At 40.3% G+C, this 72,089-nt stretch overlaps 1 protein-coding gene and 1 non-coding gene across 2 annotated transcripts; one reads left to right on the plus strand and one right to left on the minus strand.

Moving 5' to 3' along the window:
- Nucleotides 1–28,100: 28,100 nt before the first annotated feature.
- On the minus strand, nucleotides 28,101–31,417 carry LOC107827646 (AT-hook motif nuclear-localized protein 27). The gene is made up of 2 exons (XM_016654821.2): nucleotides 29,980–31,417; nucleotides 28,101–28,929 (listed from the first exon to the last, which is right to left on the minus strand). Exons 1-2 carry the CDS (start codon nucleotides 30,589–30,591, stop codon nucleotides 28,687–28,689), a joined length of 855 nt encoding a protein of 284 aa, XP_016510307.1. The 5' UTR covers nucleotides 30,592–31,417; the 3' UTR covers nucleotides 28,101–28,686.
- A 24,355-nt stretch (nucleotides 31,418–55,772) lies between these two features.
- Nucleotides 55,773–55,875, plus strand: LOC142167706 (small nucleolar RNA R71). Its single transcript, XR_012697793.1, has one exon. It is a non-coding gene; the product is annotated as a small nucleolar RNA R71 (small nucleolar RNA).
- Nucleotides 55,876–72,089: the final 16,214 nt, after the last annotated feature.

Consider the following 72,089-nt stretch of genomic DNA (forward strand, 5'->3'; position numbering starts at 1 on the left):
AATCCCGAATCGAGGAAAAGAATGACTCCATATTACAGTCTGCGTACCAGAAATCCGGATAAGGAATTCTGTTAACCCGGGAGAAGGTGTTAGGCATTCCCGAGTTCCGTGGTTCTAGCACGGTCGCTCAACTGTTATATTCGGCTTGATTATCTGATTTTATACAAGTGTGAACTTATGTGCAAAATTTAACTTTTAACCGCTTTTATCATTTACTGTTTTTATCAAGAATTGCAACGTTGTGAAAATGTATCTCGAACCGCGTTACAATCAACGTACCCGTGGTCGTCGACACACTTTGACTCCGTTGAGATTTAGATTTGGGTCACATCAATGTGCACCCACGTTTAAGGAAATTAAATTATTAAAGGCGCGCCTAAAGCGACTAGCGTATTTATTTTGGGTAGGACCGTGGAATTTTACTAAACGGTCCATCCCGAAGTCTAAACAATTTTTAAAGCAAATATTTATTGAGGGCCCCGCAATTTGTATTTTATTTGGCGAGGCTCATCTCATTCTTATTTTTTTTAAAATGAAATTGCAACGTCATGGACACACATCTCGAACCACCTCACAATCAATGTACCCGTGATTAGAAACACATTTCGACTTCGTTGAGAATTGGATTTGGGTCACATAAATGTGCACCCGAGTTTAAGAAGGTAAAATTTATTAAGGCGCGTCCTAAAGAGTCTAACGTATTGTTATTTTAGGAAGAGGCCGTGAAGGTTCATTAAACGGCCAAATCCAAAGTCTAGTCAATGGTTATGTATTTTATTGAGGGCCCCGGCGGTTTGTGATTTATTTGGCGAGGCTCGTCTCATTTTTATTTTAAAAGGATAAACCTATAGCGACTACATTTTCTATTAAGTTCGTCTCTAAAATAAAAGAAAAATCTCCTAATTATTTACATGCTGAAAAACGCAACTTATTAGTTATTAAGTTACGGCTTATGTGAACGGAAAATTGCGATCGCGTTTGTACAAGGAAAAACTGCTTTCATTCCACATTTTATTATTTGCTAGAACATGAGATAAATACACAATAATATCAAAGCCGATTAACTATTCTTCAAATAATTTAAACTAGCATTATTAGATGAAGAAATCATACATATGCAACCTCATTACTCATTAATTAGTCGACTACATTTTTATACGAAGAGAGAAAAATTAATATTCAAACACAAATCCAAACAAAAGAATTCAACAGGAACAAGAGCCTGATTAATATTTCATTTTTCGCTTCAAGCCAAGAGTGTACAAATGTGTACCTGGAAACAGCAGTACAAGAACAAAGAAGTAGGAGTCAGCAACAGTAATAACGCAGCAACAGCAGGTTCCGCAACACCGCAAAACCAATAACAACCAGTAGAATAACCCAGTGACAGATTGAAAACTCAGCAGTGAAAAAAGTACAATCACAGTCAAAGCAGAAGAGAGAAAAGACACGAGATGCAGTAGCTTCGGATTTTTGAATAACACTCGAAGAAAAGCAAACAGAAATTATTCGAGTGAAAATTCAAATTGGATTTCTCTTTTACTCTCACAAACTCTCTCAAGTATCTCTTAATATTCAAGTTCTAAAAAAAAACTCTCTTCTTTTTTCTCTCCAAAAAAAAAAATCCTCTCAAGGTTCAAGTTCTCCTCCCTTAATGTCAAGAATAGTCCTCTATATATAGCAAGACAAGTCTTCAATTCCCAACCCCAAAATTATTCCCCCAATGGCATGCTTTGTCCCACTATTAAATGTCTTCTTTATTTTAAATTTTGTCCCCCATGCCTACATTAAATAAATAACACATTCTCAACCCATTACAATTTGTCCTCCATGCCTACATTAAATAACTAACACACTCCCAACCCATTACAATTTGTCCCCCATGCCTATATTAAAAAAGTACAAGATTCCTCCCCATTATGTTTTGTCTTGTCCCCCATTATATTAAACAAGTACATCAAAAACCCCACCCCATTATATTTGTTCCCCATGCTTAACATAAAGAATCAAAATAATGTTTAATTACCAAACTACCCCTCCGACCTTATTGCAATTACAAATCTACCCCCGAATGCAATACAATTTACCAAATTACCCCTCTGCTCTAAACAATCAATTAATCATAACTCAACCAAAATATAGTCAAGATGACCAATTTCTCAACAATCTTCAACAACAATTTACATGAACATGATGAACAACACAAACTCCAAATTAATGGAATGAATTAACCATATCGGGAACCAATCCTGGTTAATTTAGACCATGAATGTATGAGCAAGAACACAACAATACAAACAACAATATGCATGATTCAAATTAAATCAACAAATCACAAAACAAACATAAACTCACATTAAATCACTGGATTTAAACATGAACTTCAAACAAAGATGAACATGAATTAAATCTGTTTTTAAGCAACAAACATGACGGATTCTAACGATTCAAACAACATTAACATTTTCTGGAAAATTCATAACAACATGAAACAAATTGAAGAAATAATTAATTAAATTTCAATTTGAATCTAACAAGCATTAAACTAACAAATATTCACTTAAACAACAACAAATACTCACTTAAGCAACAATACGAACATGAAATAAACATGAAAAACAATTAATTAATCTTTCATTTGGAATCTGAAAAATTAATTTAAAAAACAACACATGAACATGAACTAAAAATTAATTCCAACGATAAACAAAACAAACATTTTCCGATTTTAGATTCGAAAATATCAAAAAAAAAATACGGACAAACATAAAACTCAAAAATCACTAACCGGATTGAAATGAAATATGTACGGACTGTTTTGTCGACCCAAACTTAGAACAAATGACGATGAAAACAAACTGTCCGGAAACGAGTATCGCACCAAGATAATTTGTCGCCGAAGACGACCACGAACGGACGACCAAAGAAGATGGCCGCCCGTCACAAGAAGATGGACTGTGAATCAGCTGGGGCGTGTATGGTCACGTGAAGAAGCTGGCGCGAGCAGCAGTGATGGGTTTGTTTGGCGTCGAACTGGACGACGAGCGGCTGCGGCAACGACTGCCATGGTAGAAGGTGAAGCAGCGTCAACGACGCACTGGGGAACGGACTGGAAGACGAGCCTCAACGAAAGCAGAAACAGCAGCTGCCCGGATTGTTTGCTTAGGCTTCTGCTTAAGCAGTAGCAGCTGCGGCGAAGAAAACTGCAGCGAACAACAATGGTGGAATAGGCAGCAGCTATGGTCATCGACTCAAGGACATCGTTGAGGCAGCAGATGCAGTCGAAGCAACTGAAAAGGGGTTAACGAGGACGACGAAGATGCAGCTGTAGCGACCATGATAATGGTCGTTCGTCCATGCGAAGGGGCTGTGTAGTTCGGTGGTGTTTGGACGGAAAGCTGGGCCGCTAGGTCGTGGGGGTGATGAGGGTGGTATGGGTGAGCGAAGAAGAAGGTAAAGGGGCAGCCATGGAAAGCAGCCATGGATGGCTTGGAATGAAGGTTTTGGGAGAGAAAGAAGATGGAGGGGGGCGGGTAGTTAGTTTTAGGTTTTTAGGGTTTTTTTGTTTGTATTTTGTTTTGTTTTGTGTTAGGACAAAAATGAAGAGTGGGTCTTGGGCTAATGGGTTAATGGGGCGGACCGGGTCGACCCGGTTTGAAGTGGACTGGGTCATGGAGAAGATTGGGCAATTTTTTGGGCCTTTGGCTTATAATTGAAGAAGTGGCCCAATCCGATTTTTCTTTGTATTTTTGTTCTCTTTTCTTCTTTTATTTTCTAAAACTAAATTATGAAAATACTTAAATTATTATTAAGAACTAAATTAAGTTATAAAAGCGCAAATTAACTCCCAATAACAATTAACGCACAATTAAGTAATAATTAAGCATAAAATTATATATTTGGATATTAAATGCTAAAAATGCAAAAGGTGCCTATTTTTTGTAATTTTTAATTTTTGTAAAACTAATTTAATTACTAACAATTGTAGAATTAAATCCTACATGCAAAATGCGACATATTTTTATATTTTTTTATTAATTTAACAAATAAGCAAACACAAACAAATACAAATAGTTATCCAAAAATATCACAAAAATACTCAAAATTGCACACCAAGGATAATCATTTTATTTTGCATTTTTTGGGAGTATTTCTCATATAGGGCAAAAATCACGTGCTTACAGCTGCCCCTCTTTGCCCGGAGACACGAAGGGTTTTCGTGCAAAGATAAAGCGAGCGATTTTTGCCCATCCGAGTACTCCGTGTGAAGCATTTTTTGAAAAAGATTTAACCGAACCTTTGCTTCAAAGGTTTCCTACATATCCCTGGCTAAAGAGGAATCAGGTTAATGTAGTTCGGAAAATTTTGGTAGCTGGGATTACCGTGGGATTGCAATGTTACTGCTGTTGCATGTTGTTATCACTGCTTACTGATCTCCTTATTACACCGTGCTTAAAATAAAATAAGAAGCTAGGCTAGATTGAAATTTGTTCTTGTTGCCTTGCTTTCTTGTCGGCTTGTGTTTCCTCCGGTGCTTTTCTTCCTTGAACTTGGGAATGATACTGGCCCTTTGCTTTTCTGAATACCAGTTTTCATCATTTTGCTCGGTCCGCTGAGGACATGGCTTTCTTCATTAAGCTTTTTGGCGGTTCCTCTGGTGGGTACGGCTCTCTTCATCAGACTTGTTATGCTGGGCATGATTTAATGTTCACCGGCTGCTTCTTTCAAGATGCCTCTTTCCTTCCTTTTTGACTCATGCGCCTGAATTTGTGATGGGATTTCTTGTTGCAACCTTATGTTTCCCGGTGCTGGTGATTTTATTGTTTCCTGCTGGGGATTCTTGTTGTAACCCTCTGTTTTATTGTCTTCTGACTTGATCTTGAAACGTATGCCTCTGTTGTATGGGCGGGCTCCCAACTTCAATACTTGACAATTAATGCTGAATGTATTCCTCTGTTATCTGGGCGGGCTCCCAACTTCAATGCTCGAAATATAAAGACTGAAATGTATGCCTCTGTTATCTGGGCGGGCTCCCAACTTCAACGCTTGAAATGTAAAGACTGAAATGTATTCCTCTGTTATTATGGGCGGGCTCCCAATTTCAACACTTGAAATGAAAAGACTGAATGTATTCATCTGTTATTATGGGCGGGCTCCCAATTTCAACACTTGAAATGAAAAGACTGAATGTATTCCTCTGTTATTATGGGCGGGCTCCCAATTTCAACACTTGAAATGAAAAGACTGAATGTATGCCTCTGTTATCTGGGCGGGCTCCCAACTTCAACTCTGGAAATATAAAGACTGAAATGTATGCCTCTGTTATCTGGGCGGGCTCCCAACTTCAACGCTTGAAAGTAAAGACTGAATGTATTCCTCTGTTATTATGGGCGGGCTCCCAATTTCAACACTTGAAAGTAAAGACTGAATGTATTCCTCTGTTATTATGGGCGGGCTCCCAATTTCAACACTTGAAATGAAAAGACTGAATGTATTCCTCTGTTATTATGGGCGGGCTCCCAACTTCAACACTTGAAAGTAAAAGACTGAATGTATGCCTCTGTTATCTGGGCGGGCTCCCAACTTCAATACTTGAAAAGTAAAGACTGAATTTATGCCTCTGTTATCTGGGCGGGCTCCCAATTTCAACACCTGAAATGAAAAGACTGAAATGAAAAGACTGAATGTATGCCTCTGTTATCTAGGCGGGCTCCCAATTTCAACTCTGGAAATATAAAGACTGAATGTATGCCTCTGTTGTCTGGGCGGGCTCCCAACTTCAACGCTTGAAAGTAAAGACTGAATGTATTCCTCTGTTATTATGGGCGGGCTCCCAATTTCAACAACTTAGGATTGGGTAAAACTAAACTTAGGAGGAAATGCGTCTCCTATGGGTAAAACTAAACTTAGGAGGAAATGCATCTCCTATGGGTAAAAGTAAACTTAGGAAGTGCGTCTCCTACTGGTAAAACTAGACTTAGGAGGAAATGCGTCTCCTATGGGTAAAAATGGACTTAGGAAGTGCGTCTCCTACTGGTAAAACTAAACTTAGGAGGAAATGCCTCTCCTATGGTTAAAAACATAAACTTAGGAGGAAATGCGTCTCCTATAGGTAAAAGTAAACTTAGGAGGAAATGCGTCTCCTATGGGTAAAACTTAGGAAGTGCGTCTCCTATTGGCAAAACTAGACCTAGGAAGTGTGTCTCCTATTGGTAAAGGCATGGAATGTATTCCCTTGTTATACAGGTGGGCGCCTGATGGTAAAGACATGAGATGTATTCCCTTGTTATACAGGTGGGTGCCTGAAATGAACAGACAAAAAGTATTCCTCTCGTTATTCAGGTGGGCGCCTGTTTTTTTTGAGAAAATTTTCGCGATGAGAAAATTTTCTGCCCCGGTTTGATGATCTTCTTTATGGCATGTTCTTCCGCCATCTGTAACATTTCTTTTCCCTGCTTCAAATCAAAGAAAGATTTTGTTAGTTTTAAAAGAAAAAAACATGGTTGCTTTCCCTTTTTTTTTCTTTTTTTTTTTCGGCCTTCCATTACACTATCAGAACTTGCTGGGGATGATACTATTTATTGGGGATGATATTACTGTTGGGGATCATGTCCCTGCTGGTGAACACATTCCCGTTGGGGGTGGTTTTTCCTCTTCTTTCCTTGCTCCACATTGTCCGACCTTTTTGGAATTTGGTCGATGATCGGCCAAGGATGCTCTTGCATCTCGACCCCTTTTTCACTATACCCCCTTGACATTTAGGCCAACTCATCATTTGGTCTTGCAACAAATGTCTTTTCCGTTTCATTGTATTATCTTTGGCATGTCCTGTTCGCCTTTTGCTTCGCAGCATTTTGGCAATTAGTAGTAAGCTCTGAAAAACAAAATCCTTCTAAAAAACAAACTACTGGAGAAAAACACTATAAACCCAAAATAAAAAGTGATGACTTTAAAAAGATGAAAGAAAAAGTCTTTCTGAACAAATGTTGGAGAAAGAAAAAATAAAGAACTTATCCGAATGGTACAATCAATCCCAATGATCATGTCATGCATTTCTGGATTAACCAACTCAGTCTATTCATATCGATCAATTTTTCTGACGGCCTTACTTTGCTGGGGATGTGCAGAAGCCCAACTTTTGCCGGATGCGGATCTTATCTTGCTAGCCCCCTTTATATCCTTGTCGCCTCATAGTGCCCTTCGAGGGGTTTTCACTGATGAGGCTCTCTCATTTTTCTCAATTCTCGTCGCCTTATGGTGCCTGTGAAGGATTTCACCGATAAGACTCTTCTCATTTTATTTTCTAAGCTGGAGATTGGAGTGTTACCGACATGACTCTTTGCTGGGGATGTGCAGAAGCCCAACTTTCGCCGGATGCGGCCCATTTTTTGCCAATCTTATCTTGCTAGCCCCCTTTATATCCTTGTCGCCTCATAGTGCCCTTCGAGGGGTTTTCACTGATGAGACTCTCTCATTTCTCTCAATTCTCGTCGCCTTATGGTGCCGATATGACTCTTTGCTGGGGATTCTTTAGGTTATCAATTCGTTGCCGACTTTCTCTGCTTTTATTTGCTTAACTTGGCTTTCCTCGGATTCTGATCGGGAGGTCTTTTTTGGACATCAACATGGGTTTTTTTTTGTTTATGGCTAAAAGAAAAAGAGGGCATCAAAAAGGGTTCAAAATAATTCTGATGGGTAAAAACCATTACAACTCTTGGAATCGAACTTCTTTCCCAACATTACAAACATAACTTCTGCCCCAGTTTCTTGCTTGGGGATTCTTATTTTTTGGTTACACTATGACCGAGCCGTGAGGCGCCTACGTATCCTTCTTTGAGGAATCAGGTCAAACGTAGTTCACAACTCCTTTTTTTCTTTTTTTCTCTTTTTTTTTCTTTCTTTTTTTCTTTTGTTTTTATTATATTTTTCTTCTCTCTTTTTTTTTTCTCATTTTCATTATTGATTCCAAAAGAGGGGTATGAAAGAATAGATAAGGCTCAAAAGGGGAAGCAAAGGTTAAAATGTTTGGATAGAAGAAAAAGTTGCCTCCGTCATTTCATTCTCCGATGAATGCCAAGTATAAACAAACAAACAACAATTAATAGCAATGTCGATGCATCTTTCCTCGACATCTGTCTAACATAAAGCGTAACTGGATAACATCTTGGTCACAATAGATGGCCACTGCCAATTCGGGACAAATTTGCCATTTTTGCTTTGGCCTGATGTGGGAGGATCCGTTTCAACACTTGCTGTCCCTCTTCAAATTTCCTGATATCATCTACATCCCCTAAATTGATGTCTTATGCGTCATTTAAGTTGGGCTTGGATTTCTCTTCCAACTAGCTTAACTCTCTATTTGTCTTTTTGAAGGCTTTATTATCATCGTATCCCGATTCGTCATCGTGATTGACCTTTTGTATAATCAGTTCGGAATCAGATTGATTTTTAGACTAAGTTGAAGATCCGTTATGCATGCCACGTCATTGGAATCAGTATAAAGAGCTTTGTTTAGAAAGAGAAAAGGAAGAAAATAGACTTAAAACAAAATAAGAAGAGAAAAGCTTTCGCTTTATAGAAATACGGGATAACAGAGTTTCACCCTAAAACAAAACTGGATTACAACTCTGCAATAATCCAAAACAAGAAAGAAAAATCAGAGCCCACTACCAAGACTCCCTTCGGATAGGACGAGGAGTAGCCGTCCAATTGTTGACCGTCCAATTTTTCATTTATTTTCACCGGCACGGATCGTCATTAATGTTTGGCGGCTCTGGAACCTGAACCTCGATCCTATTTGTGTTGATGAGTTCTTGCACGACATTCTTCAACTTCCAACATCTCTCGGTATCGTGTCCGGGAGCCCCCGAACAATATTCACAACTTGCTAAAGGGTCAAGATTTTCAGGAAGGGGATTTGGTAATTTGGGCTCAATAGAATTCAATAGGCCTAACTGCCTCAATTTGTGGAACACGGTAGTATAGGATTCTCCCAGCGGAGTATATTTCTGCTTCCTCTCATTCTTAAAAGCTTGATTCCCCCGGAAACCTGACCCTGGAGGATTTCTATAGGCCCTCGGAAGTGGATATATGTTTGGTGGAGGTGGGTATGTATTTTGGGGAGCCGGTGCACGCCATTGTACGTGTGCTGGAGAGTGGGTATAGGTTTGTGCATGATGAATGGAAAAATGGGGATCTGGCAGTGAGTAATAATGTCGTGGAGGGCTATATGGAGTGCGGGGGTAATTTTGGTGGTAGGGTCGTGGGTGGCCATAGTAGGGTGACGGGCCTCTAGATCCGAACCAGGCTCCAGACTCAACGGTCGTGACATCTTCTTTCTTCTCCTTCCCCAGTACACCCTCAGTACCGCTCTGGATGGCCTGAGTGGTTGCTTTGATTGCCGAATAGCTCAGGATTTTGTTGGACCTGAGTCCCTCTTCGATCATACCGCCCATTTTAACTACTTCATTGAAAGATTTACCAACTGTCGTCACTAGATGACCAAAGTAAGTTGGCTCCAAGGTTTGTAAGAAGTAGTCCACCATCTCTCCCTCTCTCATAGGAGGATCGACTCTGGCTGCTTGCTCTCTCCAGCGGAACCCGAACTCGCGAAAACTTTCCCCGGGCTTCTTCCCGGTCCTCAACAACGTGAGACGGTCAGGGACTATCTCGAGATTGTATTGGAAATGACCTGCAAAAGCCTGCGCCAGATCATCCCAAGTGTACCATCTGCTGGAATCCTGTTTGGTATACCATTCGAGTGCCGATCCGCTCAGACTTTGGCCAAAATAGGCTATCAGCAGTTCATCTTTACCGCCTGCCCCTCTCATTTTACTACAGAATCCCCGCAAATGTGCCATGGGATCACCGTGCCCTTCATATAAATCAAACTTAGGCATCTTGAACCCAACCGGGAGTTGGACATCCGGGAAAGGGCATAGATCTTTGTAGGCCATGCTGACCTGGTTGCCCAATCCATGCAGGTTCCTGAAGGACTGCTCCAGGCTTTTGAATTTCCTCAATACCTCATCTTGTTCTGGGGCTTTAACCGGTTTTTCAATTTCTACCGGTGCCTCCAAATGTGGATTGTAGGCATGTGGTTCGGGGGTATGGAATGTAGGCTCAGGGGGATAGTATTGCGTATCGGGAGCCTGAAGTAATGGCTCGCTGTTTGATCTTTGCAGGGTGGCTGATGTGGGTCCCATATAAGTCGGAACATTTGGTATTGGGAGAGGTTGATGGGGTGGTGGAGCTTGGGAATCATGGGGGCTTCTCTCCTGAAGACAACGGTGATTCGGGAGGCTAGTTGAGGGGCCAGAGTGAAGGTATTCCGGCATATGCCCTAGTGGCTCAGGGGTCTTTTGTGCTTTGGCTAGAGCTAGCTGCATTGCATTCATCTCTAATCCCATCCTTTCTATTTTTTCCATCGCTTCCTTTAACAACTGGCTCATCGGCCTTTCTTCCTCGGTACTATTCTCCGAAGTAGTCATGCTTGTTGCTATCGATCCTTTGGATCTGGTTTGGTAAGGGTGTATTGCCAGAACTCTTTAACAACTAACCGTCTGGTTTCAGACAACAACAAACTTTGTTAGCGTTAGAGTTTAACAGATTTGATCACAACACATAGATGATGTAATGCTCCTAGGCAGTTAACCGTTTCTACATGCTTTGCTTCAAACAACATGCGTCATCCCGGCTTGCTCATTTGTCCCCTTTTAAAGCACTTTGGGAAACCCTGTATTTTATTTTATTTTGTATTTTCTTTTTCTCTTTTTTTTCTTTCTTTCTTTATTAAAAGCGGTCGAATCTTATGGAGATTGCCTACGTATCATGACCCCGCATGAATCAGACCTTGCGTAGTTCGGACCAATAAAAGCTAAACAATAATACACATTTTTCAATTTTAAAACAAACTAGGTTTCAAAGGTTTGAAGATGACCTGCAAACATGAAAATCAAGCAACCCACATATTCTAATCAAAAGATTTACAAACTCAAAAACAAAAGGCTGACCCCCTTTCTCTGTTTGACAAATGCAACCGAACGGTTATTTTTGCAAACGTGGCCCTTCCAAATTCCACATGAATTCGAGGCCGAAGAGGATTATTTTATGACACTTTTACAAACTTGTCCGTTCTTTTACGAAAATAACATTTCGACAACTGAAAGATACTCTAAGGCTATTTTGGCAAGAACGGTTTAAGACGCGGCCGAAGCTGGGTCGGCTTATTTTGATCAAAAATCCGAACGGTATTCACCTAACTGCTGACTCTTTGTTTTTTTTTCTTCAAATTACAATGAAAACGTGGAGTTGCAAACACGGCCCTTCAGCGCCTCGGGGACGAAGATTTTTAAGGCTGTGCGGGTCAACTGGACCAAACTCCTAAACATGACCCAAAAGGTGGCTGTTTATGCAAAGTCAGCCTTCCGGCGTCCCTTTCGGAAACATTAGGCTAATTATGACAAAACATCATCACCTGACTTATTTATGACTCTTTTTATCGATTTTCAAATTAGAAAACTCAAATACTGCAAACACGGCCTTTCAACGTCTCGGGGACGAAGATTTTTAAGGCTGTGTGGGTCAACTGGACCAAATCTTAAATATGACCCAAAAGTGGCTGTTTATGCAAAGTCAGCCTTCCGGCGTCCCTTTCGGGAACATTCGGCTATTTCTGACGAAACAGCATCACCCGACTTATTTATGTCTCTTTTTATCGTTTTTCGAATTAGAAAAGTCAATATTGAAAACACGGCCTTTCAACGCCTCGGGGACAAAGATTTTTAAGGCTGTGTGGGTCAACTGGACCAAATCTTAAAACAAATGACCCAAAGGTGGCTGTTTATGCAAAGTCAACCTTCCGGCGTCCCTCTCGGGAACATTCGACTATGTCTTGATAAAACAACGTCACCCGACTTCTTTATGACAAAATTAAAATTTGACATATTATTCTTTTATTATTATTATTATTTTTTTTGGCTATTTTAGCAAAAGGTGGGGTTGGACCCGATGAGGGTTGCCTACGTATCTCACATCTGGTGAGAATCAAACCCGCGTAGTTCGGGCAATCAAGAATAAGTAGATGAACTAACTTCATTTTTTTTTTAAATTTGCGAAAGAACTACTTTAAAAGAAGAAAGGAAGTATTTTTTTTTGATTGATTTTCTTTTTTTTAAAAGAAAGACTTCAAAGATATATTTTTTGAATTTTCATTTTTTTTTATTCTAAAGAAAAGAAGAAAATATTTTTCGGAATTTTACCTTTAATAAAAGAAATGCTTCTCAAAATGTTTTTTGAATTTTGAATTTTCTTTTCAATTTTGAAAGAAGAATCAAAATATTTTCGAATTTGTTTTTATTATTTTTTTTTAAAAAAAAACAATTAGAAAGACTTTCTAAAGAAGTCCATAATGGAAAATATTTTTGGATTTTTTTTTTGTTTTGAACATTGGGGTCTAAAAACTTTTCTAAACTTTTTGGCAAGACAAATATTTTTGCAACAAATAAAGACATATATGGAAATTAAAAAAACTTTTTGGATTTATATATATATACATATATATTTGTGAAAAATAAAGAAAGACTCTTTTATTATTTTTTATTTTTGCATTTTCATAAACAAATAAAAAACATTTTTTTTAAAAAAATAAGACTCTTTTCATGGCAAAACAAACTATTTTCTTTTCTATTTTTTTTTTGAAAAACAAAACAGAACAATGATGATTTTTTCTACTTTTCCTTTTAATAAAACAAACTAAACATTTTTTCATTTTCTTAAAATTTCGGGAGAGTTTTGACAGTATTCGGGCATTTGGTTTTATTAAAAAATAAGCAATCAATTCCCTAACCGATATTTTTTTTCAATTTCAAAATATTATTCCTGATATTCATAAGACAGTCAACACACAAGTCTGAATCAAATAAATGCGCAAGTAGTAGCAAGTAAGATGCATCAGGATGGTCATTTTCATTTTCGGTACACCTGTCCTAGACAGACCCAACCCCTGTGTTGAGCCTCCAAAGTCAAATGCACGTGATGCAAACAAACGTTCCTACTAGGGAGCCGGTATGAAGCTCAGTTATTCTAGGTAAAAACCTGAGGCGTATTGTTCTAAACCTGGCTTACCCAAACGGACAGTTCGAGCCGAAGCGGGGGCAATGTACCGGGAGCACGAAAGTCTACCCGGCCTAGTTACTTGTCCCAACTTCGTCTTATTTGGTATGACTTTTAACAGAAAGGTGGGTCACGCGCACGTGTACACCATAAATTTAGAAGACTCAGAAAGAAGAAGGGTTTCGCAACAATTTTATAAACACGATTCAGATAATATTAAGCGGTAAAAGCATCATTTAGCACATTAGGCATATATCATGTAAAAATCAGATAATAAATAAAGCCAACTATAACAATTATTTTAAGCTCGAATTCTTGAACCCTGAACCAGTGGTTCTGGGTCTAATCCCCAGCAGAGTCGCCAGAGCTGTCACACCTCCTTTTTCCGCACCCGCGTGGGCGCAAGGGAGTTTTTTCCAATTAAAGGACAATCGAAACGGGATTGGTTTAATTATTTCAGAGTCGCCACTTGGGAGATTTAGGGTGTCCCAAGTCACCAATTTTAATCCCGAATCGAGGAAAAGAATGACTCCATATTACAGTCTGCGTACCAGAAATCCGGATAAGGAATTCTGTTAACCCGGGAGAAGGTGTTAGGCATTCCCGAGTTCCGTAGTTCTAGCACGGTCGCTCAACTGTTATATTCGGCTTGATTATCTGATTTTATACAAGTGTGAACTTATGTGCAAAATTTAACTTTTAACCGCTTTTATCATTTACTGTTTTTATCAAGAATTGCAACGTTGTGAAAATGTATCTCGAACCGCGTTACAATCAATGTACCCGTGGTCGTCGACACACTTTGACTCCGTTGAGATTTAGATTTGGGTCACATCAATGTGCACCCAAGTTTAAGGAAATTAAATTATTAAAGGCGCGCCTAAAGCGACTAGCGTATTTATTTTGGGTAGGACCGTGGAATTTTACTAAACGGTCCATCCCGAAGTCTAAACAATTTTTAAAGCAAATATTTACTGAGGGCCCCGCAATTTGTATTTTATTTGGCGAGGCTCATCTCATTCTTATTTTTTTTAAAATGAAATTGCAACGTCATGGACACGCATCTCGAACCACGTCACAATCAATGTACCCGTGATTAGAAACACATTTCGACTTCGTTGAGAATTGGATTTGGGTCACATAAATGTGCACCCGAGTTTAAGAAGGTAAAATTTATTAAGGCGCGTCCTAAAGAGTCTAACGTATTGTTATTTTAGGAAGAGGCCGTGAAGGTTCATTAAACGACCAAATCCAAAGTCTAGTCAATGGTTATGTATTTTATTGAGGGCCCCGGCGGTTTGTGATTTATTTGGCGAGGCTCGTCTCATTTTTATTTTAAAAGGATAAACCTATAGCGACTACATTTTCTATTAAGTTCGTCTCTAAAATAAAAGAAAAATCTCCTAATTATTTACATGCTGAAAAACGCAACTTATTAGTTATTAAGTTACGGCTTATGTGAACGGAAAATTGCGATCGCGTTTGTACAAGGAAAAACTGCTTTCATTCCACATTTTATTATTTGCTAGAACATGAGATAAATACACAATAATATCAAAGCCGATTAACTATTCTTCAAATAATTTAAACTAACATTATTAGATGAAGAAAACATACATATGCAACCTCATTACTCATTAATTAATCGACTACATTTTTATACGAAGAGAGGAAAATTAATATTCAAACACAAATCCAAACAAAAGAATTCAACAGGAACAAGAGCCTGATTAATATTTCATTTTTCGCTTCAAGCCAAGAGTGTACAAATGTGTACCTGGAAACAGCAGTACAAGAACAAAGAAGTAGGAGTCAGCAACAGTAATAACGCAGCAACAGCAGGTTCCGCAACACCGCAAAACCAATAACAACCAGTAGAATAACCCAGTGACAGATTGAAAACTCAGCAGTGAAAAAAGTACAATCGCAGTCAAAGCAGAAGAGAGAAAAGACACGAGATGCAGTAGCTTCGGATTTTTGAATAACACTCGAAGAAAAGCAAACAGAAATTATTCGAGTGAAAGTTCAAATTGGATTTCTCTTTTACTCTCACAAACTCTCTCAAGTATCTCTTAATATTCAAGTTCTAAAAAAAAACTCTCTTCTTTTTTCTCTCCAAAAAAAAAAATCCTCTCAAGGTTCAAGTTCTCCTCCCTTAATGTCAAGAATAGTCCTCTATATATAGCAAGACAAGTCTTCAATTCCCAACCCCAAAATTATTCTCCCAATGGCATGCTTTGTCCCACTATTAAATGTCTTCTTTATTTTAAATTTTGTCCCCCATGCCTACATTAAATAAATAACACATTCTCAACCCATTACAATTTGTCCTCCATGCCTACATTAAATAACTAACACACTCCCAACCCATTACAATTTGTCCCCCATGCCTATATTAAAAAAGTATAAGATTCCTCCCCATTATGTTTTGTCTTGTCCCCCATTATATTAAACAAGTACATCAAAAACCCCACCCCATTATATTTGTTCCCCATGCTTAACATAAAGAATCAAAATAATGTTTAATTACCAAACTACCCCTCCGACCTTATTGCAATTACAAATCTACCCCCGAATGCAATGCAATTTACCAAATTACCCCTCTGCTCTAAACAATCAATTAATCATAACTCAACCAAAATATAGTCAAGATGACCAATTTCTCAACAATCTTCAACAACAATTTACATGAACATGATGAACAACACAAACTCCAAATTAATGGAATGAATTAACCATATCGGGAACCAATCCTGGTTAATTTAGACCATGAATGTATGAGCAAGAACACAACAATACAAACAACAATATGCATGATTCAAATTAAATCAACAAATCACAAAACAAACATAAACTCACATTAAATCACTGGATTTAAACATGAACTTCAAACAAAGATGAACATGAATTAAATCTGTTTTTAAGCAACAAACATGACGGATTCTAACGATTCAAACAACATTAACATTTTCTGGAAAATTCATAACAACATGAAACAAATTGAAGAAATAATTAATTAAATTTCAATTTGAATCTAACAAGCATTAAACTAACAAATATTCACTTAAACAACAACAAATACTCACTTAAGCAACAATACGAACATGAAATAAACATGAAAAATAATTAATTAATCTTTCATTTGGAATCTGAAAAATTAATTTAACAAACAACACATGAACATGAACTAAAAATTAATTCTAACGATAAACAAAACAAACATTTTCCGATTTTAGATTCAAAAATATCAAAACAAAATACGGACAAACATAAAACTCAAAAATCACTAACCGGATTGAAATGAAATATGTACGGACTGTTTTGTCGACCCAAACTTAGAACAAATGACGATGAAAACAAACTGTCCGGAAACGAGTATCGCACCAAGATAATTTGTCGCCGAAGACGACCACGAACGGACGACCAAAGAAGATGGCCGCCCGTCACAAGAAGATGGACTGTGAATCAGCTGGGGCGTGTATGGTCACGTGAAGAAGCTGGCGCGAGCAGCAGTGATGGGTTTGTTTGGCGTCGAACTGGACGACGAGCGGCTGCGGCAACGACTGCCATGGTAGAAGGTGAAGCAGCGTCAACGACGCACTGGGGAACGGACTGGACGACGAGCCTCAACGAAAGCAGAAACAGCAGCTGCCCGGATTGTTTGCTTAGGCTTCTGCTTAAGCAGTAGCAGCTGCGGCGAAGAAAACTGCAGCGAACAACAATGGCGGAACAAGCAAAAGCTATGGTCATCGACTCAAGGACATCGTTGAGGCAGCAGATGCAGTCGAAGCAACTGAAAAGGGGTTGACGAGGACGACGAAGATGCAGCTGTAGCGACCATGATAATGGTCGTTCGTCCGTGCGAAGGGGCTGTGTAGTTCGGTGGTGTTTGGACGGAAAGCTGGGCCGCTAGGTCGTGGGGGTGATGAGGGTGGTATGGGTGAGCGAAGAAGAAGGTAAAGGGGCAGCCATGGAAAGCAGCCATGGATGGCTTGGGATGAAGGTTTTGGGAGAGAAAGAAGATGGAGGGGGGCGGGTAGTTAGTTTTAGGTTTTTAGGGTTTTTTGTTTGTATTTTGTTTTGTTTTGTGTTAGGACAAAAATGAAGAGTGGGTCTTGGGCTAATGGGTTAATGGGGCGGACCGGGTCGACCCGGTCTGAAGTGGACTGGGTCATGGAGAAGATTGAGCAATTTTTTGGGCCTTTGGCTTATAATTGAAGAAGTGGCCCAATCCGATTTTTCTTTGTATTTTTGTTCTCTTTTCTTCTTTTATTTTCTAAAACTAAATTATGAAAATACTTAAATTATTATTAAGAACTAAATTAAGTTATAAAAGCGCAAATTAACTCCCAATAACAATTAACGCACAATTAAGTAATAATTAAGCATAAAATTGTATATTTGGATATTAAATGCTAAAAATGCAAAAGGTGCCTATTTTTGTAATTTTTAATTTTTGTAAAACTAATTTAATTACTAACAATTGTAGAATTAAATCCTACATGCAAAATGCGACATATTTTTATATTTTTTATTAATTTAACAAATAAGCAAACACAAACAAATACAAATAATTATCCAAAAATATCACAAAAATACTCAAAATTGCACACCAAGGATAATCATTTTATTTTGCATTTTTTGGGAGTATTTCTCATATAGGGCAAAAATCACGTGCTTACACATACCAAAAAGAAAATAATCATAAATTCGTATTACATGATGTCGAAACGCCATAAAATACACGCGTAAGCTATAGCGAAGTAATGAGTATGGGTCACTCGGTCGTTACTATGGACCTACGAAAATTTAGGTCAATTGGAGTCCGTTAGAAAATTCTACAAAATTTGGATGTACAACCTACGAAAATTTGGGAATTGTCCTCAATTCTTGCTTTATGGCCCAAAAATGAGGAATGGTCATGGAAAAGAGATGACTATTGTTCATTAGGTCGTTCTTTATGGGCCCGCAAAATTTTAGGAGATTCGGGGTTGATCGCCCGAATTTATGCTGATGGCATGAACTATAACACACGAAAATTTGGAATCGTCTTGAATTCCTATTTTATGGCTCTAAAACACCAAAGAATGAGGAATGATCATGGAGAAACGATGACAATTATTCATTAGGTCATTTTTTATGGGCCCGCAAAATTTTAAAAGATTCAGAGTGGTCGCTGAATTCATGCTGATGGCATGGACTATAGCACATGAAAATCTGGGAATCGTCCTGAATTCCTATTTGATGGCCCTAAAACGCAAAAAACGAGAAACAGTTATGGCAAAACGATGACTATTGTTCATTAGATCATTTTTGATGAGTCCACAAAATTTTAGTAGATTCAGGACCGGTCGCCCGAATTCATGCAGATGGCGTAGACTATGACGCACGAAAATCTGAGAATCGTCTTGAATTCATGTTCTACAAATCTAAAATGCAAAAAATGAAGAACGGTCATGGCGAATCGATGACTATTGTTTATTAGGTCGTATTTTATGGGGCCGTAAAATTTTAGGAGATTCGGAGCCGCTAGCTAAATTTATGCAGAGAGCATGGACTAAAGCATACGAAAATTTGGGAATCGTCCAGAATTCCTGCTTTATGGACCTAAAACGCTAAAAAATAAGGAACGATTATGGCGAAGTGATGACTATTGTTCATTAGGTTGTTTTTGATGGTCCCATAAAATTTTAGGAGATTCGCGGGCTGGTCGCCCGAATTAATGCAGATGGCGTGGATTATAACAAACAAAAATCTGGAATCGTCATTATTCTTTTATGGCCCTAAACCGCGAAAAAATGAGGAACGGTCATGGTGAAGCGATAACTATTGTTTATTAGGTCGTTTGTATGTGCCCACAAAATTTTAGGAGATTCGGGACCGGTCGCCCGTATTCATGCGGATGACATGGACTATAACACACGAAAATATGAGAATCGTCCTAAATTCCCGTTTTATGGCCAAAAAAAGAGTAACGGTCATGGTGAAGTACTGACTATTGTTCATCAGGTCGTCTTTGATAGACTTGCAAAATTTTAGGAATTTCAGGGCTGATCGCCAAATTAATGCAGATGGCATGTACTATAGCACACGAAAATCTGAGAATCGTCCTAAATTCCTGTTTTATGACCCTAAAACACCAAAAAACGAGCATGGAGAAACAATGAATATTGTTCATTAGGTCGTTTTTACGGGGCCCGCAAAATATTAGAAGATTTGAAGCCGGCTACCCAAATTCATGCACATGGCATGGACTGTAACCCACAAAAATTTGGAATATCGTTCCAAATTCCTATTTTGTGGCTCTAAGACGCCAAAAATGAGAAACGGTTATGAAAAAGTGATTAATATTGTTCATTAGGTAATTTTTTATGGGCCCGTAAAATTTTAGGATATCGGTACCGGTAGCCCGAATTCATGCAGATGGCGTGGACTATAGCACACGAAAATCTGGGAATCATCCTTAATTACTGTTTTATGGCCCTAAAATGCCAAAAAATTAGGAATGAACATGGAGAAGCAATGACATTATTCATTAGGTCATTTTTATGGGTCCGCAAATTTTAGGAGATTTGGGGCTCTATCACCCGAATTCATACAGATGACGTAAACTATAACACACAAGAATATGTGAATCGTCTTGAATTCCTGTTTTATGGCCCTAAAATGCCAAAAAACGAGGAACAATCATGGCAAAACAATGACTATTATTCATTAGGTCGTTTTTGATGGGCCGACAAAATTTTAGGAGATTCAGGGCCAGTCTCATGAATTCATGCAGATGGCGTGGACTATAGCACACAAAAATATGGAATCCTCCCGAATTCTTATTTTACGGCCCTAAAACGCCAAAAATAAGAAATGTTCATGGTGAAGCGATGACTATTGTTCATTAGGCCATTTTTATGGGCATGCAAAATTTTAGGAGATACGGGGCCGGTTGCCTGATTTCATGCAGATGGAGTGGACGACAACACACGAAAAATCTGGAATCGTTTTGAATTCCTGTTTTATGGCCCTAAAACGCCAAAAAATAAGGAACGATCATGGCGAAACAATGACTATTATTCATTGGTCTTTTTTATCGACCCGCAATCGGGGCCGATCACCCTTATTCATGCATATGATGTGGACTGTAGCTCATGAAAATTGGGGAATCATCCTGAGTTCCTATTTTTTGGCCCATGTCGCCCGAATTCATGTAGATGACATGAAATATAACACATAAAAATCTGAGAATCGTCTAGATTTCCTATTTTATAGCCCCAAAACGCCTAAAAGAGGAACGATCATGGAGAAAATGATTATTATTGTTCATTAGGTTGTTTTTGATGGGCCCAGAAAATTTTAAGAGATTCGGGGCCGGTCGCCTGAATTCATGTAGATGGCGTAAACTATAGCAAACAAAAATATGGGAATCGTCCCGAATTCCTATTCTATGGCCCTAAAATACCAAAAATGATGAACGATCAAGGCGAAACGATGACTATTATTCAATATGTCGTTTTACATGGGCCCGCAAATTTTTAGGAGATTCGAAGCCGACCGCCCGAATTCATGCAGATGGTGTGGACTATAACACATAAAAATTTAGGAATCGTTCTGATTCCTGTTTTATGGCCATAAAACGCAAAAATATGAGAAATGAACATGGCGAAGCGATGATTATGGTTCATTAGGATATTTTTTATGGGCCTACCAAATTTTAGGAGATTCAGGACTGATCGCCCGAATTCATGCAGATGGTGTGGACTATAGCACACGAAAATCTGTGATTCGTGTTGAATACCTATTTTATATCCCTAAGGAACAACAATCATCGCCTTTCCATCACTGTTCCTCTTTGTTTGGCGTTTCAGGTCCTTAAAATAGGAATTTCACCAAATTCCGAGATTTTCGTATGTTGTAGACCATGTCATTTGCATGGGTCAAATTTAGGAGACTGACCCTGTATCTCCTAAAATTTTGCGGCCCATAAAAAACGACCTAAGGAACAATAGTCATCGCCTCGCCATGACCGTTCATGATATTTTGGCATTTTAGGGTCATAAATCTGGAATTCCACCCGATTTCTAGATTTTCGTGTGCTATAGTTCACGCCATCTCCATGGGTTTGGGCGACCAGCCCAAAACGGCTAAAATTTTGCCGCCCCATAAAAAAAGACCTAAGGAACAATAGTCATCGCTTCGCCATGACCGTTCCTCATTTTTTTTTGCGTTTTAGGGCCATAAAACTGGAATTTCGTTGGATTGTCTGATTTTCGTGTGCTATAACACACGCTATCTGCATAGGTCCGGGTAACCGGTCCCAAATCGCCTAAAATTTTGTTGGATCATCAAAAAAGACCTATAGTCATCACCTCGCTATGTCCGTTCCTCGTTTTCTGGCGTTTCAGGGCCATAAAATTAGAATTCGCCTGATTCCGAGAATTTTGTATGCTTTAGTCCACCCCATCTGCACGGGTTTGGGCGACCGAACCCGAATCGCCTAAAATTTTGTTGGCTCATCAAAAATGACCTAAGGAACAATAGTCGTTGCCTCGCCATGACCGTTCCTTATTTTTGGCATTTCGTGGTCATATAAATGAAATTATGCCCGATTCCTAGATTTTTGTGTGCTATAACCAACCTATCTGCATGGGTCTAGGCAACCGGACCCGTATCGCCTAAAAATTTTCCAGCCCATCAAAAACGAACTAAGGAACAATAGTCATCGCCTTGCCATGACCGTTCCTAGTGTTTTGGCGTTTTAGGGCGATAAAACTAAAATTTTATCCAATTACTAAATTTTTGCCGGCCCATAAAAAATGACCTAAGGAACAATAATCATTGCCTCACCATAACCGTTCCTCGTTTTTGGCATTTTATGAGAATAAAATTAAAATTTCGACCGATTCTCAAATTTTCGTGTGCTACCAGATCCGAGTCGCCTAAAAATTTGTCGGCCCTTCAAAACTAACCTAAGTAACAATAGACATCGCCTCGCCAAGACCGTTCCTCGTTTTTTTGAATTTTAGGGCCATAAAACTAGAATTCTACCCGATTCTTAGATTTTTGTGTGTGCTATAGTCCACACCATTTGCATGAGTACAGGTGACCGGACAACTAGAATTTCGTTTGATTCCTAAGTTTTCATGTGTTATAGCCCACATCATCTGCATGGGTCCGGGCGACCGGTGGCAGATGGCCTAAAAATTTGCCGACACATAAAAAACGATATAAGGAACAATAGTCATCGTCACGCCATGACCGTTCCTCTTTTTTTTTAGCGTTTTAGGACCATTAAAATTGAAATTCCGCTTGATTCTCAAATTTTCACATAATATAGCCCATACTAGGTCCGGGCGACCGAATCGAATCGCCTAAATATTTGACGGCCCATAAAAAACGACCTAGGAAATAATAGTTATCGCTTCTCCATGTCCGTTCCTTAGTTTTTGGCATTTTAGGGCCATAAAACTTGAATTCCGTCCAATTCTCAGATTTTTGTGTGCTATAACCCACGCCATCTGCATGGGCTCAGGCGATAGGATCCGGATCACCTAAAATTTTGCCAGCCCATCAAAAGCGACCTAGGGAAAAATAGTCATCGCCTTATTATGACCGTTCCTCATTTTTTGGCGTTTAGGTCCATAAAATTAAAATTTCGCCTGATTCCTAGATTTTCGTGTGTTATAGCCCATGCCATCTGCATGGGTCCAAGCGACCGGACCCGAATCGCCTAAAAAAATTTCGGCCCATTAAAAATGCGACTTAAGGAACAATTGTCAACGCCTCGTCATGGCCGTTCCTCGTTTTTCGTGTTTGAGGGCCATAAAATGTCTGCCTGATTCCTAAATTTTCGTGTGCTATAGCCCACACCATCTACATGGGGCCAAACGACTGGACCAAATCCCTAAAATTTTGCCGGCCCATCTAAGACGACATAAGGAACAATAGTCATCGCCTCGCCATGATCGTTCCTCATGTTTTAGTGTTTTAGGGTCATAAAACTAGAATTTCGCCCGATTCTTAGATTTTCGTGTGCTACAACCCACGCCATCTTCATGGCTCTGGGCGACCAGACTCGGATCGTCTAACATTTTTCTAGCGCATCAAAAATGACCTAAGAAACAATAGTCATCGCCTCTCCATGACCGTTCCTCGTTTTTGGTGTTTTAGGGCCATACAATTAGGATTTTCGTATGCTATAGCCCACACCATCTGCATGGATCCTGCCGACGTCTCGGACTAACATTTTCCCGGCCCATAAAAAATGACCAAAAAAATAATAGTAATCGCCTCTCTATGACCGTTCCTCGTTCTTTGGCGTTTTAGGGCCATACAACTCAAATTGCGCTCCATTCCCCAAAATTTTCGTATGCTAATGCCTACACCATCTGCATGGGTCCAGGCGACCGGTGGCAGAGGACCTAAAATTTTGCCGGCCCATAAAAAACTACATAATGAACAATAGTAATTGCCTCGCCATGACCGTTTCTCGGTTTTTGGCGTTTTAGAGCCATGAAATGAGGATCTCCGCCCGATTCTTAAATTTTCATATGCTATAACTCACGCCATGTGCATGGGTACATGCGATTAGACCCGAATTGCCTAAAATTTTGCCGACCCGTCAAAAATGACCTAAGGAACAATAGTCATTGCCTCGCCATGACCGTTCCTCGTTATTAGCGTTTTAGGGCCATAAAACTGAAATTTCGCCCGATTTCTAGATTTTCGTGTGCTATACATGCCATCTGCATGGGACTAGGCGACCAGAACTGTATTGGAGAAAATTTTGTCGGCCAATGAAAAACGACCTAAGGAACAATAGTCATCACCTCGCCATGGCCATTCCTCGTTTTCGATGTTTTAAGGCCATAAAACTGGAATTCTACCTGATTCCCAGAGTTCGTGTGCAATAGCCCACGCCATATGCATGTGTCCGGACGACCGAACCCGGATAGCCCAAATTTTTGCTGGCCTATAGTCATCGCCTCTCCATGACCGTTCCTCGTATTTTGGTATTTTAGGGCCATAAAACTAGAATTTCGCTCGATTCCTAGATTTTCATGTACTCTAGCCCACGCCAGCTACATGGGTCCGTGCGATGGACCTGGATTTCCTAAAAAGTTTACCGTCCCATAAAAAACTACCTAAGAAACAACTGTCATTGCCTCGCCATGACTGTTCCTCGTTTTTTGCATTTTAAGGCCATAAAACTGGAATTTCGCCTGACTCCCAGATTTTTGTGTGCTCTAGCCAACGCCATCTGCATGGGTCCAGGCGGATCGTCTAAAATCGCCTAAAATTTTGTTGGTCCATCAAAAACGACCTAAGGAACAATAGTCATCGCCTCGCCATGACCGTTCCTCGTATTTTTGCGTTTTATGACCACAAAATGAGAAACTCCGCTTGATTCCCATATTTTCGTGTGCTATAGCCTACGCCATCTACATGTGTCAGACCCATCAAAAACGACCTAAGAAAAAATGGTCATCGCCTCTCCATGACCGTTCCTCGATTTTTGGCGTTTTAAGGTCATAAAACTGAAATTGTGACCGATTCACATATTTTCGTGAGCTATGGCCCATGCCATATGCATGGGTCCGGGCGGCTGAACCTAGATGATCGCCTAAAATTTTTGAGGCCAATCAAAAACGACCTAACAAACAATAGTCATCGCCTCGCCATGATCGTTCCTCGTTTTTGGCATTATAGGGCGATGAAATTGGAATTTCGCCTGATTCTTCAATTTTCGTGTGCTATAGCCCACTCCATCTGCAGGGTCTGGGTGAATGGACCCGCATCGCCTAATATTTTGCCATCCCATCAAAAACAATCTCAGGAGCAATAGTCTTCGCCTCGCCGTAACCGTTCCTCATTTTTTGACGTTTTAGGGTCATAAAACTAAAATTCCACCCGATTCCCAGATTTTCATGTGCTATAGCCCACTCCCTTTGCGTGGGTCCGGACGTGTTGCCTAAAATTTATCCGACCCATCAAAAAGTACCTAAGGAACAATAGTCAATGCCTAGCCATAATCGTTTCTCGTTTTTTAGCGTATTAGGACCATAAAACTGGGATTCTGCCCGATTCCCATATTTTCATGTGCTACAACACACACCATCTACATGGGTCTGGGCGACTGCACCCGAATCGCCTAAAATTTTGTTGGTCCATAACAAACGACCTAAGGAACAATAGTCATCGTCTCTCCATGACCGTTGCTCGTTTTTGGCGTTTTAGGGCCATAAAACTGAAATTCCACCTGATTCCTAAATTTTTTTGGGCTATAGCCCACACCATTTGCATGGTCTGTGAGACCGAACCCGGATCACCCAAATTTTTGTCAGCCCATCAAAAACAAATTAAGGAACAATAGTCATCGCCTCGCCGTGACCGTTCCTCGTTTTGTGGTGTTTTAGGGCCATAAAACTGAAATTTCGTCATGATTCCACATTTTCATGTGCTATAGCCCACACCATCTGCATGGGTCCGACGACCGTACTTCAATCGCCTAAAATTATGTCGGTGCATCATATATGACTTGGGGAACAATAGTAATCGCCTCACCATGACTGTTCCTCATTTTTTGGCGTTTTAGGACCCTAAAACTAAAATTTCGCCTGATTCTTCGATTTTCATGTGATATAGCCCATGGCCCCACGCCATCGGCATGGGTCCAGACGACTGGACCTGGATCGCGTAAAATTTTATCGGCCCATAAAAAACGAGCTGCTGAACAAAAGTCATCGCCTCGCCATGAACGTTCCTCGTTTTTGGCTTTTTTTGGCCAAAAATTGAAATTCTGCCTAATTCCCAAATTTTTATGTGTTATAGGCCACACCATCTGCATGGGTCCGGCGACTGGACCCGGATCGCCTAAAATTTTTTCGGCCCAACAAAAACGACCCGAGGAACAATAGTCACAGCCTCGCCATGACCGTTCCTCGTTTTTTGGTTTTTTAGGGCCATAGAACTTAAATTCCGTTTAATTCCCAGATTTTCGAGTGCTATAACTCACACCATCTGCATGGGTCCAGGCGACCGGACTTTCATCGCCTAAAGTTTTGCCGGCCCATCAAACACTACCTGAGGAATAATAGTCATCGCATCGCCATGACGGCTCATTATTTTATGGCATTTTAGGATCATAAACTGAAATTCTGCCCGATTCCTAGATTTTCGTGTGCTATATCCCACGCCATCTACACAAGTCTGGCCAATCGGATCCGGATCGCCTAAACTTGTGTCGGCCTATAAAAAATGACCTAAGGAACAATAGTTATCGCATCGTCATAATCATTCCTCGTTATTTGGCATTTTAGGACCATAAAACCGACCGGACCCGGATTGTCTAAAAAAATTTCGATCCATAAAAAGTGACCTAAGGAACAATAATCATCGCCTCGCCATGACCGTTCCTCGTTTTTTGGCGTTTTAGAGCCATAAAATTGGAATTCCAACCGATTCCCAAATTTTCGTGTGCTGTAGCCCACGCCATCTGCATGGGTCCCGGTGACAGGACCCGAATCGCTTAAAATTTTGCCGTCCATCATATACGATCTGGGAGCAATAGTTGTTGCCTCGCGATGACTATTCCTCGTTTTTTTGTATTTTAGGGCCATAAAACTAGAATTTCGCCTGATTTCTAGATTTTTGTGTGACATAGCCTACGACCCACGCCATCTGTGCGGGTCCAGCTGACCGGACTTGGATCGCCTAAATTTCGTCGTCCCATCAAAAATGAGCTGAGGAACAATAATCTTCGCCTCGCCATGACCGTTACTCGTTTTTTGGCATTTTAGGGCCATAAAACTTAAATTCCGTCTGATTCTCAGATTTTCGTGTGCTATACCCCACACCATCTGCATGGGTCCGAGCGACCGGACCTGAATCGTCTAAAATTTTGCCGACCCATAAAAAATGACCTAAGGAACAATAGTCATCGCATCGCCATGACCGTTCATCATTTTTTGGCGTTTTAGGGTCATAAAATTTCGCCCGATTCCTAGATTTTCGTGTGCTATCCACGCTATCTACACGAGTTCGGGCGACCGGATCCGAACCGCCTAAACTTTTGTTGGCCCATCAAAAATAATCTAAGGAACAATAGTCATCGCCTCGCCATAACCATTCTTCGTTATTTGGCATTTTAGGACCAGAAAACTGGAATTTCGTCTAATTCCAAGATTTTCGTATATTATAGCCCACGCCATCAACATGGGTCCGGGTGACCGGACTCGGATCGCCTAAAATTTTGTCGGCCCATAAAAAACGATCTAAGTAACACTAGTCATTGCCTTGCGATGACCGTTCTTCGTTTTTTGGCGTTTTAGGGCCATAAAACTAAAATTCTGCTCGATTCTTAGATTTTCGTTTGCTATAGGCGACACCATGTACATGAGTCCGAGCTATAGTCCATAATTACTTTAACAGCATAATTATTCCTTAAAGGAATGGGAGTTACCAGTTCTGTACCTGATAATTAATTACTGCTGCAGTCAATTTAGTGGTGACTGAGTGTATATATCAGAGACTGCAATTTTCTACGCTTGTTCCGAATATGATACATGCATGCAGTCATGTGAATCCTCGATGCCCAGTTTTGACTAACCTTCTTTAATTAAAATTTATTTGGGAACTCGACAGTGATAGTACACCTATCAATGACTAAATAAAATTAATCATACAAAAATGAAGCAATGTAACCTCTTCAATCATACTAATACAGATTCCTTTTTTCAGAAGTCTTATCATAGTTCCTTTAATTGGCACTGTACGTAGGAGTTTTTTTTTATTGGTCTCTTTTTCAACTTTGGTTAATTTGATTGAGAACCAACCCAAGAACAAAAGGTACAACATGATAGCCTATTGCCTTCAGACTCTGTGACTAATGAAAAGGGATAATCGCCGGAGCACATCATCAGATCTTCTTCTAGAACAAAGAGGTATTCTCACAAATGGTAGAATCAAATGAGAAACACAATATGTAAATAAAAAAGTTGAGACCGAAATATATCTTGTAGTAGTAATGTGCAGCATTAACGCTTACCTAATTGGCTAAGATTACAACAAAACAAATCTAATAAGCAAAGTAATACCGTAATAGATATAGAAATCAATGGTAACCCGAATGCAAGCATCAGTGGCTAATTCCACGGTTCGAACCCGTGACATGTACTTGTACAAACACTATGTACATAAAATGCAAGCTTAGCTACTCACCTTTGAGATCAATTCTTGGAATAATGCTGATCTCAATGCTCAAGTATCACGCATCCTTTCAAGTTTCAATACAAAGTTAGCGCCCTTGAATTGCAAATCTCTCCTCACAACTTTCACAATAATGGCCTCTTGCTATTGCTGCTTGTACTGTTAGTGAAACTGAAATTTTACTGTACTTGTGAACCACAACTATGCAATTCAGATCATCACCCTCCAATTTCCGTACAATATGATCAACTCTTCAAGCATTTTGAGATAATCATATGAAATCTATGTAATGAGTAACACTCTTGAAAATCAATCCGGATGCTAATTAGGTTAATTCTCTCATCATTGTTTGCAACTAATGCAAATGTTCATATACTAAAACGGAGGCCTTCCACTTGCAGGTGCAGCATTGCCACTCCATCCAAGCAACTCAGGTGAGAATGAGTAATTACTATGTGGTGCATTCCCAAACGACATACCTCCTCCTGCACCACCACCACCACCACCACCACCACCACCACCACCACCACCACCTTCGGCTCCAGTTCCAACCAGATGTCCACCCTCTCCACCACCAGTTACTCCTGATGACTGTGATGCAGCTGGCTGCTCATGTACCTGTTAAATTAAATTTAAATTAGGCACGCTCTTTGATAGAATATTATACGGCACAAAGAGAATATTGCAAAAGGCAGTAAACATGAAGCAAACTTCATTCTTACAAGGGGGTGTTATCATGCGTCAAAAAGAGACTTTCAGACTTATATCTACAAAATGTATACTTTGACGCTATGAACTTGGTCACATAAAAACAGAGGCGGATCCAGGATTTAAATTCTATGGGTTCAATTTTTAAGATTTTTAACATTGAACCCATTATATATTTAAAGTTATGGGTTCAAATCTATTATTTTTGCAATTTTAACGAATTTTTACACATAAATTTCTACTCCGCGTCGAAAGTTATGGGTTCAATTGAACCCGTAACTCTCACACTGAATCCGCCTCTACATAAAAATACACCTAGAATATACTATAATAATGTATAATCAGACCTCTCTATAACAATATTTTTATATAATAACAATTCACTATAAAAATCATATTTTTTTCGGAATTGATTTTTATACTCCCTCCGTTTCAATTTATGTGAACCTATTTCCTTTTTAGTCCGTGCCACGAAAAATGACCTCTTTCCCTATTTGGAAACAATTTACCTTTATGCAATGATTTATAGCCACACAAAATATATGTGCTTCATTTTACATCACAAGTTCAAAAGTCTTCTCTCTTTTCTTAAACTCCGTGCCCAGTCAAATGAGTTCACATAAATTGAAACGGAGGGAGTATTATGTTGTACTCCATATATATCCTTTATACCAACACTTCACTATAGACCCAAAAAATATTAAAACAAATAAGGTTGTAATGAGACTGTTATACAGAGGTTTGACTGTACCTCAAATAACATGAAATTCATGCACTAAAATTCCTAAAAGTCATATGGATAAAACCAAACATGCACCTAGTATCTATATACTATTAAGACTTCAAATTCTACATACCTGAATTTTACATTATTAAATCATTTAAAATTACAAGTAATAATAGATAATAAATGGAACTAATTACCTGAAAAATAAGTCAAACAACCTGCTATAAAAGTACCTGTGTAGTAGCAGCACCAGCACCAGCACCAGCAGCCCCCTCCTCTTCCTCCAACGGCAGCCGTTCAAACACCGCATTAGCAAAGGACGCTGCCATCAATACAACAGGACCTGATGCCATCAAAGGCCCTACGATGGATCCTCCAACAACCTGGCCTTGTCCACCTGACAAAAATATAGAGAGTCCACTCGACCCGGGCGGTGCCGGCGGAGGAAGAACAGTCCCAGATAGTGAAAGTATCTCAAAACGGCCGTGAAGTGTAACTATACTTCCAGCAGGGGAAGCAGGTTGACGAATGTTGACGTTATTGACTGTACCGCTACCACTAAGAATACAAACACCTCTCCCCCTTCGTCTAGCGTAATTGGACACACTTTCCATTACATCAGCACCCGCCGAAACTTCAAGCACGTGAGATCGGAGTGCATTAGGGGTGTCTCTTGTAACAATAATTGGAGGCTTGGGCTTATTTTTGGATCCAGGTGGACGGCCTCGAGGGCGGCGGTTGGAAGTCCCGGCTGCTCCTCCGCCACCGGAGCTTCCACCAGCATCACTGTCAGATGCCTCCTTTGAATCACCACCCCCCAGTCCCAAAGTATAATTAAAATCCATCTACTATTTATAAAAACTAGTAATATTCTATACTATTAGCTAGCACAAGTGGGAATAAAAGAAATACTCCTAATTAGTCAATATTTTCAAATAGGATGAGTATATTGCATCCACAGTGAACTATCTACCAGCTTTTGATGAATCCTCGAAAATATATGGTTGTAAATCAATATACATAGAGTTTTACCAGGGGTGAATTAGGGTTCTTCAAATGCTGAAATATACATGTCTGCTCAATGACTCGCTAATTACCTCAACTCCAAATTACGAGCTGATCGGATCCACTTAGTTGCAATCCAGCATTTGTGCAGATTTTCTTTATCATTGGTCGATTTAGAAAACCTGCAAATAATTATCACCGATCGGACTAACAGCCTTTCAACTTAACTAGTCCCGCTTTAGCAGCACTTGTGCTTGAGCTATTCATAAGTAGAAAGTTAGATGGGTCTAATTGCCCACAACTCTAGAAGCTGTGTAAGACATCCAATCAGAATTTTAAAAAATAAGAAAAGAAGAAAAAAAACAGCACCACTAGCACAGTGCTCTTTCCAAGGATAATACTTGTGATTATTTTCTGCTCATCGCCGTTGCCAATTGAAGGGGGTAAATGCTAATATGTGGAAGAAAACAAAGGCCAAGTTGTAGAGAAAAGCAGCAGAAATTAGTAGGAAAAAAGCGGAAGAAGAAACAAAGAACACAGTGTATACAGGCAAATAGGGCAAGTGGGTATATTGGAATTGGATCTCTGCCGCCGCAGTCAAATCAGTGGCTTTATCTTTTTGAATGAGAGAGTGTACACATTATAAGATCACTACCATTTAAGTTTGTCCATCTGAGGTGAAGTCATAAGTGTATTCATAATTATGATAGCTGTGTATTCGTAATAAGAGGCTGTGACTTCGAGTCTTCTTACAAGAGTAAGGTGAGAAGTTTTTGGAGGAAGAATATCGGGGGTTTATTTAGAAACAGCCTCTTTACTCCAAAATAGGGGTAAGGTCTACATATATATTATCCCCTTCAGACATTATTAAATGGGATTATATTGAATTGTTGTTGTTGTTGATAGGTGCGTAAAAAGTATCTTCCACATTTTCTTTCCCTAATTATGTAGGTATCATACTTTTCATTCTAAAGCTTGTTAAATCAATATTTACTACCGTTAGGAGCGGAGTTATGTCCAATGAAGGAAATTATTTTTGTTTAAAAATTTGAAGAATTAACCTAAATAATCCTCCGATTCATCCAACTATTAAAACTAAAAAAATAGTCAACAAATGTATAATATAAGTATAATCCATGTAATATATGTATAGTTGTGAACAGTGGTGGAGGCATGATTACCGCGAAGGAGATTCAAAAAAAGAAAAAAGTTAATAAGGTTGTAGCTAGTGGGAATAGAACCTATGACCTTACAAAAATTTTGAACCCCCTTGACCACTAAACTATTCTTTTGGGCTATATTAAAGTGATTCAAAACATAATATATAGAGGTAAAAAAATAGATTTTGCCTTGTACACAGTATAATTTTTCGGCGAAGGGGGTTCGGGTGAAAATCCGCCCCCTAAATCCGCCCCTGATTGTAAATAATTAGTGTATAATTTATGTATATCGACTAGAAAAAATAAACAATGAATCCGTCCTACTGTTTGTATAAAAATCCTTAAATATGTAAATAGGCTAGAAGCAAAATATTGGTATATTTTTGAATTATTGACTCCCCTTAATTATCATATGTGAAGTTTGTGGAGTAGTATAGTTTAAAATTTCTCTTTAGTTATGTTTGTTTTAAATTGTTTCTTCAACGGGTATTCTTTTTTTAATTAATATATATGCCACCTAATAATTCCACAAAGGAGACCATGTCGAATCCCCTTTCGTCAATGAAAAAACGTCATAGTAGTGCATATATATTCTTTCTTATGACAATATTGATAGCCAAACGAGACAAGACAATTATGTTTGTGGGACTCGCTCAATTTGGCTTTTATGCGCTCTTTCTTCCCCTATATAAATCTCAACCTTTAATTTTGAATAAACATGACCATAACGTCCATTTTAATTGTAGATGGGTTAGCTATATGGAGAACTAATTGATGTAACTTGCCTCAGGCTAATGCTATTGAAATAAATATATACTTAGTAGTTAAAAATATCTAAAAGGTATGTTACTTGCTAATGTCCAGTTTAATTGTAGATGCATGGGTTATGGTCATTATTATCTAGCATTACAGGTTTCATATTAAGTATATTGGTAAAGACTAGTCCAATTTAAAACAAAGAGCACAAATATAAAGGTGTGATATTTGGAAAGGTAGGAATGCTCGGTGCTTTAATCAGAAAATGTTAGAGCCAACTGATATTGTTTCTAAAGTTCTTTTTGAGTATGAAGAATATAAAGATATATTAACTAGTTGCCTCGCTGCACGACATTCAACTGGAAATGAGTTTGTGCCTAAACTAACCAATTTTTAAGATGATGTTTTATTATTTACAGACGCAGGATTACAGTGTGATGATAGACATGCGAGTATTAGTGTCGCGGCTTTGAATAGCTTTGAAAAACTGCTTCATGCCCATGGATCCCCAATTCAGTATGTTGGAAAAACCATGACTGATGAAGCGATTGCCATAAGAAAGGCACTTGAATGTGCTATTATTCTTGGATGGAAAAATGTGAAGATTTTATCTGATGCTAAGAATGTTGTTGATATGATCCAAAAACAACTGGCTACTTCATGGGAGATAGAAGTGTTGTGTGAAGACATTTGGAAGCTATCAAGCATGTTTGATCACGTCGAGTTTCTTTATATTCTAAGGAAGTTAAACAAAGTAGCTCATAATTTAGCTAAATTTTCTCTTTCTTTGTTGAACAACATCTCCTGGGAGAAGTTTTTCCCAACTTGGGTTGTCCAGGATGCAAATATTACATTTGAACTTTGTTGTTCGTTGATGCAGTAACGTGAAGTCTTTGTTTTGGGAAAAAAAATAACTAGAATAAAGTTAGTTGTTCATTATTCTATTTTCTATTATTTGAGCAATCATTCTTGATATCAATGTATTAGCGAGTTACTCTTGGGCAGTATTAAAATTACTTTATATATTTATCATCTTAGATGAAATGAACATACTTGTCTTGTAATCCTCTTGGAACTAGCTACGTTATCTCTAATATTACTGTGTGTTAGTGTATTGGATTTTGGGGCAAACATAATCGACTGTTGATAGTTAGGGAGCACTGAGTAGTTTCCACAAATTAAAGCAGACCTAATTGCCAAATAGTAAGCGCGGGTACCCATCTTAATATATTAATGGACTAATTAATGCATGGCATAGTTATCGGTCATATATTACCGATGAGTTCAATTGAACTCAATCTTTTTCATACGCAGTTTAAACATATGTTGGAGAATCACTAAATTTTAACAAATATAAAGTATAATACGTCTAGTGATAAAATGAAAAAGTCGTTTTAAACCAGGGGCCCGGGTGCAAGGGTATTCATCCAATTCCTTCATCAAAAAATTATACTATATACAAGGTCAAAATTATTTTATTATATATATATATATAGTAGATGTTGAATTTTATTGCCTTCTTCACAAGTTTACTTACTTATATTTTAAATATCCTAATAAAATTTGGCTCCGCCATTGGTCGATCCTATGACTAAATTTAAATTTTGGATCCAGTATGCTGTTAGGAGCAGGCAATTCTTATGCATGAGGTCCCAAGTTCTGGACTCCTTACTTGCACACACTGCATGCGGCTAAAGAAGTTAAATGAGGCTGAGGAGGCCAAAGTCAAGCAAAGCATAGAGCTTTACTCCCCTCTTTTCACAATAGGCGCGATCAATTTGCTTTTGGTACGACTATTAAGAAAGTACTAAATTCTATATTAAAATATCTAGTATGACTAAACTACTCTTAATTAAATATTTAATGTAAGGAGTAAAAATTTTTTTTAGGAATATATATAAGGGGTAATTTTGTAAAAATGAATTGAATTCTTTTTTGATTATATAAATGAACACTCATTTTGAACCAAAATTAAAAAAAACAAATTGATCACTTATTAGGAGGAGGAGGGAATATTAATTTTCAACATAAATTGTAAGTTGTAACAGTATATATCTAGGGTTAAGCGCGCATGTATCTATGCTTTGGCTAACGCATGCAACAGTAACTAATTAGGGAAAAGGCTCGTTTTAGGCAATTCGCCATAGCTTATTAACATCATTAAGGTTGTAGGTTAGGGAAAATTGTGAATATTTTTGTAGCGCACTAGAGTGAGACTAGCCAGTTAGGAGTTAGTCTTAGAATACTACTGAGTTAGTCTTAGAATACTACTGATCAGCTATTGATGTAGGGCTTTATCGACTAGATGTTATTATACCTTCCACCTTTCATCTTTTTAGTATTTCTATATTTCCTATATTTTTTATATTACTGTTATTTTATAGTTTTATGTTATTTTATTATGAATCAATTGATCGTACTAATATATCGGCTCTTGTTACTTTCTTGAGCCGAGGGTCTCCTTGAAACAACTTCTCTGTCCCTTGAAGTAGGGATAAGATCTGCGTACATATTATTCTCTCCAGATCTCACTTGTAAAATTATACTGGGCCGCTGTTGTAGTTGTTAAGCTCATTGACATAGTGACCTTGCCATTTTTCGTCACTAGTAAATCAATCAGAGTGGAAAATTGGGTTGCTCTCTCTTTCTCTCTTTAAGTCCCTCTCGTTTGGTGCCACCATGCATTGCAAATTGAGAAAGTAGCAGAAGATGGCGGACACTGATCCTACTGTGTCTAGATCAGGGTTCCCGCTTGTTAGCTTTGTATTGGCTCCCATCTTACTTACAAGAAGGATCATAATTCTTTATGTTTGGATACCAAGCTATCTTATCAATATATTTACAAAAAAGCCTTCGATGTAGTGATGAAATTTGGACCCTTCGCCCGCCCGCCACCAGTGGAAGCAAGCTAGCCTGAATCTCCATCATTGACAAAACCAGGATCAAATGAGACGTCCATCGACCGGATAAGACCTCCATATCCAAATCGATCTGTCCAGCTGCCGCTCCCCATTATCAGCCACAGAAGGAGCATCTCAACCAACCTCGAATCCTTCTTTTTTTCCTCCCGAACAAATCTGTCATGATTCTAAGTCAAGGAACGAAGCTGCTTCTCTAATAGTGATGCAGCGGAACCATGGCAATTAGGATCTCAAGACGCAGCAACACCTATAATCCCGAGAAGATAATCCGCTTTCCTAAAATCCCTACTTTATTGCTCTAGCTCTTGACTCATATGGCACTGAAATTGGATAGGTTCACGCTTAGGCCTCCAAGCCACTGCCTATGAGTCGCCGGCTCATTCTTCAACAGGCACGCGGTCAGAGCCTAAGCTAGTGATGCTTTCGGCGCCCTTTCTCATTATCATCTACCGCCCTTTCTTTCCTCCCGGCTATTCACGCATGAAGATCGTCGTATGTATGCTCGACTTCGTTTCTCAGTAGCGGAAGTAACTGAAAAATAGTAGAATAATCCACTCCAGCTGAGTTTCCTGTCTTAGTTTCACTTCCTTGAACTGGCTACTACCGCGCAACGTGCCCTTGCTTGGTGAGTCGTTAATTAATCAGTTTTATTTACAATACAGGCGTGGTGATCAGTTGGACCTTTGATTAATTAACATCTCTTTTTTTTTTTTGATTGACCTCCTCCCGCAGCTGATTTAGACCACTCACGGGGAACAGCAGAACGAAGCCTTTTCGCTAGCTGCTAAAACAGGGGTCGAAGGGTATAACCGATAAGCAGGGGCGCTAACGCGACCTTCCTTCAGCTGGCTGAAACGCGCTTCACCTTAAGATTAAGAGAGAGACTTTCTCTTGGTGATCGGAGACTTATTCAGCTCCTGCTAAACCATTCGTTACCCCTCCTTCTGTGAAAGTCTTTCTGGGAACCTGTCGGAGTCCTCTTAGAGACCCGCTCTTGACTTTAATCATACCCACTAGTAAGCGCAGTGGATGCTCCTTCATACAGGGAACGACTGAAAGCGGCTGCTTCTAAACTTTCCCTCTTTTTTCGGACGAGTCAAGCAAGTCCAGGAAGAGTCAGTCTACGGCGAAGGAGACAAGGGCGAGGCACCGAACATGTTGGTGAGAAGAGTTGAGAACAAAGTGGCGAACGGGTGCGTAAGAGGTAGCTTACTAACCTACTGGAGTAAGTAGTCTTGTCCGAAAGCCTCAGGCGAAAAGACAGCGCCCTATCTAAGTAAAGCTACGGCTCCTTGGTGGGAATGAAAAGGCGGTACCCGACCAAATTGAACAAATGATAGGTCAAGATCATGTTGTTCATTGGGAATTGAAGAGGGGAGAGAATACCTGAAACAAGAGAGGGTAGGTTTGCCTACTTTACTTATTAAAGATAATGAGAATGGGTTATTCAAACAAAAAGGATCAGCAGAGAGGGGGCCAACAATCTTTTCCATCAGGGTTGCCACAGTAAAATATACCGGAGAGGGGGAACTCCTAACAAAAGCACCATGAACCTTGTTACTTTTAAGCTGTCTTTTCGCCTGAGGCTTTCGGACAAGACTACTTACTCCAGTAGGTTAGTAAGCTACCTCTTCTTTTGACCCCCCTCCCTCCTATGTTGTCTTTAGGTTAAAATCCCCTATCACTTAAAGCCACCTCGTGAGCCAAGGAGATCTTCTCTACAATAGTGAGTCCTTAGTCTTTCTTGTGCACTTTTTTTAGTCTACTTAGTCTATCTGAGTGGGCTTGGAGTTCCCCTTCCCCTTCTCCTTTCTTGTCTAGAAAGGGGAAGAGGAGCTCAAAAGAGAACCTGAGATCCGATGCGAACAATCAGTCGAAGGAGCGGAGCTTAGAGCCCACTTAAAATCTTTACTGAACTATGACCGGCCATCATATTAGCAAATAAACGTATTCCTGAGCTTAATGCTCGAAAACAATAAGGGATTAGCTCAAGGAGTACTAAAAAAGGTGCTAATGGCAGTGGGACTCCTGCAGGTAATAAGAAGCTTAAAATCGCTCGCCGCTACTAACGGGGTCTCGGTTGATTTTTTAACTTCTAATCAGACCTGGCTGAACTTTCCACTTAATAGATCAGGTCCAGGATTCGAGTCAAATCGACCTTCCCTCTCATCTCGCTCATCCATTCCGCCCGTCCAGACGCGGCGCCCTTTCTCATTATCATCTACCTTCTAATGACCGGCATATCTATGATTCTTTTCTCCCAGATGAAGCAGCAGGCATCGGTCCGTAGAACCTATAAAAAGGAGATGGTTGTGGCGCGAGGAGTTAACGACCGGACGTGCTGCAACCTAGGGATCACCGGGTGGGTTTGTTTCTCCTTCCAGTTTCGGAGACCCCCTTTTTGGCCTTTCTGAAGTGTGGCCCACACACGGCCAGGAGGAAAAGAAAAGGGGGGGGCTCCCATGACAATGAGGTCATTTTTGCATGGGCTTGGACTTGCTTTGATGATGAGTAGGCTTGTTGTGCCAGTTCTTTGAAAAAGAGTTCCGCTCACTTCATCCCTCTCCTTTCAGTCGAGTCACTTCGTCTGGCCTTTACTTCGGCTACTAATAAGGGGGTTGGGGTTTGACAAATCAAGACTGGGGCTTCGTTTAGCCGCCTATGTAGTAAGATTAGCCCCCTGATTGAATCAGAGAAGGCACGACTTGGCTGATTCAACAAGGGAAAAAGGCATCCATTCGGTACCACTAGTAAGAGGAGTGGCCAAAGGACCGGCATATCTATGATTCTTCATCTGGGAGAAAAGAATCATAGATATTGCGTAAGTAATAAGGCTTTTAACTAGCTTAGTGAATCGATTTAAACTAGTAAATAGAGTATGTTTTTGTTGGCAGTGAGTAAATCTTTGATTCAGAGTCAGCGTATAGGCCGACAAAAAATGCTTTCCCGTTCAGAAATCTGAATCCTATCTGTGGGGCCTCCCCTTCATGTCTACGTGAGGACTGAAGAACGAGTGAATCTTGTTTTAGGGTTTATGCCCCATCCATCTCCAAATAGTAAATGCGCTGCTGAGCTCAGATGTCCGCTCGTCTGGCAAGTTGGCAGCAAGCACTTCCTCCCCTCTTTGTGTGGAAAAGCTTCTGACTGGGTGAGAGGCCCTGGGTTTGTAGGCGCTCTCGTACGATCAGGCCAAATAATCGATTTTTAGTATGCCTGAGATTGCCAGAAGAACTTCCTCCACACTGTCCTGGTCTCACGATGTGGATTCGAACCACTGCTTCTCCTTATTGTCGTGAGTGGGTCGCCATTTCACCCTCTGCGAGACAAGGAGGCTTCCTACCAGCACTAGAGTGGGATAAGTAAACCTTTTCTTCTCTTATGATATTTCGAGTGCTGCTTTCATTTCAGATACATTCAAATCCATCATACTGCTATTAAAGAAGGAGATCTTGTCAAGCGCACTGGATCTATTGTGGATGTTCCTGCGGGAAAGGCTATGCTAGGGCGTGTGGTCGATGGCTTGGGAGTACCTATTGATGAATCAGTTGGCTCAGCTCTGAAAACTGAGTGACGAGAATCTGTCTTCACAAACCTGTAGCTTCCAGAAAGATAGAGTTATCACACAAAGGCACGGAGTACGGTAGAATTCCTCGGTACGGTCATTCGGGAAGTCCCTCCGAGGGCGACTCCCATACAATTCTTGCGAGAGCTGGAGAAGCGTCTACGGGTAAAGCACCGTATCCATATAACTGCTTGCCACCTACGCGATGATGGTTCAGCCGGTAAGCTAGCAAGCTTACGAAATGAAGGAAGCGACCTTCCTTCAGCTGGCTGAAACGCGCTTCACCTTAAGGACCAAGGAGGATCCTATCCTAAAGGAGAAGGAGGAGTAGGAGGAGTCAGTTTTCTTTGAAGATCGAGGAGCCCGACAGCTGACAAGCAAACCTTCCATTCTTATGTTTACATCACTTCTCTCTTTCTCGCATTGACCGGACAAAGGTTTCAAATGAGCATCCCATGGGGCAGCCATAGCTTGAACCTTCCTTCTCGTGACCAAAGCGGAGTCAATTCATATTAAAACCAGAAGAGGGAATTCAATGTCAATCGCCATCTCCTTGACTTTGTTCACATTCAGTAGCAGCTTGCTGGCTTGATACGGATACAGCTGCTTATCACCCACCTTAGAATCAAGCAGTTCAGTTCGACTCAACCTGTTTAACTGCATGCCAGACCACTAAGTGATGAGACCGGCCACCTTTTACGTTAGAAGAGCAAAAGGCCCAGGGCATAGCAGGATGAGCCACGATATTGTTCTATGGAAGCGGGCGGTTTAGAAGTTCGGCCCGGTTTTTTTGGTGTCGTAGGGGAGGGATTGACCTTTCTAACGCATATTCAGTCGTACCGACCCCATGGCCTTTCGCCTCTGAAAGCGTCCTTCCTTTGCAGGACCGGAGTTCTATCTCGGATCCACAGAATGACCAGTTTTTGTCTCGAAAACCGCTCTTAGGGCAGGTTCCTTTCTTGAATACCTTTTGGAAGATTTGCAGCAAAACGGAAGCTGCTTCTCTAATAGCCCCGTTGAATAGGAGGACTCGGGTCGGGGCGCAGCGTAACTAAGAGAGCCATTCCATCTGCCAGTCCATCAAATATCGTAGTTTATCCTTAAGAGCAGGAGGTTCCTTGTGTGAAACTTAGATGTTGAAGCACGCACCCTGTCCTGTCCGCTAGGACTGGTCTAAATGTGCGGGTCGTCGCGCCTAAGTTATCATTCTTTTTCCACTGTCTGATTGCAGTAGGGGTTCACGTAGGATGGTTAAGCCAGGAGCAGGACCAAAGCTTCAACAAGTAGAAGCTTCCTGGCAAAGCTTCAAACAAAGAGGTTGGGTATCCTTTCCTCTCTTTCTTAATGAAATAAATATAGATGTCTGCGTAGCCGCGCTAGCAGGTACTACGAGCCCTCTGTCCCACGCATCTAACCAGCTCGCGTGGTTCACCGGTTCCACCGAAAACTCTCATTTGTTGAAGCCCGAAGGAGCCATCATCATCTTACCGAAATCGGTTTCGGCACTCATGACGGCCCCGACAATTAAAAGAAAGGACAAGGTCAGACTCCCGGGGAACCCCTTCATTAAGAAGGAAGTGTGGGTGAGGGAATCAGAAAGGGTCTCAAAAACCGGGCGGGCGGGCAAGCTCCCCGTCGAGCTGCCGATTTCTCTCCTCGGGAGTTCTCTCCTTGACATTCCCCATATTCGGGGACAAGGGGCGGAACGACCTCTCGATCTACTTACTGCAGCCAAATAATCGATTTTTAGTATGCCTGAGATTGCCAGAAGAACTTCCCCCTCTTGAAAACTGACTAATCAAACAAAGGGGGTAACTTTTTTTTATGAGGGTAGGGAGTTTGGGTTGGGAGAGTCCGGGGCCGGTTGGTTGAGACCTCCTCTTGAGGTTGGTAACCTAGCCCAAAACCATGCTCATGGGAAAAAAGTATGGGGAAATTAAAAGAGACCTTGAGTGGGTCTGTCGTCCTCCTCATTATAGTCCTCCTAGAATCCAGAGCATTTTGTAGGTTCGAGCCCTACTAAGCCTACCACCCCCTTCTCTTCACTGATAGCTTCAATAGTTCACTGAAATTTTTGTGAATGATCGTGACAGCTCTTCAAATCCTATTCAGTCTGATTAGATATGTCACTGAAACAAGATGGAGACCCTGATTTGGACCCTCGTGATCGTCACCCGTGGAGAAGAACCAAAACAGAATGGTTCCGCCTACTCAAAACTAAGAGGGGATGCCGCCTACTTTTTGGCAGCTCAATCCTCACGGTAATAAGGTCAGGGGCCGGCGGGCACGCCCCCAGCTTCTTAAGTTTGGGAATTGTGCCGGACCAATGCTACGAGCTTCCGGCAAAAAAAGGGCGACCCCCTATTCAAACCAAAAAAAGAGGAGGAAAGAAGCAAGGGACTGAGCGACGAAGCGAGGTTTGGAACCCTTGCGCTTTCTTTACTACTATGCTATTTCTCCCGTCTCGGACGTGATTCGTATTTGATGCTCTTATAAAAAAGAGCTCAAACTCTTTTTTTTTTTTTAGTTCCACTGAGAAAGTCTTTTCTTATAAAAGACGCCACTCTACGAGGGAAGATGCAGAATCTTGTGAGCTAGCGGACGGTCCCGCGCGGTTTGCATTAGAGGGGCCCGCTTTCATCATCCTTACCCATGCTTTGAGAGTTCCTTTCTGCCAGCACTTTCTCTACCCGGGAGTCACTTCATCAGTACCTGGGGCAGAGTAGTCAAGCCAGAGAGGAAAAAAAAGGCATGCTCCTCAGATTTACGGATTCGCAGGGGGCCTCAGGCCCTACTTAGTTGCGAGAGCTCGAGGCGGTGGGGAAAGAAAGGAGGGATTGATCGACCAACTTGAACAGATCCATAACCTGCTTTCAGATTCATCGAGCTGGGTGCTGCTTCCAATCCCTTTGAACAAGATTCCAGCAAGCTTGGATCAGTTGTGCTGGGTCTCGGGGACTCATTCTGACTGAAACAAGGGGCGGGTCTTTACCAACTTTTGCAGTTTACTCGCTAGTGTCATCACTCACTGGACGAGCCTTTCTATTTGTACCAGTTGAGTACGTCTGCCCAAGACCCAGACAAAAAGCTTTGTACCTTACCACGGAAACTCCAAAGGAGGTTATCTTTAACCTACTGCTCAACAATTCCAAATCGAAATTGGAAATCTTTATTGGACCGTGATAGCCAGCTAAAACTTAACAGGGTTGAAGCATCTTCTTGGAATCACTAAGGAAGTAGGAAAGGATCCAGGGTTGCCTGAGGCCCTGAGAGCCAGGATGCTTGCTCTTGAAGATGAAGTAAACATGGTCATGGGCCAATATCTCGGTGCCTTCCTGAGAATAGATCCCCAATAGCTCGCAGATGAGGAATTCTTCCGCTACGACCCTTAGGCGAGCTAATCAGTCTTGCTTTGCCAAAAAATCCCTCCTCACTCTTCTATTTATTGACTTTTGGGGTAAGAAGCATCCATCTTTCTGGCTTTCTTAGGGCCCTCCGTCTTACTAGTTGAAGTAATGAAAAAATCCCCTATTTGTTTGATGAGAAATGCGAAATCAGTTACTTGTGACTCCGTAATCTCAAATAGAAGAGCTTCTGTCAATGTTTCCCACATGCAGGCTTTTGTTTACCGAGGGTTCGAATCCCTCTCTTTCCGCACTTTCACCTAATTCACCTTTCCTCTGCCGGGGACTTCCACGAAATGAAAACGGGCGGCATCGTCGTATGCTCCACTTTTGTTGCCCTGGTTCCCTGGGGATTACAAAATAACGAAAAAGTAAAAGTGACCGAGATGCGAGGGGAAAACTTTTGTTTAACATTTCCGGAAAGACCACTATCTTCCTTGTCGATTTTCCTTTTCCACGGGATCACCATTCTCCTAGCTGGTCTGAATTGTGCAGGATCGAGCCCTGGCCTTGGAAGCCATCCATTCAAGCCTTCCCAGTCCTTTTTTAGCCGACGCCTCTCTCTTCTCCTTTCTTTACAGAAGCGGATTCGAAAGCGCAAACAAAGCAGCAAGAAGAGCTGAAGCCTCCAATCATTCTTGCTGGAGAGATGCTATACTCCTGCCCAAAGATGGCGGGTTACGAATTCAGATTAGCTACTGCCAAAGAGCAAAGGACTCTACCTACCCCATACTGACGAATGAAAGAAGCTCATCGCGGATGATAGGACAAGCGATAGCGGTTCCATTCTTGCTCTTCTTTCACTTTCCATAACAAAAATGAAAGAAAGTCAACCTATTCCTTTTAGTCCGATTCGATTCGCTTGCCTCGAAGACTGGAATTCAACTATACTTGACTGGAAAAACCAGCCAATCTACTCTCCTTTTTTTGGTCTCCCGTTGTGGAAGGTGTGAAGCTTGCTTCCAGTCCTTCAATGGCGCTCACCCTCGGGTTGCAGAGCATTGCGAGGATCGAGATTGCGAAGAGCACTGTGAATCGGGACAAGGATCGGCAAATATGTTTTGGTCCCTTCTTCGAGACCCAGTTCGCTCATGCTGGAGGGAGCATCCCCACTTAGTGATCGGTCCGCTAGTTCACGCAAATCCGAAGAAGTTATCACGGACGAGCCACATGCAGGGAAACTTGCACGTGTGGTTCTGGCCGGGCTTTCCCAAGCGGTCTAACCTAACCCCCAGGGCGGAACCCAACCGAAAGGCGCTAGACGGACTAAGGGCAAGCGAGATAAAGAAAGCAGAAAGGACCTCAAAATCCGACGACCTTGACTGAAAAGCTCCCAATTAGGTCAGTAGCTGGCTAGATCGGGCTGTCTGTACCTTTGCTAACTCTTCTGCCTGTAAGGAAGCTTGAGAATAGAAGCTAGAGAACCTAAGTCTGAAGAAGAGTCTATTCCTACTAAAGGAAAGAGAAGAAGATCACGGCTCCTCTGCTTACAGTCAAGTGGCTTTCAGCTCCTCTCCCGGACCTATTGATCGAGGAAATCCGCTTGGGTGAAAAAGGCGGGTAAATCTAGTTCAATCGGTAAATCCATCTCGAAAGGGGTGCTTGCTGGAGCAGCTCAACGAACTTCTATGGAGGGCTTAGTTTGCGCAGTTGAGTCCTGTGAGAAAAAGATCATCGACATATAAAAGATCTTGTCAAGCGCACTGGATCTATTGTGGATGTTCCTGCGGGAAAGGCTATGCTAGGGCGTTTCATCGAAAGATGATTCGACGTCGTGATGCAAAGGCTGACCGGTTCTGCTTTATCTCTCATGGTTTTGAGGAAATTTCACCGCTCCGCAGTTTCGCTCAGTCCCTTGCTTCTTTCCTCCTCTTTTTCCTTTCCGGCTCTTTATACCAATGTGATTTAATTCCAGGTGCATAACGCCTCTCTAAGAGAAAAACTTTTAATTCTCGACAGGGAAGCCCCATAGAAATTCTTCTTTGTTGTGTTGCTATCCTAAAATTGCGTTCTTCTTTGGGCTTTTCCTGCGCAGCTTAGGTGGAGGGCGAAGAAGGCCTCTGGATTCTAGGAGGACTATAATGAGGAGGACGACAGACCCACTCACAACAATAAGGAGAAGCAGTGGTTCGAATCCACATCGTGAGACCAGGACAGTGTGGAGAAGCATCGATAAATGCTATTAACATTGATGATACGGCTTAGAGGAATTCCTCTCTTGCTGCATTGAGAATCTCCAAAGAAATTAGAAGCGCCTATGATAGCGTATGATTATTCCCATTTGTGACCGACGGTTGCTTGCAAGAGGTGGCGATCGGCAGTGTTCCAACTCAGTCAGCTGACCTTCGATTTCGGAGATTAGAGCAGAAGAACTTGACGCGATACAAAAGACGACTTTCGAGAGTCACTTAGCCCCTTGACCTCTTCTCTCAAAAAAGACGCTGTGCGGGCAAGTCGACGACGACGTCGAGTTGACGGCAGAGCGGGAGGAGCTAATTCAAACCCCTCCGGTAAAATAAGAACAGCCCCCCTTGCCTTGATTTAATTTGGCTTCGCTGCGCCCTGAATCAATCAAAAAGCTTATTGATTCTCGAGGGCCCGAGCTCCCCGTCCCAGCCAATCTCCTTCTAGATCAAGGCCAGACATGACCCTGAAAATATCGACCTTGACCTCGAATAGGTCTTCGGCCTTTCTTTCCTCGCGAGCAGGAAGCACACCAGATCCCCCCCTAATCTTAGATAGGTCGTCTGAGGGTTCGCCGCGCTCGAACCTCCTTAGAAGACTGACTGGTCAGAAATAGGTTATCCAAGACCACATGCTCCACCGCTTGTGCAGGCCCCCGTCAATTCCTTTGAGTTTCGGTCTTGCGACCGTACTCCCCAGGCGGAGTGTTTCACGCGTTAGCTGGGCCCCTGATCCGCGTAGACCAAGGGCTCCTTCCTGGTACTCTTGAATAAGGCAAGGCTTTTCCTAGCCTCTGTCCGGCCGATCATTCCGCTGGCATCTCGCATTCACGCCCCCGTTTGACTGCCGCTCGGGGCGTAGACTAGTCTGTTCAGGCAGTCACAGGCTTGCTAAAGCTAAAAACGGAACTTAGCTTCTCACTGACTACATCAGAAGCGAAATCCTCAACTTCAAATACAATGCGAGCTGGAACGGGGTTGCCTAAGGAATTTCCGAGCTTTTGAAATAATAGCTGTGGCACTCTCTTTCTTCCATAGAGAAGGAACCGCAAGGGAGAAGAAGGCTAAGCTGCCCCTCTGTTGTCTCGCACACCAAGGCAAAAAGAGATTCAACAGTCGGCTGGGGAACCGGAATCTAAGATAGCGCGTCAAAAAAGATCTTTCGATCAGAAAAAGGGAAAGAAAGACCGGCCACATAAAGACAAAACAGACAAGAAAAGTGCCAGACTCCGTATGGAAAGACAGAAGCTGACTATTTGTAAAGTCAAGATCAGCGGGAACATCCGCCTGAGCGAGCTCAAAATGGGGGTGCCCGAGGCACCTCATCTTCTCATTTCGCAACTGGGCCCTGCAGTGGTAGAACCTCGTGAACCGGGCATACTATTGAAGAACCTTCTGTGAACTTTTCTTCTCTTATGAAATTTCTACTCAGCTTGAAAAGAAAAGAAGCCTCAAGCCGATAAGTCATCATGTTCGATAATTTCGAAAGAAGAGCTGAGGGCTGATCTACGACCACCCTCTCACTCACGGACCACTTTTTGCCGGGGGAGGAATCGTTTTTGTAGTAAAAAAAGGACTTAGAATCGAATTCATACCCGGCAATCTACGATCTACCCAGCGCCTTAGTTTATGTTGAATAGGCATACCCGACTTCCAGCTAATTGTCTCTAAAGCAAGATTAAAGTGTCCTCTTGGATAAGAAGACCTAAAACACCAGAAGAAAGTCTCTTTAGGATGGCTCTGTCCTAGCTAGACCGAGTCACAACTACTTATTATAGAAGACTCAGGCGCTTACGCCTTCAACCCCGAAAAGGTCGGATTCGTGCAAAAAAGTAACATCCGAGATTTGTGAACAGACCGCTTCTTCCTTACTAGACCGATTGCCATGAATGAATGAAGAGGCTTGACTTTAGCTACAGGGCCGGGGGAACAAATAGGCGTGGGGAAGAGTCTGCAACTCGACCTGTCTTTCTCACACTAAGAGGAAATGCAGACTTTCTGGCTTGAAGACTAACTTGGAAACCAGGCTTTCGCCCTCTAATTCCGGAACGAGGACCTCGCGTGGAATGGGCGCAACCTCGGGCTCGGGAAGGCGCGTCGCCAGGTGAGACATTCGGTTCACGAACCGGAAACCTATCTCCACAGCAAGCTCCTCAATTTGACCCGGTTCCCGTGAAGGTTTTGGGATATGTGACCAGATGCTTCCTCCAGATCTAACGTCTCTATCAACTAAATTCTCTTTTCTTCACCGGATCGATACTAACTTACCTACTCCTGCTCCTACCGGATCCAAGAGGGCCGATGCCCGATTCTTTGGGGAATCTGCTCCCATGCTGCAAACAGTCAAATCTGAACTGAACCCTGTCGCTCTTCTTTCTTTCCTCGCGAGCAGGAAGCACACCAGCAGCGTGCTCTGGTATAGATATTGATATTGACCCGCCTCTACGGGAGGTGGGTGGGGATCAAGAGAAGCAAGGCCACGTGCTGTGCATCTCTGGTGTTCTGCTCGTGGGGAGAGGAATGCGGGAAAGTGGTTGCCTTAGTTCCCTTTTTAAAAAAAAAAAGACCTAAGCTTGAAGTCAAGGCTTCTATGCTGCTCGATCTTTCTTGACGACATAAGATTGAAAGATCCAAACCTTCTTCTTCGGAGCGGAAAGGGACGTGGCCAAAACATATAAAGATCGGCGTAGTCGCTATTCTGGCACATAAATGAAGGGATCGAAGAGATTCGCATAAACCCATTCCTTCGCAAATGGCGCCATAGCCAACGCTCTATCTAAAAACCATTCTTTCTTTCAGGCCGGTAGGGGGAACCTTCCGCATGAAAGCGAAAGGAAGATGGTGCTCTTTATCTGCTGCTTTCCCTCCTGGCAAGTGACTTAAAGAAAACAAGTGAAGTAAGCTCCCCCCGATACAAGCGAGCTAAGGGGCTTGAAGAATGCTACTTAGGGAGAAGAATCTCTTGACTCAGGAGCACCTGAATCTATTCTTTCTGTATCCCACATCCGCCTATGTTAAAGCACTCCGCCAGTTATGAAACACAAGTCACGTGCGGTTCAAATGGTCAAAGCAAGGGGGAAGGCGACCGTGTGACGTGGTGTCAATTGTCAGACCACGTGGAGTCTGTCGGGACATTGGAACTTGGTCTATACTCGAAATTGTACACACACACACCCTTTTATAGGAAAAAGAAAAGTAGTTTCGTAGTGCTGGAAATGGAAGAAATAAAAAAGAATAAAAGAGCTTTAGAATATCTGTGTAGGAAAATTTCTTGAATTGTAGAGTGCAAGTTAAAGCTTTAGTACCGAAAATCTAGCAGTTCGGAGGCGACCTTATCCTCATAATTTATATTCCAACAACAAAGACAACAAATCTAGTGAAATATAAAAACGAAATACTAAGAAAATTGAAGCAAAAAAAATTATAATAAAAGCAACAAGAATCTTCAAAGCATCGTCCTCATCAAGTCTCTACATTAATAGCAAGAAAATCTTACAAAGCTAGATGGCATCAACATTAATTTTTTTGTACATGAACTATCTTGTAACCCACTCTTGTCACTTAATCTATGAGAAAAAGGATTTACTTAACTCGTGAGAAAATAGGGACAGACGAAGTCTGTTTCAAGCATTTAATTTTGACTATATAAGAGCTAGAAGTCTGATGGTAAGCAACCCCACTTCCAACCGAGAGGTTGTGAATTCGAGTCTCCCCAAGAGCAAGGTGGGAAGTTCTTGGAGGGAAGGATATCGGGGGTCTATTTGGAAACAGTCTCTCTATCCTAGGGTAGAGGTAAGGTCTGCGTACACACTACTCTCCCTAGACCCCACTAAGTGAGATTATACTGGGTTGTTATTGGTGTTGTTGTATATGAGAGCTAGAAGACAACGGCTATTTCAAACGGCTTGTCATTTGTCAAGAAATGGAAATGTACACCACTAAAACGCAAACAAGCGTGCGTGCAAGGAAATGGCTCTAGTACCACTTAAGGATGTGGTGCAATGGATGATACTGTATTTCTTTTAACCAGAAATCTCGGGTTCGAGCCTTGGGTATAAAAAATTCTTGATAGGGAACGCTTCCCCCCGAATGAGACCCTACGCGGTACGAATTCGAATATAATTGAGTTCTAATGCGGATACCGAACATCGGGTAGAAAACTAAAAAAAAGGAAATGGCTCTAGTGCAGGCGAAAATGAATGGATAGAGCCATAGGGGCTTCTCTTACAATATTTCTAGAAAAAAAAGGAGAAGAATATAAACCCTATAAGAAAAAAGTTATTTGGGGGAGGGGGTGTGGGTCCCCTTGGGAAAAATGTACTAACTGAAAATGGGAAGAATTCATGGTACCGGCAGATAAGCATACAGACAATTGACATGAAGAGGGTGCGCCGCCTCCATTTTTAGCTGTCAATGTTGAATATTTATACTACCTATGTACCCATATCTTCATTATCATCAGCATCGTCTGTGGCTTTTGTGCACAATTAGTGATGACAAAATAGTTATAAAAATAATAATTAATTACTCATATTATTCATTAAAAAATAAGTTGGATAATGAACTGTTTAAAAACGGATCAAATATTGATAAGACTCATATTAATTTAGAAAATATATAACCAATGGATAACTAATGAGTGTAATTTTTATATTTGTAAAGCATTAAATTGGAGGTTCCTGGAGATTAATAATTCTCCAGATTATATTCAAGAAGTCATGAATAATATGGTTACCTATATGTCACGACCCAAACCGATGGGCCGCGACGAGCATTCGGTACCTTGATCACGCCCAACTATGCCTTATGAAAAGGACACGCGGACGTTGCAAATATAATCTGAGTATTTCGCCCAGAGTCGAACCCATAAGGAATTAACCTACCAATTACTCTAATCAGACTTACTAAATTTTACGTAATCAACTTCCCAAATGTTTTGAATAATATTTGAGGATATTTTTACTAACTATGACGAGCTACAATTATGTAAGTAAAGACTAACTATGATTAAGTTGTAAACAATTAAGAGAAGGATCTAAGGTAGTGATTTCCCCTATTGATGGAATCTCTTCCGGTTATGTTTCACATAGATTCACCTAATCGTCTCTATCAATCATGAGCACTCTTATTACCGCAAATCTCTCCCGAATAATCACGACAATTTACTAGACGCACTCTCTTGAGTTACGCTAGCTGACTTTGTTTATTACAGCTCACTTTAGATTGCACCCAAGGCTTCGTTATCCCTAATCCCACCTTTAAACCCGCAGTTATAGATCCCTTTTATACTTTGGGAGTGATGTTGTTCAACAACTATCTAAATATGCACTCTCTCCCGAGTTATGCACACTAAATAGGCATAGCTAATTACGGATCCTATCAATTAACTACAACAAGAACATAGTTGAACAAATAGAGATTAAACCAGGCACACTATATTAATATAACATGAAGTTCATCCTTCAATAGGTTCCATCAAAACCCTAGACTAAATATTTAGCTACTCATAATCGTGTTCATAATTTTCCAAATAAATTGCATAATTAAATTACAAAACAAAGATGAAGGAATGAAGAATTTGATGTCAATCTCCTCCGGAATTGCTCCAAACGTTTTCTCCCTTCTGCAATAACCTCCCTAGGTCTAAGATATGTCAAAAGTCTTCAAAATGTCATTTTTACATGTATTTATACCAAGTAGGGTCGGGCCCAGACGAAAAAAAACCTTTTCTGTGCGAACTAGGACTGGCTCTGTAGAATTTGCACAGCCGCGCCGCGGGCTGCGCCGCACCATGTGGCGCGGTAGTGCATTTTATCTGCAGCCTCATATTTTCGATTCAAGCTCAACTTTACACTGTTGCGCCGCGCCTTGCGGCGCCCAATGCAGCGCAACAGTGCAATTTTCTCAGAGTGAACTTTTTTCGTCCTCTTTTAACATTCAGACTTGTAGGGGTGGGCATATATCGGGTAAAACCGATAACCCGAACCGTTAATTCTTTATTGGGTTATCGGTATTGGGTTATTGGGTTAACGGTTCGGTAACATGTTAAATTTTTTTTTATTGGGTTTCGGGCTCGGTTTGCATTTTTGTTATTGGGTAAATACCGATAACCCAATAAGAATGATGTAATTTACTATTTACCCTTAAGTATATACTGGGGTTATTTATTTTCCTAATTCCCTCTTCACTCTTCAGTCGTTTGTCTCTCAGTTCTCATTCTTGTTTCCGTCGCAGCCCCCAAGAGTCAAGACGCAAGACTCACCACCAGTTCTCCGCCAGACATCAGTAGATACTGCGCAGAAGTGGGAGCGTGCTTTTGTTAAGAAACAACAAAAGTTAGCAGTTTACACGTTCTGGCAGTTTGATTTCTTTGTTTTATATATTGCAAATTTTTTTAGTTATTTTATCTTATCGGGTAAACCGATAACCGAACCGATAACGATATATAACCGATTAACCGATAACCAATATCTTATCGGTTTGGTTTTCGGGTTATGATATTTATAAACCGATAACCGATAGGCAAAACCGATAATGTTCAAAACCGAACCGAACCGACCAATGTCCACCCCTACAGACTTGGTACACGACCTCCAAACACGATCCCGGCTTAATACATTGGGCTTTTACTCAGACTTCAAAGCTCCAAATCGATCAATTTAGCTCCAAATTAACTTTTGAGCTCCGAATCGCTTCCTACAAGGCATAAAACATGTACTAAGTGTAATTCACTGTCATTTGAGCTCAAACGCACATAAAAATGCAATTATTGGAATGTAATACCATAGCTAAAACACGAGTTTCTAGCCTAACATCAACACCCCACACTTAGGCAATTGCTCGTCCTCGAGCATTTGAACTACACTGCACCTAGGGACAACCGTTCATCAAACAACCTCCCTGATACACCATGCCAAGAATAATTAAAGTGGATTGAGCACCTTATCATAACATCCCACCCTCAAGCTTCGACTCGAAAGTACCATGTATTAGTCACTTGCCCACTTACTCTAACATAGAGCTCAATGACATTACCTCTCCTTCCTAAATCAAGTGCCCTCACACAACTAAAGAGAGTAGTCCCACACAATAAAATTTAAGAATATTTAGGAACTCAAGATAGAAAGAATTCACTCACTCTCAGAAATAACATTCATATGCCACAAAAAATGCACCATAGGCTTGCCCGTAGTGTACTACTCTACTAATTGAGTTCATTCAATCTAAGATCAAGTAGAACTTTAATTGGTTGTAATGTAGGCTGCGAGACGGGTAGGATACATTTAGGTATAAGAGTGACTACACCTCCCTAAGCACTTTAATACATATACTTTAACCTTCAAACCCCACTTACGTCAAACCAAAACTCCACCTTCACATCAATCTAGATTAACTTCCTACATCTTTAAGCACAATTACGTCCGGAGCATAATTACGTCCGGAGCCACCACTATCAAAGAATATATATATATATATATCATTTTTTTCTTCTTTTTCTTTTCTTTCTTTTTCAATTCAAGTGGCTCTTACTTTTCCCTTTTTTTTCCAACACAATGCACATTTCTCCTTATTTCATTAGTTCCACTCAAAAGCCCAACCAACCACCCCACACTTTAAATTTTACAAAGTTCATAACAATTCAAGTGCTCATGAGAGGTGAAAAGGTTCAAATATATGGTCAATTAAAATAATTGGGTAAGACTTGTAATATGGTTGCCAAAGAAACAGGATTATCGGCTCAAGGGGGTTAACTACGATACATCTCAATTAGGCGGGTAAAATATGTATATATATGGCTCAACAAAGAAATGCCTATATCACTTCCAAGACTGAACAAAACTACTATTTCGCTTTGCAAACACACGGGGCAAGTTCTAGGCATCAAATGCAACACACAGAATAACACAAAACCTTACACACATATGACACATAACTCACTCAGGATTGGACTAATCAAGACACTCTTAGTCAAAGCAGTTAAGCACAATTTTAATCATATGATTTAAGACACTTATTCAAGAGTCAAGAATTGAGCCTAGGTGTCACAACTAAGGCCCTTACCACTCTCAAGGCATATGCAATCAAGGGAAATTGCTCCTTCAACTTATCTTCCTAACTAAGATTCTTAATTCCTAAAAAATAAAATAAAATAAAATTTAACTACACCCGGTTCAAGCAAACCCTTGGAAAAGAATCTGCGGCACAAAGAAAAATTAAAGGGGAATTGTTACACTACCTAAAAGAAAAAAAAATTAAAATAAAAGACATATTTTTGGATTTTCACATATATGAATTTTTTTTCTTTTCGACTCATCTCCTTCAAGAAATCAATCGACGATATCCATCGTCGGGAAGAGTCGAACTACATACTTAATTACTAACTATTACAGGCCTGATCGAATTCAGAATTATAGTTTACAGACCAATTGTCTAAGAAAACAATAAACAAACAAAGGAAAGTACAAATGTAATCAAATATGAGCACCCTACCCCACACTTAAGAGATTGCATTGTCCCCAATGCAAAGCAATAAAATCAAGAGTGAAAAGGGGACTCCCTGAGGCCCAAGGCCTAATCATCAGCACCCTCGAAGGTCCGCAAATACTCCTCATCATCTGAGGGAATTGAGTTCACATCTTCATCGGATGGCAGTTGTCCTCCTCGCACCAACCCCAACCACTGCTGAGTGATAGCAGAAAGGGGGTGATCTTGATGCAACTCTTCCAAGTCAGCCTCCCCACGATCAACCCGAAGGTGCAAGTCAGAAAATAGTAGCTGTAAAGTCTTCTCAACGCGGACCATCCTCTGGTCCGAGTTAACAACCGCAATAGGGGGGGTCGATCACTGCCGTAACATCAAAGGGCATAATAGGGTAAGATACTGGAATAGTCCTATCATAGTGGTACTCCTCTTCCACAAGGTGTGCACGCAAAAATCGAGTGATCATACTCGGGTAATGTAGACGGCGAGCACCAAGTGGTCTCACTTTAGCCATATTCTCAAGTATGATCTTACCAAGGTCGAACTGCATCCGAGTCAACAGGGCATAAATCAAACACACCTTCAGTCGGGGTACATCAATGTCACTTCCAATCGGCGTGATCTTGGCATTAATCAACCGCAACAGAACCCTGGCTGGCCGCAGGAAAGTTGCCTTCTTCATATCTTTGTGGAATTCATTGGCATCTCGTGTCCATGCGGCAGAAGAGTCAGCACCACATAACAGGGGGCGAATAGACGGATAGTCTGGTCGACGGAGAAACCTCTGAAAAAGTTTGTGGGAATGCTCTGTGAATCCCATAATCCGATTGATCACCCGGAAGGAGAAAATAGTCGGATGTTGGTGCAAAAATATTACTTAGTTTGCATCAGTCCAGTAACAAATTAATTAGGGCATTTCTTTTATTTTAGAGACAAATTAAGTAGAAAACTATAGATTGCTCTAGGTTTGCACTTTAAAATAATAAAACGGGATGAGCCTCGCTAAACAAAACACATAAATTGCGGGGCCATCGATAATTGTATATATTAAAATACTTAGATTTCGGGACGTGCCGTTTAGCAAATTTCACGGCCTTCCCCAAAATAATAACGTGTTAATCCCTTTAGGCGCGTATTTTAATAACATTACCTCCCTAAACTCGGGTGCGCATTTATGTGACCCAAATTCAAATCCCAACGATGTTAAAGTATGTACAAAAACCACGGAAGCATTTATGTGACGTGGTTCAAGACTTGTTTTAACTATGTTGCAATTTTCTTTAAAAATGAATAAAAGCGGTTAAAGTTAAAATTTGCACATAGGTTCATAATTGTTAAAATCAGATAATTTAAGCCAAATATAACAGTTGAGCGACAATGCTAGAACCACGGAACTCGGGAATGCCTAACACCTTCTCCCGGGTTAACAGAATTCCTTACTTAGATTTCTGGTTCGCGGACTGTAATACACCCTATCAATTGGGATTGATCTTTATCAGCTGCTACATCAACTACTGGTTCCTGGATTGTCTCAGCTCTTTTCTCGGTCTCATTCTGAATGCTATTTTCTTCCTGGGCAGGCTGGACTGTCACCTTTGTCAGTTTCGTTGACTCATCCAGCTCAATTGGCACTGGTATAAATGTCTCAGCCTGTCTAGTTTCTCGAGCCCTCTCTTGCTCTACATACAGATCTCTGCTATTACGTAGACTCACCACCATCAGCTGCTTTGAGCCTTAATCTTTTAGATTTATCTAGGTGTCTGCAGGTAGTGTCCCATGAGGATGATTGTTCAGAGACATAGAAATTTGGCCCACCTGCACTTCAATATTCTTGATTGTTGAATCATGTACATCTACTCTCTCATTAATCTTTGCATTAGACTCAATAACCTACTGCATCATTGCCTCAAGTCTAGCAAACCCATCTTCCTATCTTCCACCATGCTGCTGCTGAGGCGGGTGATAGCCCTGCTACTGATTTTGGTTATTATATCCCTGTGGCCTTGGATAAAGTGTCATATTTTTCGAAGGTCTCATACCTCCCATGTTTCCATTGTTGAACTGTGGCTGGACTAGCCTGTACTGCTGATTTTGCTGGACACAATTCTAACCACCCTGTCTCTAGCCTCCATAATTAGACACATAGTTCATGTCTTTAGGGTAGTGATGATGATCATGTTCCGCATTCCACTGGTTATCAATTGGCTGACTAATGTAAGATGCGCACAAGCCCCCATTGGTAGTATCTACAATGTGTACCTGTTGCTTCTGCCCTGACTCTTCCACCTTTTTGGTGAGTATACTCATCTGTGTCAATAAGGTGGCCATATTTTTAGCCATAGAGTTGGATGGATCTAAGGGCACTGAGTGAACCACTGGAGTGATAGGTGCATTCCTGGTTATCCATCCTGAATTTTGTGCCATCTTGTCAAGCAGACTCTGGCCTTCTCTCTATGTTTTGCTCAAAAATGCTCCACCAGCTGAAGCATCAACAATGTTCTTCACGTTATCTGACAATCCCATGTAAAACCACTACCCCAACATCAGATCTGGAATATCGTGGTGTGGGCATATAACCAGCAGCCCTTTGAAGCGCTCCCATGTTTCATGCAATGTCTCCATTGGTCTCCGTTTAAAACTCAAAATTTCATCAATTTGTTGAGCAGTCTTATTAGGTGGATGGAACTTGTTATGGAATTGGCTGACTAACTCCTCCCAAGTTGTTATGGAATTAATAGGAAGCGAGTTTAGCCAGGTCTGGGCAGCTTCTATCACTGAGAATGGAAACAATAACAGCTTGATCGCTTCTGGTGTTACATTGGGCTGCCTTTGGGTTTTGCAGATAGATAGGAAATTCTTCAAGTGCTTCTGAGGATCTTCGACTTGTGACCCCAAAAATAGTCCCTTGTTCTGCAACAAGTGCAACATGTTATTCGTGATTTGGAATGACTTAGCCTGTATCTGCGGGACTATAATCGCTGTGGACAGATTTTCAGCTGTGGGTTGTGCCCAGTCATAGAGAGCAGCCTCTGGCACTATTGGTACCTCTGGGTTTTCCTCGTGATCTCCCATAACTGTTTCGAATTGTGCAGTTGTTGGTTGTTGTTTGTTTTTCCGGTTGGAACGATTCAAGGCCTTGAAAACTTTCTCGGGATCTGATAATGCTTCAAATACTTCACCAGATCTCGATGAGTTTCTAGGCATGCACCTGTGCAACCAAGTTAACAAACGTTAAAATTTCAATGTAAAGATTGGGTGTAGAGAAAACTGACTACACTAAGAATTTTTGTACTTCTTTTAATTGTAATTGATAACACCGTTAATTCCCCGGCAACGACGCCAAAATTTGATCACGCCCAACTACTCCTTATGAAAAGGACATACGGACGTTGCAAATATAATCTGAGTATTTCGCCCAGATTCGAACCCACAAGGAATTAACCTACCAATTACTCTTATCAGACTTACTAAATTCTACGTAATCAACTTCCCAAACGTTTTGAATAACAGTTGAGGATATTTTTACTAACTATGACGAACTACAATTATGTAAGTAAAGACTAACTATGATTAAGTTGTAAACAATTAAGAGAAAGATCTAAGGTAGTGATTTCCCCTATTGATGGAATCCCTTCCGATTATGTTTCACATAGATTCACCTAATCATATCTATAAATCATGAGAACTCTTATTACCGCAAATCTCTCCCGAATAATCACGACAATTTACTAGACACACTCTCCCTAGTTACGCTAGCTGACTTTGTTTATTACAGCTCACTTTAGATTGCACTCAAGGCTTCGTTATCCCTAATCCCACCTTTAAACCCATAGTTATAGATCCCTCTTATACTTTGGGAGTGATGTTGTTCAACAACTACCTAAATATGCACTCTCTCCCGAGTTATGCACACTAAATAGGCACAACTAATTGAGGATCCTATCAATTAACTACAACAAGAACACAGTTGAACAAATAGAGATTAAACCAAGCACACTATATTAATATAACAAGAAGTTCATCCTTCAATAGGTTCCATCAAAACCCTAGACTAAATATTTAGCTACTCATAATCGTGTTCATAATTTCCCAAATAAATTGCATAATCAAATTACAAAGCAAAGATGAATGAATGAAGAATTTGATGGCAATCTCCTCCGGAAATTGCTCTAAACGTTTTCTCCCTTTCGCAATAGCCTCCCTAGGTCTAAGATATGTCAAAAGTCTTCAAAATGTCATTTTTACATGTATTTATACCAAGTAAGGTCGGGCACAGATGAAAAAAAACCTTTTCTGCGCGAACTAGGACTGGCTCTGTAGAATTTGCACAGCCGCGCCGCACCATGCAGCGCGGTAGTGCATTTTATCTGCAGCCTCATATTTTCAATTCAAGCTCAACTTTACACTGCTGCGCCATGCCTTGCGGCACCCCATGCGGCACAGCAATGCAATTTTCTCAGAGTGAACTTTTTTCGTTCTCTTTTAACATCCAGACTTGGTACACGACCTCCAAACATGATCCTGACTTAATGCATTGGGCTTTTACTCGGACTTCAAAGCTCCAAATCGATCAATTTAGCTCCAAATTAACTTTTGAGCTCCAGATCGCTTCCTGCAAGGCATAAAACACATACTAAGTTTAATTCACTATCATTTGAGCTCAAACACACATAAAAATGCAATCATTGGAATGTAATACCACGACTAAAACATGAGTTTCTGGCCTAACATCATACCTTACTCAACCGAGCCGCAATGTAACGTATTTTTCTTATTACATCATCATATACACGTGACATACGAGTCTAATAGGCCAACATAATCATTTATAAATTCAAAATATAGGCCGACAAGGCTGTACAATCTTTGATATGCACGGCATATGTCTACAAGCCTCTAAGAGTAGATAAATGTCATAAAGGTTGGGACAGAGTCCCGCCATATCAAACAATACACGTCTAAATCATACTAACCAAACAAGCAACTCCGAAGTAAATGGAGCACACCAACATCTTCCGCTGAGCTGATAGCCTACTTGGAGGGCTCTCGACCTGTCAATCGGGAACTGCGGGCATGAAATGTAGCGTCCCCAGGCAAAAGGGACGTCAGTACAAATAATGTACCGAGTATGTAAGGCACATAAATAAGTACATAAGAGACATGGAAGAAATATAGAGTACATGACTCAACCTGTAAGTTTGAATAACTTTGTAAATCATAAATTACATTTAACGTCATGCATATGCATATGAATGTCATGTCGTGCATAGGTACATGTTTCATAACATCATCAGTCTCTGAGGTTATCCCATCATATCATATCGGCCACCGTGGGCAAAATCATCATCGTATACCAGCTGATCAGGTGGTGGTGCGTATATAACGCCATAACCTTTCCCATATATATATATATATATATATATATATATATATATATATATATATATATATATATATATATATATGTATGTATATATACGCGTATATAACGCCGTTTGAATCATATTTCAGCCACTGTGGTCAACAAGGTGCATATATAACGCCGTAACCTTTTTCCATATCCCATGTACATATATTTACATATATACGCGTATATAACGCCATCTGGTCATGGGTCAATGCACATGTATAAATGAGTGAAATGTAGGAAAAATATGTAATAATCTCAACGTTCTTTCCGGATAAACTTTTTCAACTGCGTATTATTCTAAGACCCGTGAACAGAAAATAATAGTAATTCTCATGGGGAATCAAGAATATAGACACCCCTACTATTTCTATGAATAGAGTAATTTATGGAAACTGTGTATTTGCTCGTTTCTTCAGTATTATTTGGACCATGCCAAAAGAAAGAAGGGATGACCTTAATATACCTGGAGTAGGAACAACTTCGTATAATTATCCCGTTGGAAACCTTCGTGGATTGAATTTAGAACTCAAAGATTTTTTTTAATCTGCTAGGCAAACGCCCAGGGTTAGTTTTATTTATAACATGATAAAAGACAAAATACAATGTCAAGATATCCTACGAAATAAAAGAAATAAAGTTTGAATTTAACAAATAACCTATTATCAAAATTGAGTGTTGCACTCAACATTGATATCACATTAATGCTATTAAACTTTGAAATACAAGTCTGCATCCAAGAATGTGCATGTGAAAGGCATTTACAGCGCCCAATGCAACGTTCCTTCTATTAAAAATTCCCAGTTGTCTGTATCAATTCCATCTTTTTTCGACACTTATTTTCTCTTTTGTTTCAAACACGCTTCCTCGCATGCTCTCCTCAATTTACTCTTGGTGTGCAATTCCATTTTGGGACTGCCGATCCTCCCTATTCGATCATGCCCCAGCTGCCAGTAACCTTTCGTCAAGATGAACATCATAAAGCGTGCATGTCTTCTGTGCGTGATCTGCGTCTTCTGTCCTTGCTACGCTCCTTTTGATTCCTTGAGGTGATCAATGGAGACAGCTTTGTGCTGTGTACTCCAGAAGCACGTGAGCTCGATTTACTCTTGGCGAGAAAATTCATGTTTGACAACCTTTGTTCGATTTACTCTTGCCGAGCCTCCCTGTTCGATAAGCTGCCAGGATGGAACACAGCATGCTTAAAGCACTCCCATTAAAATATGTCCTCGTTTTTGTTGCAAGACCCCATGCTCTTTCTGGACCACTTTCCAATCCATGCTTAGGCCATGCGTGTATCTTCAAATTCGATGGAGTCAATTCCAGTGTGCGATATTCCATGGACACGCTCTACCATTTCTCGAACTGAGCTAAAGTATCGCATGCTCAAGTATCAAAATCATCTATGTCCAGCATGCTTTACCTTCCAGCGTGCTTTTCTATGTGTGAGCATGCGTGTTCCCCAGCTGCTCTTGTTGCAGCATTTGCTACCCTCCATGCTTGTGCTTTGTTTTTCCCTTCCTGCAATTGTTTTTGCTCGAATGCGCATCCCAGACCAAGAGACATGCTTCTCGCTTTTCAGAATAAACCATGTGCTTTCATGAAATGTTTTTCGCATCCCTCCATGCCAATTCCCTAACGTGCTTGTGCATATTCCAATAGACTTATTATCTTTTAATGAGCATAATATCACGTGCCCATCTTGTTTACTGGAATGTTTTTGTTCTTTAATATAGCATAATTGTACCTGCGCGCTAGAGACACCCTCCTCCCTTAGGATTTGATGGTCGATTAAGTTGACATGCCTCCTGCTATTTCTATTCTCTTTGCTTCTTATCTTCTGTCCACCTTCACCCTTAGACTTGGACATTGCATCTTATCTTCATTAACCAACCTCCTTCCTTGTGCATCTAGATGCCAGAATTGTTGGCATTCGATTTCTCCATGATCTAAAGCATAATTAGCCAAATGATCAGCCAACTTGTTGCCCTCTCTATGAATATGAGTAACTGTGTAATTGCCCCCAATCATTAGTTGCATCATTTCCTCTACCTGCTCAGATATGATCCATGGTGGTTTCCAAATCCCATCCATTATCTTTTTAATAACATTGAGTCAGTTTGAAGCCATACATGAGAGTATTGTTGAAATCTGCAGAACCTTAGTGATTCTAATATGGCCTTCGCTTCAGCTACTGTGCTTGTTGTCTCCTCAATCTCCCTCCCTACAGACTTGACTATGTCACCATTTTCATTTCTTATACAAAAACCTATTGAGCTCCTGCCTGGATTTCCCCTCGATGCCCCATCTGTATTAACCTTTAGCCATCCTGTACTTGGAAGTTCCCACATGACTTTGGTAACTTTAAGTTTAGGAGTGAAATTTTCCATCATGGCTAGAAGGTCTTTCCATTTGTGAGGTATCATGTCCATCCCAGGCTTTCTCACTTTCACCAATGCCTGGAGATTTGATGACACTTGATAAATCACCCTGCTAGTTGTCACAGCATCACCATACTTCATACTATTTCTTCTTTTCCAGAGTTCCTATACTACGCATGAAGGGAGTGCTTGCATTACTGGTTTGAGCCTTAAACAAACATTTGCAGTCCAACATTTTGTGATTGCTTGGTGCAATGTAAGTCCTTCCACAGCTATTCCTGGCCTCGATAGAAAATACTTCCAAGTTATCTTTGCAGTTTCTGATCTAAAAAACAAATGCTGAAGAGATTCTTCATCAGGATGTACACAACACCAGCATTTTGATGGCATGCAGTAGCCTACCTTTTTCAAGAAATCATCTAAAGGTAACTTTGCTTTCCACACTTTCCACATGAAAAATGCTATTTTAAAAGGCAGTCCCTTTACCCAAATCATTCTATAAGCTGTTATTGGTTCGTCTCTTCTTCTCGTATAATCCCATGCTGACTTAACACTGAAATATCCTCTTGTTTCTAGCATCCAACAAGGCACGTCAAGAACCTGCTGAGGTGAAGGTGGTTTGATTTTCTCTAGAATGTGTACTGCTAAGTCTTCAGGAAGCATTTCAAATAGCCTGTCCACATCCCACCCACCATATAAGGTAACTTCATGTACATTTTGTACTGTTTCATCTATGCCAAAGTCCTGAGGAACTAAAAAATATAGTGCCCCAAGACCTGTCCAGTTTTCAAACCAAAAAAGTGAGGATCCCTTTTTTGTTTGCCAAAAGATTTGATGTTCAATAAGATCTCTGCATTCCAACATTTTTCTCCAAATATGAGACCCCCTTTTCCATGGAACAACTACTGAATTCATTTTCTTACAATATTTCTGACATACAAAAGAGCTCCATAGGCTTGGTTTTGTTCTGAAATTCCACCACAACTTGCTGAATAATGCTTTTGTTACATCATGTAGTGACCTGAAACCTATTCCTCCTTCCTCAACTGGCATGCATAAGGTATTCCATGAAGCCCAATGCCTACTAGTTCCTCCTACAGAGCTGCTCCAGAAAAACTGAGCAAACAATTTGTGCAACCTATTTATCACATATTTGGGAGGGTTTACAACTGATAGTAGATGCATAGGCATGCTTTGCAGCACATGGGATATGAGAACTGCCCTTCCCCCTACTGATAATAATTTGCCCTGCCAGGATTGCATTTTGTCCATTACCTTAGTAATTAAGGGCTGATAGTATTCCAGCTTTCTCCTTGCATAAAAAATAGGACAACCTAGGTATGTGATAGGAAATTCATTCCTATGAATGCCTGTGATCCTTTCCACCTTGCTGACTACACCCTTGTGTGTTAAATGATGCAGGTACACAGCTGATTTGGTCTTGTTAATAAGCTGCCCAGATGCATTTTCATATGCATTCAACACTTGCATAATCAGCATCAGAGAGGTTTCATCAGATGATGAAAAAATATTCATGTCATCTGCATACGGCAAATGATTGATCTTTGGACTCCACTTTGGCATTCCAAATCCACGAAAAAATAGGTTAGTATGAAGTGCATTGAGGCCCCTAGATAATGCTTCTGCTGCCAAGATAAACAAAGTTGGAGATACAGGATCACCTTGTTTTACTCCCCTTGAGGATTTAAAGAAACCATGAGTTTGACCATTGATTAGAATAGAATACCAATTGTTTGAAACTAATCCAAAGGCAATACCTATCAACCTTTCTGTGAATCCCATCTTTCTCATTACCTTTGTTAGGAATAGCTAAGATAATCTATCATAAGCTTTGGTCATATCTAGCTTCAGGATGACATTAGGTCCAGCCTTAGTTCTAAGCCTAATGTCAGTGACTATCTCCTGAGTTAAAAGGATGTTTTCTACTATATTCCCGCCCTTAACAAAACTTGACTGTTCCTCCGATATCAGATTTGGGAGAAATTTCACTAGCCTTTCATGTACGACCCTCGATATAACCTTATTTGAAAAATTACTGAGGCTTATTGGTCTTAGATCAGAAAAAGTGGTAACTTCTTTTTTCTTTGGTATCAGAACTAGGTTTGTGTGTGTTACACACTTTGGTAGCTCATGACCATTGAAAAAAGCCCTCACCATGTGTAACAGGTCATCCCCTATTATGTCCCAACAAGAATGATATAGCTTGCCTGTCATACCATCTGGCCCTCCAGCACTATCACCATTAAGTCCAAATACTGCCTCTTTAACCTCCTCTTTTGTTGGCTGCTTATTCAATTCTGCATTCTGTTCATTGTTCATCAGATTAGGAACATGGTCTACGATCTCAAATAAAGAAGGAGAAGTTGTTTCTGTGAACTGTTCCTCGTAAAATCTGATAGCCTTTTCTGCAATTTCTTTTTCTTCTTCAATCCATGTTCCTACACTATCTTGAATTCTGTTAAGCTGAAGTCTCTTCCTCCTACCTCTCACTTATGTGTGGAAGAAATTAGTATTCCTATCCCCTTCCTTGAACCAAGTCATGCCCGCCTTTTGTTGCCAAAATTTCTCCTCTAGTGCAAGACATTTGATCAATTCTGCCTGAACCTTTTGTAGCCTTTCCCTGTTCATCCCTGTAGGATTTGCTTCAAATTATGCTTCGTGAACCATCACTACCTCCTCCATGCTTGCTATCTTTTGGAAAATATTTCCAAACGTAGCCTTACTCCACCATGAAAGGGCTTTCTTTTATTTTTTTAACTTGTGATTATGAATAATAAAAGGATTTGCACTGAAATCAGTTGTCCAGTTCTCTCTCACCACATCTTTAAAAGTTGCATGTTCCACCCAAAAATTCAAGAACTTAAAAGGCTTTTTTATTGGTGGAGTCTCAGTATCACACTTCAGATACATTGGACTATGATCGGAACCAGTCTTTGCCAAATGTTGCACCTCTATTCCCGGAAATGTTTGTTGGAATTGTAAATCGGCCAAGCATCTGTCTAGCCTTTTGAATATACAGTCTTCCTCTGCTCTCCCATTCCACCATGTGAATATGCTGCCTTTAAATCCAAGATTGAAGAGATTGCAAGTGTTGACGCAGTGTCGAAAATCATCAATTTCATTCAATGACACAGGTAACCCCCCAAACTTCTCTTCTTCGTCCCGTATTACATTGAAATCTCCCCCTACTAGCCATGGTGCATTCATATCCCTTGTCATTTTATATAATGAATCCCATAATTCTATCCTCTCAATTGCATCACATTTAACATATATCAAAGTTAGAACAAACTCCATATGCGATTCAGTATGAACCAATCGTAGTGTTAATTGTTGCACCATATTGTACATGACAGTTACTTCAAATACCTCATCTATGAATGCCCAGATCTTGTTGGAAACATTTGAAATTGCTTGTGCAAGTCCTATCTTGTTTCTGTACCTTTCCATTTTCTTGCTTGTTGTTTTGGCTCCATTAATCCTACAAATTCATAGTGATTTTTCCTGTGCATTTTTGTCAACCTTTCAAAGGCCTGCTGTGTGTTGACTGACCTTATATTCCAAATGAGAGCATTCATTACTGATTGTTGGATTTAGTTAGCGTTCTCCTTGTGTGCACCCCAGCTTTTGGTACTGCAAAATTATCTTTTTGTTGCTTCTTCTTACCTTTTGCTGCTGATTTTGCCTTTTCCACTTGCGTAGGTGATAAGTCACCTTGCCTTGCCACATTCATAAGGTGTTGGGTAGTTGATTTTTGATCCATGCCGTATCCTGATTTACCAGGTTCTTCTCCTTCTTCAATGTCTTCCTTACTTCCTGATGTAGCTCCAAATGCATTCCTTTTAGGGACCAAGGCCTTCTCTTCTCCTCTTTTTAACAGCTGCAACTGATTTTTCTCCAATGTAACAGTAATATTTAATATTTCTATTTTATGTCTTGGTTGTTTCTCCTTGTCTGTTGTGTTGTGTCCTTGTGGGTCTTCTTGTGATATCTGAATTTGATCATCTTCTGTTCCTCCAGGATCATTTACCTCTGGGTCTCTTCCTTCATAGTTTCTAATTTCTGTGATTTCAGTTGTATTGTTGTCATTGGCTTGGTGCTCTCCATTTACACTTTGCTCATCTTCTTCTTTGTCCTTCTCATTTGGTTCCTCATCAGCTTGTGCTCCTTGTGGTACTTCGTTCTCCTCTGAATAGTATTCCCTTTGTGTATTCCATAGCCTGCCTCCACAGCCTTGCACTCTTTCTTTAAATGTAGCTGATTTTGACCCTTCTGCTTGAGAATTTGGAGTTTTATTAGGTACCTTGTTCACTAATGTATCTTGTGATGGGATTTGTTGGCATGGTTTATTGATCTTCACTATTCCCTCTCCTGTTTTATTCTTGAAACTTCTTTCTACCCATTGTGCAGTATCGTTTTTTGCTTTTGATGCCTCATTTCCATTGACTAGACCATTAGTCGAGCTAATCCCCGATGATTTAAGATGAAAAACTTGTGCTGCAGGATTTAACTTTCCCTCATTATTGACCATATTTTTTGGTTTTTGCTTTGTAGATGCATGGTTATGAAGTGTTGTACTGCTTGTTGCTGCATTATCTGTCACCATTGCCAATTGATTAATAGGTTCTTCCTCTTCCTCCATCCCTTGTAATATTGCAAACTTGTTAGCTACTTGAACATGATCATTATCTTCATTGTCTACTGCCTCCAATTCCTTACCACTGTTGCTTTGTGGTTCTGCTTGTCTCTCTACAGTGCTTGTACCCTCTTTATTGTTATTGTTTTCAAACTGCTTAGCTGGTGCCATCTCCATTCCATTATTACTAAGAATAGTATTTTGATTTACTACAATTCTAACTCTGTTGTCCTTCACTTCCTTCCATTGCTCTTTTGCTGTAACAATCACATTACCCACGACCTTTCTACTAGATAATATCTTTATAGGCTGTGAGTTCTCTATGTCCTGTTTCTTAGTTGTATCTGCTTGGTCATCATTCTCCTTCTCCACATATAATTCAGGGTGTATCCTCCAGCATTCAAATTGATTATGCCCTTGAAGTTTACAATGTCTGCAATATTTAGGTAGCATGTCATATTGAATTCTCACCCATTCAGTTCTTGTTGTTCCTTTAGCTTCGTTGAATATGTCCATCCTCACCTTTTTAGGCAAATCTGCATGTAGATCAACTAGTACCTTCACCCTAGCACAACTAGGTCTAGTTTTATTAATTGTAGCCATGTCTAGATGCATAGGTTTACCTACTGCTGAAGCTAGAGAAAATAGACATTCCTCTACAAAAAAGGTTGGCAATAGACCTGGGAATGAGATCCAAGCCATTGCCTTGGGTGTTTCTTCATCTGCTCTAAACTTTGAGTCATAAATCAACGGCCTAAACTGATATTGATAGCCATCCCTGTCCTTTATGTAATGAGTTTTTGATGAGAAATGAAGATAGTCCTGCCTTAATGTCATTCTAATCAAAATATGTCTATCCCTTAGAAATCCAATGTTACATTCACCTTTAATTCCGCATTGACTTGGTATTAACTTACGCAGTTGTTGAATTTCAGGGCTGCCATAAGAACATTTACCAACTATTGCATATTGTAATCCTTTGATGATATCCATCCTTTCTACTTCTGCTTCTGTGAACTGAATAACATATTCTCCATTTAATATTGTAGGTGTACGAATAGCAAATGGATCAACTTCCTATTGCTCCTGCATTGCATCATTTAAAGTGCAAGGTTTCAGAAATTTGGAGTAATCCATCGGCTGTTTGTTGTTATTTGTGATCCCTGATGTTTGTGCAATGTTTGGAGGAAGTTGTGTAGGCAGCGCAGCCACCAAAAGTGGCTGGCCACCTGCCTGTGTGTCCATTACAGTTGTAATTCTTTAGCACTTTACTTACATGACAAATGTGCAGTATGTTTGCAAGAAAACGAAATTACTGTAATTTGAATTTGCTTCACGCAAGCTGTTGTGCTTAACAGTAGCGCTGGAATTAGCTGAATTGTTGAAATTGAATGAAGAACTCTGTGTGCTACAGTAACTCGTGAAACTGAAATTAAGATCTACAAAAATTGACTATAGATCTGAAGTTGAAACCAATTGGGTATTACTCGTAAGGAGATTATGTATCTTTTGATACCAAGTTGGTTGGTTCCACCACCGGATTCCGGAGTTATGACCGGAAAATGATGACGAAATTACTGTTCAGAGATTTTTCTAGAGAGAAGGCAGAGATTTCTAGCCTGGCAAGAACTCAAAGATTGGATTTAGGCAGAGTTATGACCGGCAAGAACTCAAAGATTGGATTTAGGCTTCTGCGTTTTTTTGAACTTGCGGAATGAGTTTGGCTTAAATGCCAAATTAATGAATTGAGGAGTGAGGCTTGGACATTGAAAATGCTTCTGCCTTTCACTTCAACAGAATGTAACAATTTTAGCTATAGTCTTTGAAATGAGATGTTTATCTCCTTTGATTTGATAAAGCTTGTAATAAAGTCTTGGTAAGACTTTGATATTTAACTCTTGACACGTGTAAGCATGAATCAATGACTCAATTTATACAAAAGGAGGGGCTGCCACGTTCCCTCTTGGGATAATTGATTAAATATTTGTTCGCTTATTAGTCAACTGGGTAATGTTCTGTTATACGGTAATTAACTAATTAGCCGCATAAATTAAAAATTACCCCGAATTACTTAAAATATTACTCACTTTTCACATACCTTATACATCTTTCTATCATGTCCATGTAGTACCTTGTATGACACTAGTCTATAAATACCGGGTATTTTAGCTTGGGCAGTATTTTATCCCAAAATGCCAAACTTTGACAAAATTCGTTTTCTTAGACTTGCTCCCCTTTTCACCTTCATGAATTTACTAATCACCTGTGAAATAACATAATCCTTATAATCCCCAAATAATATTTTCCTTGGACTGATGTCGATTACCTTACGACAAATTCAATGTAAAATACTGCAGGGTGCAATATCGTCGTAACTTATTACTGCAAAGCGTAATATCACAGTAAGTCGGGTACAACACTATCGTAACTTAATACTGCATGACGTAATATCAATCGTAATATATTAGTGCAGAGGTTAACACCATCGTAACATATTACTGCAGAGCATAACATCGTCGTAATATAATATTGCGGGACGTAATATTGACGTAATATTGCGGGGCGTAACATCATTCCCCCCCCCCCATTGGAACATTCATCCTCGAATGTTGACTGATGCTCTTATCATTTTCGTAACTTATAGCTTCCGATACTTTAGAACTTCCCTTGCCTTCCAGGTGACTGTTCTGTGAATGAGTCCAAAGTCCAGGGCATTCCCCCCTCACGCCTCGTTCTCACACCACAACTTGTAGTCGGAATCCTTCCAATCTCGTAACTGTTGCTACCTTCATCATGAAGCCTGTACAATTTTGATCTTGTAAGTGTGCCCAATCTCTAGGCTTCATATGTAGAACTTGATAAAATGTCTCTTTGGGCATATATGAGTATACTGAAGTTCTTCGCTCGGTACTTTGTTGAATTCACGAACATTGCTATATCTCATCGCATAGGTCCGTTTAGCCATCCGTATGAGTTTATTGCCATAACTCTTACTTTAATTTATCGTTGCTGAGGCTTGCTACCAAATCCCAGCTTACTCTCATTACTTATTCCATATGTATAAATTTAAGTCCTTTAATGCTTCCTCATTACTGCTCATCTTTAGAATGACGACCTAATCTCATCTCATACTTTGTGACTTTTGTCCATCCATTGTTGATTCACCTCAATATTAATATATAATATACCATTGATAACTTGAAACTTCTTACATAATACTTTGCCCCTAGGGCTTATGTTACCTCAAGGAATATTCGAAGTGATTTCTATAATCGTATTTCATAGTGTCTCGATGTGATTCACCTTATGGGGGTATCTTAAATTCGTGCTGCCAACGAAATCTTTTCTTCTTTTTTTTTTTTTTCAAATCATTATACAAATGAAGTCTCAAACGTCATCCTTTATCTGTCACAATTATACCCTCATTTTATTACTAGGTCAGCATTTCATTCCTTCTAAATGCTATTAATCTAAGACTCATTTGAGTTCGTTTAAGGCTATATTGAGCTTTGTATAACATAGAGAAACTGTCTGCTCTTCTTGTTTTCATGGGCTTAATCCTAAAAACTTATCCATTCTCATCACTTTTTCATTTGCCTTTGCTTATCCTTACTTATGTTTCCTTAAAACTTTGTTGACATACCATTAGCTTGCGACCTATACATATCCATTATAAACTTTCCTTCGACTTGCTTGCATCATAGATTTCCTTATGTTATTCTGGAACGTCAAGTGAGACATCACATCGTCTCTAACTTTTCTTTATTCTCTTAACTAGATCTCTCAGTACTTAGAAACCATAGGCTGGAAGACATGCCGAGGATGTCGCTATTATTCCTTGTTATTGGATCCCCATGCTTATAGCCTTCTATCCGAAGTATGGACCATTCACGATCTTCTGCCTTTGAGTATCTCATACGTTGTTCACCTTTACCTTACTCACCTTAAAATTTTGCATCGTATCTTCTATCTCCTTTATGACCTCTCTTCTACTTAGGTGTAATTCACGTCCATAACTTGAAACTTTATTATAATACTCGCACCTCTGGTACATACACAATCCGGTAGGAGCTTCGTACTGACTTCTCATGAGGCCGGTACTTCTTCTAATTGGCTTTCTTGTAGAGCCATTATATATTATGGTTGTTGTGTTATTTCTCTTGAACATCTGATATTAAGAGTGATTCTGTCATATTCTCCAGAACAACTTCTATAATTTTTCTAGGTCCAATAATCAGACTCTTGATTTACTTGGGTGATGTAATTCTTTAGTTTCCTCTTCTTTCTGATCAGCCTTTACATAGGCTTAAGCTATCTTCTGATCTGTGTCTCATGGTATCAGTTATTACCTTAGCCTTTCATGGGCGTTATGGAATATCCATGATACAATTTTCTAACAATTCAATCATTTGCCGGTGCCCTGGGCTAAATTCTTTCTTTTAACTTATACCGAAGTCTTCTATGGCTGTATGATCAACAAATATGTTGTCTGGATAATGCTCCAAAATCTTGAGTGTATCCATAACGTACTAACTCTGGATCATTGATCAAATAATTCTTTCGTTCCATCTTAGTTTTCTTTCAACGTAAGCTATTACTTTTCCTAGTCTTTCTGCCCCCCTCGTTGCGTCTATACTTAGCTTATCTTAGTGCCCACACTTGCCAGAGTTTTCATACTCTCATATGATCTCAACTATTACTTTTAATTTTTACTTCCTGTTCATTAGCCATGATAGGTGCCACTTTCCTTTGGAACGCTTACAATGTTGTTGCGAGATTGTTGTTACACGAGCATCTCTTCTTTAGGTCGTTGTGCCTAAGTTGAAGCCTTCTTCCTTATTTTCTCAACTAGTATTTCATCGTAGTACTTAGGGAAGACCCTCTGACTCTTGTAAAGTTGTGAGCCTATTACATTGTATACTCGACAGACCTTATGATGTCCTTCCTTGCCTATACTTATCCATAGTTACTTATCTCCACACCCTTGTGCTTGTATGGTTGTTTCTGAACTGATATTTTGACTGTCTTCCTAGTGGCACTTTCTTTTATCCACGTAACATTCATACGGTACCTTTAACTACCCCAACCCTTGTTTGAATATATCTCAAGTATTATAATGATATTCTCCGATGCTGAATTATCCATGTTGGGTTTTACTATATTTATCTTACACGATCTGATGACTCGTTTGTAACCTCCTGCTTAACCATAACTGGGATCTTCCTGACCAATTACTAACTACTCGTTGACCCATTCTCATATCAATATTCCTCGTAATCTTTCTTGGGTTATTTTCTTTGCCTTAAGTTACGTCTCGCACTGGCTCCTTATTTATTAATAACAGCCCGGGCAGGAACATTTACTTCCTCTCCTTGACATCGTGCTTGCACAATATTCTTGAATCGTAGCATATCTATAAGATTTGGATAAGTGTCATCTCATTCCTCTTTCATTTATCGCATTCTTCCTTTACCATTCCATAGTCACTAGAACCACTTAACTCTGGCTTAATGCCATATCACTCCATATTCCCCCTTTAGGGGTGTACTAAAATCTAAAGCCACGAGAATATACCTATAGATGTTTTACCTCTTCATCTTTGGCATCGTTTTTCAACATCAATGATCCTTATCACCTTGCGGCAATTCTTTAGTACCAAGGATGACAAATCCCCTTACTCACAAGGGTGACACTTAATGTAATTGGTACATACAGTCTCTTAAGATTAACTTTGCTCACATTGCTTGCTCTAGGGAAGTGTCTCCCTGAATGACTATTCTCCGAATTCATCGTGAATCTTCTTCTGTGGTCCATTCTATTACTACCGAAACGAAATTTGAAATTCCCATGATGCCAAGTACTTTCTAATCATTCAGTCCCTAATTCATATTTAGTTTATCTTGTTTACCAGTCCATACTGATTTTTGTTACTTTGGGGATTAACTCTCCCCTCTAGGTCTTATACTCTTTTGTTGTCTTAAGGCCCATCATCTTTCGTCTCTTCCTTCATTTGACTATAGGTTTTGTAACACTCTACCGTTTTCGTCCATATATCATACCTTATTCATAATGCTTCCTTATCTCTCTTCTCATTACTCTGCTAATATTTCTACATATCCCTTTTCTTGTGAAAACTTCAATATGACATTCTTTCGTTTTTAGCTTTCCTTTGCTCCATCCAGTGGCTCTTCAAGTTGCTTAACGTTCTCGCTTTACTAGGGACGCGAGCCACACTAAGGTGGTATTTATCCCTTCAAGGCTTGTAGTGCATGTCTTTGTAGTACTCATATCTAGCTGTACTATTTTAGGGTGAACCATCGAGGTGTCTTACAGGGAGATCCATTACCACGTTTGCACTATCCTTCGAAAACATCGACTAACTCTACCAATCTATCCACTATTTTGGGTTACTATATCCCCAGCCGG

The sequence above is a fragment of the Nicotiana tabacum genome, chromosome 12 (genome assembly GCF_000715075.1).
Source record: "Nicotiana tabacum cultivar K326 chromosome 12, ASM71507v2, whole genome shotgun sequence".
NCBI classification, from domain to species: domain Eukaryota; kingdom Viridiplantae; phylum Streptophyta; class Magnoliopsida; order Solanales; family Solanaceae; genus Nicotiana; species Nicotiana tabacum.

Coding starts and splice junctions, on each gene's coding strand:
- LOC107827646 (XM_016654821.2), bottom strand. CDS start 30,591: ATGGATTTTAATTATACTTTGGGACTGGGGGGTGGTGATTCAAAGGAG. Junction 28,930..29,979: donor CTGGTGCTGCTACTACACAG/GTACTTTTATAG, acceptor TTAATTTAACAG/GTACATGAGCAGCCAGCTGC.